This window comes from Uloborus diversus, unplaced genomic scaffold, assembly GCF_026930045.1.
Source record: "Uloborus diversus isolate 005 unplaced genomic scaffold, Udiv.v.3.1 scaffold_513, whole genome shotgun sequence".
In the NCBI taxonomy this organism is placed as follows: domain Eukaryota; kingdom Metazoa; phylum Arthropoda; class Arachnida; order Araneae; family Uloboridae; genus Uloborus; species Uloborus diversus.
This window is the reverse complement of record NW_026558696.1, coordinates 1-59,307: the sequence shown is the minus strand read 5'-3', so window position 1 is coordinate 59,307 and position 59,307 is coordinate 1. Positions and strand designations below refer to the sequence as shown.

Sequence of the window (59,307 nt, the reverse complement as noted above, 5' to 3'; positions counted from 1 at the left end):
GTTTTACCATGTCTTGTATAATTATCTCGTACACTATATATCTTTTACTTTTTAAATGTATATATTATATTGCTATGTGAGGTACAGTCATAGAAAAAAAAAAACGGAACACTTTTAATTATTCGGCCATTATACATGCTAGAAAGGAAAGAAAGTTGTCATCCGACTTGTTTAAAATCTTCTTTAAAACTACGTAGGTAAAATTTTGATAAGGGACCATATACAAAACAAAATGAGCACCAATTCTTGATTTTCAAATAGGAACCCCTATTTTTTGCTACATAATTATGTTTAGACAGCAAAATACAGCCAGGGTACGAAATTTCACTGCATTCCGTTCAGTAGAACAGGAGTTATTAACGAAGAACGTTTTAGGGACCGTCACCACATTGAAAACGCTTCTTTCAAGGTCACGGCTTATCAAGTAACGGAATGTAAACAAAGAAAAGATGGATATTATCCAGCTCAATTCATGATTTTTTCAAATTCTCTTTTTTTTCCGTGATTCGATCCTTTTTGGCCGATAATGTTACGCCAAAAAAAAAAAAAAACGATTTACGATCGAAAACTTTTTTTTTTTGAAAAAAAAGTTAAAATATTTACTGCTTTTTGTCTATCTGGATTAATCTAAGAAAAACGGATGGGGTTTGGCTGGTCCATGATATAGATCGTTGTTTAATAAATCGAATAATGACAAATTAAAATAATGGAACTTTTTGCCTTTTTTAATATAAACCTATTGGATTGCTTATATAATCATTCAGCAAATTAGCCTCATAGAAATGTAAATGCCAAACCTTATACCTAGAATCATGATGTGAATATGTTTGATAAATGTATTGCACCTATGTTACAGGTTTATTTTGGAATGAATAGAAATTTTTTTGGTGTAAAATGGAATTGCGCGTTTTTAATTTCGCAGAACATCGGCAGAAGTTTGGGCCATCGCACACAAAAATATAAGAAAAAATATACCGCACAACGTGGGAAGACACAGCATTAAATAGATTGGAGAATCGAGCGAAGCAAGGTCCATTTATTCCGTGAAAATTAGCTCTAAATACATAAAATGAACGAAGTATCAATCTAAAAAATAAAACAGAAACAGGAGAATATAAATATCCGTTAATGAGCAAACCGTTCATACTAAAACTTTATTTGGGAAAAATTTGGTTATTTGAATTGCCACAGTGGACAAACACAGTATGGTCAGTTGGGGTAAGTGCGGTCTTGGGGCAAGTGCGGCTTAGGTTAATAATCAGAAACCGGGAATATCTGCAAAGCTGCTTCCATCTGGGTAGCTTGGTAAACGTTATAACTTTGCACTGCGTGCGTTAGATCGCGCTATTTAAATGGTAACTCTACTCCCTCCCTCGTGTCCTAACTTTTCTCATTAACACTACAGTACCATGTTGTTATGGTACGAGAAATCATCGTTTCTTCTGTTGTTGTTCTCACTTTTTCGTGCTTCCAAAACGTAAGTACAACTATTTCATGTCTACTTTTCGTATTTTTAAAGCTGAGATTTATTATTTTTTACTTTGAAATCAATTAATTTTAGGGCTGCACTTGCCCCAGAAAATTATACGATTGGGAAAGTGCGGCCCGAAAAAAAGGAGCAAGTGCAGCCTCGCATTTTTTGGGGCTGCACTTTCTCATTAATCTGGCAATGTTCTTTTATGACAGATATAATTTGCTTGCAACAAGAGACGACGTTAGCGAGATCCAAGACGACGACATTGTATCAATCCTTCCAAATCCCTCTTCAGATTGTAGAGGAAATTTGATACTCCAAGTAACGTTTTCAGAATATAATATAAATTAAATTGTTAATTACTATACTAAGTGTACTTATACGAAAAAAAAAAAAAATATGTTCAAGTTCGCCAAAGACATGTATGTTACCTTTTGTCAGTTGTATAGTTACCTTTTGTATCATTAAGTTATTAGTTTATAAGTTCGTTGATATTCAAGTTTTAAAGATTATTCCTTGATATGCAAGTTTTGTTTGTGTTTTTTTAAAGCTTATTAGCATAATAAAAGTTATCTTTCATATTCGTTATTTAATTTAAAATAAAAACTTCATAATTTTGTTTAATAATCCATTCTTCCTTGAACGTTCTTCATTTTACATTGACAGGTTTCGTTAGGAAAAATGTAATAACTTCCCAATGAATAGGTGAAAATAAAAATGAAAAAACGTTTTTAATCAGGAAAAAATACTCTATTGATTGCACTTGCCCCTTGTTTTCTCAAACGGTTTTTTAAAAAAAAAATTCAGATAGGTGATGCTCTTGCCCCACTTTTATTGAGAAAGTGCGGCCCTATAAGAGCACAATAGTTTAAAAACATTTTTTCAACTTTTTTACTTGCAATGATTTTAACAGGCTCATGTCTTGGGAAACACACTAAAACAAGTAACATACGAAATAAAAATTAAAAAAATTGTATCAAGTCTTGTAATGTCTAGGCCTTAATAAAGTTGAACTGTACAATTTAAGGGCTGCACTTCCCCCAACTCACCTTAATTGTTCTAGCGGATTTTTTGTAATAAAAAAAAGAGAATTTGTTTCAAATCCAAATTTGATGCGAAAGGTCATAATGCTCGGTATTATTAAAAAAGCATAACACAATCGGCGGTTTTAGTTAAACATGTAATGGCTCTTAAAAGAAATTTAGGAAAGTAATATCCCAATGCTGTTTCTAGCAACGAGATTCACGATGGTCCAAACCTTAATTTAAAAAGACAAAAAGTTATTTTAGCTTAAACCAAGGTGAACCAAAATCAGACTTCTTGTCATCTCTCCGATTTTGTAACTTTTCACTTACAAACAAAGCTTAGCATTATTGAGCAATCACGATTGCTTATTGTCCTCACTTGGCGGTTGCCTATTGTCCTCACTTGTCCTCACCACCTCATTGACCGTCCTTGGCGTTGTGGTTCCTTTTTCAGCTTGGACCAGGGGCGTCTGCAGCACCACCGCCCACCGTCCTCTGCTGCTCCGGTCCTGAGCTATCCGCTTCTCTTGGTCGGAGGCGTCCATGTACTACACACGCACACTCACACACACACACACACGCCTACGTGCATACACACAGGTCTACGCACACACACAAGCCTACACACTTGCACACACAACTATGCACACGTAAACGCCCAGGAGAAGAGGCAGACTTGGGGGGGGGGGGGGACAGGAGCCGTTTCTATAAAGAATAACTCCATTGAGTAGGGTCCTGTCGCAGTTCGTGATTGCGAAAAACATAATTTGAATTCAAAATTTCAGAATTCAAATTAATTTTCTTTTTTTTTTAATTTTGTTTCGCGCACTATATATTCGCAAACGAACATTTTCTATAGTATCAGGCATTAGGCTGGCGAAATTATAGCAATTATTCACGCAGCATACCCGACAGGCGGGTTAATCTATCCAGAGGCTACAAGTCACCTCATTGAAGCTGAGAGCGCGAACAAACTGGTAGGGGTAAAGTAACTTTATCTGCTGTATATTTACGGCGTCTTACTGGTGAGATAAATTTTCTTCATCCGCCAGTTTGTAGGCACTCTCAGCTTCAATGACATGACATCCGCTTCATCGCTCGGTTAAATCTAGTTCAGGGCTGGTATGCTCATTATTCGGACCAAAGAGCCGCCTTTGAATGGGATAACCAAACCGCAATTTTATCGCCTTGAAAACGCGGGCCACATTCGAAGCTGCTCTAAATGGCACGTTGCTTGCTTGAAGTATAAGATCAGAAAGCAGAATTAGAATTCCAGTGTCATGAAGTTGGAGCAAATATTCAGATATTGGGTTCTGAAAAACATGCATTTCATAAGATAGGCATTCAGTAGTTGATAACAATAATTTATTATAACTCTCTTTTTCGATATTTTTACATGTTATTCGAAAAAGAAGAAAATAATTTGAAATTTTATCTTTGTCTTGCGAGATTGATTTTAATGTCAAATCACGGTTAATCTAACACCCAAATTAATGTTTTGTTAAATCTTTGACGAAGTCAAAAAAAAAAAAAAAAAGTTCACAATTATCCACAATTATTACTTTTGTGCAGAATACGGGCTCAAAGCACGCGGCTCACTACAGCGACTGACATTTCCTCTCCTAGATCTAAATACATTGAAAATTATTCAAACACTTTACAAAAATAAATAAATAAATAAAATAATTCCTAAAAACCAGTAAACTTATCTAAGAGCAAATATTACCTGTTGACCCATCTGGATACTGTTAAAGGCGAAACTTTACACTGTCGGCTATTTTTCGAGTGCTTTTTCCCGATTTTAACAAGACAATAATATTTCCTTTTAGCAAATTATCACCGGGAAGAACCATTAACTCTACACTGTCTATTGCAACATGACTAGCAAGACAATGAGGTTTTATTGTATGTTTCTGTGAAAAAGTTGCGCATGTTATTTTTTTTTTTTCAAAATTATTGTTTTACAAAAGGCAATGGCTAAACGCAGAAAGAAAAAAAAGACAAAAGTATTTTAAGTGTAGCTTTTAATTTTAAAAGTTCTATAATATATTCTTTCATTAGACAATGACGTAGTGTTTCGCAATATTTACACATTCACGTTTGAACGATATCCACCAAAAAACTGACAGTTGCAATATTGTGTTGCTCTTCTGCAGAGACAGCGAATAAATTTATGCATTTAAAAATATCATAGACGTAACTCTAATGTAGAAAAAACCACGTTATAAGCTGTTTTGCTTATTTTGTTGAACATTTTTTTCTTTTTTTTACGAAGAAACCAATTTTCATAATTTCTGTTTTAAAAAAGTATACGGTCCCCTAAAGTGGGGAAAAAATGAACTTTTAAGCATAGCGCGAAAACTAATGAATATTTTGAGCTCAAATTTTGGATTCCCACATAAAAGCGCTTCTAGATTGTTTTTCTGTTAAAATTTAATATGGTTTCAGATCATATTTTTTTCAAAAAATATTAAAATAATTCATAAAAAAATTAAAATTACATTTTAGGTGTTGTAAATGATGTTTTTATTATTGGGTCAATTCATATTTTGATATAAAAAAACAATCTTTGCCGTGCCTAATCTAGTTTTTGTGCTGTGAGTAAAAATATCAAAGTACGTTTCAACATTACGAGAGAAATATTTCAAAGCTCGATTTTGAAGTAACGGCTGGATCGAATTAAACAAAACTTTGTATACAAAGTTAAAAAAGGATGCTGATCACAAATATGTAATAAAAAAAGGTAGGTTCTCTTTGGAAAATTTAAAGTTGATGCTCGTTTTAATATGAAGACGACCCCTTAACAACAGTTTATTAACCTAATTATGTAGAACTCGTTGTTCCTGAAAAATAACACCTTACACGTGTCTCTAGTGTCAATAGTATTTGTATACAATCGAGTGTTTCGTTTTTTTTTTTTGCTATGACTGTACCACCAAACTTAGCATGGTTGTGTAAAAACGCAAGTATCAAACTATTTTATAGCTTCCGTAGAATAAGCGGGAATGGGGGGGGGGGCACAAAATGAATTTCATGCTCACTCTTTTCAAAAATCTTAGTCGGGCCTTATGGGGGCCCTGAAATAGAAATGTACCCCCATGTCAAATGTCAGAATGATCGGGCTCTGGATTTAACGATGTCCAAATCGCAGTTTGAAGCTACAAGAAGTGTAAATATTTAAGATTTGAGCAAAATCGATACCTTTTAAGATTTTTAGCGACGGAAACTAACTTCACAGCTTCTCAAATCTCCTTATAAAACTATTCCAGAATCTTATTCATTATTAAATGCCAGCCATACTTCTGGAACCTTCAGAATAAACTTAAGTAGCTTTTCGCCATCCTAATTTGGCAAGACAGCAATTGCAACTAGGGCCAGCGTTTAAGACATAATGGGGTTGTTTCCAAAATTTTTAAAAGTATTTTTTTCTGAAAGAGCATGCTTAAAAACATTGGATCTGATCATTTTTTTTTAATAAATTTGTTTAATTTTAATATTTAAAAAAAATAATTAAATCGGAGCGCTTTCATTGCTTACATTTCTTGCCGATGACATCACAAATTATAAAATGCCATTCTGTGTTGCCATTCACAGAGCAAAATATTTAATTCGCGTTTTTACTCACGTGTATTGGCAAAGATATGATTGATAGCAAGCGCAGAGCGCAATTTTGATTCGCTGCTTGATTATCATAACGTGGAAACGTAGTAGAAAGATGCGGCAAAGTGCATCATTTGTGACGTTTCAATACCACGCCTTGTTTGAAAAATCGAACATTTAAAAAAATTAATTTAAAAAAAAAAAAACTGTTGTGAAAATAAAAGTATTTTCTGGGGAATCGGGAGAAGGGGTTCTAAGTTCCCTTCCAAGTGATATTTTTTAAATTGATGTCAAAAACCGAAATTTTACAATTTTCGGTAACATTAGAGTTGAAGGGAAAAAGGAGGTTCCCCAGGAAATCTTTCGTTTTTTTTTTTTAATTTTTTTTCAAAGTTGAACTCAATTTTAGTCTATCTTTGTTTACAATAGAATGTCGGAAGCGCTTCCTGGAAGTTCTCCGAAATGTTAAGTTTCATAAATGCAGTTTTAGGCAAACCTTGCTAAATTTAATGAAAAAAAAAAAAAAAATTCTCCTAGACAACAGGACTTTCCTCAATATTTTTGGACTTGTGGAAAGTAATATACTGGAAGAATTTTAGCTACCTATTTCTACTGAAAGAGGGTACTCCCCCCTCCCCCAAACATCACTAGTATGAGTAGGGGGGTTAAAAATACATTGAACTGAAAAAACGGTGCTACATATTATAATATACACGAGTAATATGCATATACATTGCAAAAAAAAAAAAAAAAATCATTTGAAAAAAAAAAAAAAAAAACAGCTGGGGAAATTATATATGTTTAAATTTTGTGACATTTTCTATGCTACGTCTAATGTTATATTAAGGGGTCATTGAACACCATCTTAAAATCTGAGTAAGAAGCTAAAACGTTTACAGCATAGACAATACTATTAGTAAGTCTATAAAAACAAGAAGTTCCGTCTAGAACTACACAAGCCTACTTTCCCGTATACCCATATCTACTTTCTAGTACCTGATCAATATTCTCAAAAATAGCTAAAATCGCGCATTGTTTCAAACATATTTTGTTAATATTTTAAGCTGATTTCTAGGAACAAAATATGCCTCACTCATTTAAAAAATTGGATGCCGTAAAAGAAAAAATAAATAAATAAATAAACGAGCAAATAAAATAGCAGCACCTTTTAAACAAAGCAGCTATAGCACTTTTTTTCCATTAAAAAAAAATCTTCATCGGCTTTCAAAACGAAAAAATAATAATTAAAATTAATAAGCTCATTAAAATAAATACACCCCTGTTTGTGAAAATTGCAACACCATAAAGGAAGCCTCATAGTTGAATGAAATTTAATACACAGTTGAGTGGTAATGGTTTTGGTTGCATTCGTGTGCTTCTAAAGGGGTCTTTTGCCCCTTTTAAAGGGGAAATCATTGTTAATTTCGATGTAAACTTAAGTGGTGTTATAATTTGGCGGTCACTTAGCGATATATCGTCAGTCTTTTGGTCGCCAAGTTTTGTCGCCAACTTGGCGATTTTTTTTATAATTTTTAAAATTTGGTTTTCATTTGGCCACTGTTGGTGATATTTAGAGAGTAAACTATTGAATCACATTAAAAATGCCAATAGTGGGGAAATGACATTAAATTGGAGTAAAAGGAAGTCATGTGATGCACACATCAGCTTGTTTTAAATATAATTTCATTCTAAAACGCACTGGCAACTTATTTTTTATCGAAATAATACTCATTATAGTAATTTTTAAATAATTTTGATTAATATAGTCTTAGTTGTACGATGGTGATCAAGAAATATTCGTTGAGTTTTTTAAAGAAGATTATAATATGTTAAGCATTTAATGTTTCGTTTAAATGAAAAAGCTGTTTATGTAGTTTTAGTAAAAGCGGATATTTTGATTATTACAACTGTAATTTTAAGTTGAAGGACTGATAGATAATATTGGCCTTGTATGGAGCCCTGTTCCTTATAGGGCCATTTGAAAGAGTTTAACAAAAGTTAAGTTTAATAAGTAGTGATTTATCTAGAATAAAAAAAAAAGTAATTTATAAGATACACAATAAAACGAAGCGTTAATTAATAGTTTGTTTCTTTCATTTATACTATAATTGAACTTATAAAAACTTTATTCGTTACAGTGGCCTTCCATGGTTTACCCACCTTACATAGTATTGTTTACAATACTTATCAAAATACTTTCTCCCATCATTTAATCACAAAGAATTAGTCTACTGTTTTCTGTTTAAAACACGTGTAGAATTTGAATCTTTTATTTTTAACAATCCAGCTGGAATGGTTTTAGGCTGACTCTCTAACGCTCCTCTAAGACGAAATGTTAGTTCGATACCATAATTTACTGTACAATCTGTGCAGAAACTGTACGTTTATTGAAAACGAGCTGATATGTGCATCGCATGACTTCCTTTTACTCCAATTTAATGTCAATTATTATCCCCATGACTGGCAATTTTAATGTGATTCAATAGTTTACTCTCTAAATATCACCATCAGTGGCCAAATTGAAACAAATTAAAAGAAAAAAACACACACGCCAAATTGGTCGCCAAGTTGACGACAAAACTTGGCGACCAAAAGACTGGCGATATATCGCTAAGTGTTCGCCATATTGTAACACCATTAGAGTTACATCGAAATTAACAATGATTTCCACCCCAAAAGGGGCAAAAGACTCCTCTAGAAACACCCGAGTGCAACCAAAAGGGGAGGTGCACAACTAGATCCTACTAGGAGTCTATGTACCAAATTTCAACTTTCTAGGACTTATCGTTCTTGAGTTCTGCGACATACATACGCACATCCGCACATACATACGTACATACAGACGTCACGAGAAAATTCGTTGTAATTAACTCGGGAATGGTCATTTTGGATATTTCGCGTGTCTATACGTTCTTAGGCACTTATCCACGTGTGGTCGAGTCGAAAAAAAAACTCAACATTCATTCGGGGGTGAGCAAAATGGAAATTAAGGTCAATTTTTGAGTGAAAATGTTTTCGCGAATACAATACTTCCTTTTTCGTAAAAGGAAGTAATAAAAAGCAACTGCTTGGCCTTCGTTTTCTTATAATCTTTTGCTATCCATAATTTTAAATAATTTATGTGAATATAAATTTGTTTGCGAAAGTCTACAAATTCGTCCCGGATAAACTAGGGCTGGAGTACAGCAGGCTCTACTGCACCTCGAAGTGAACAGGAAAATAATGAAGGTTTTCATCAAACTCAGAACCCTTCTTCATTTGCAGTCATACTTTGCGTATCAGAACCTCTTGCATTTTAGAAAGAGGGACTATCTTGAATCAGTTGTGAAAAACTATCAGTTCTCAACTTCAGGGTTTTTTTCATTCATATACAGGCAAAAGTAATAAACATGACTGGTAGTTAAAAAAAATCTAACAATGTATACAGCGCGTTCCCGTTTAACCTGCAAGACCTCTATTTTCACAACCGTTAGTTATAGATGTGCAATTCAATTGCAAAAATGGAAAAATCAGATCCAGAGTTAAAATACATGTCCCAGTGAAGAATATGAAACTCCAACAGTGGGCAGCAAAGTGAAAACAAAATCTCATCAACAATTGAAAGTTTTGTTTTTAAGGTAAGCTAAAATTGTGATTCAAACCCATTAATTAAAAGATATGGAAGTATTGCTTGGTATAGGACTTTGTTGTTTGGATGAAGAATTAAAGATAATATTGCTCGACGGAGAGAGAACTGGAGATGAATTTCGAAAGATCCATTATCAAATTTTGGACTATGTTGATGATCATAATTTATTTATGTATTTATTTGTTTGTTGGATAATGGTCAATATATCTGGGCAAATGTTCTTATCTGAAACACATATCTTCTATCAGTTGTTATGGCAACAAAGGAAGTACATCTGTTGTCTCATCGCCATTTTGAACTCTTGGAGAATCTTTTCTTGGCATAGTGAACTTTAGCATTTCCCGGAACAACTTTTGCTCGAAGCGCAAGCATTTTGTAATCTCTATGGCAGCCCGCACATCCTTGTTCAAGTTCGAAAGTGAGGGAAGCTCGCCAACGATGATCAAGATGAGTCGATAGAGTTTTTCTTTTAAGGATGATGAAAATGCTAGTTTGAAAATTTCCATGCAGAATTCATCTTGAAAGTAGTGCCTATAGGGCAGAAATATTTCAATCAATTGAATGTAGCGAAGTTTGGTTTTATTTCTAAATAACGCTTAAGAAAACTATACATCAAAAATGAAAATTCTCAGTCAAATTTCGTCTTTCTCTCTAAGTACCAATTTTTTGCTTTAAATTCCTCCACATTAACCAATGAACTCCGTTTTTCCGAATTTCTTCCGAAAATCTCAGGAATTTCGAAATCTGTTTGTTAATGTTGCTAAGTAATTGTGAAATTAATATATCTATACTAATATTATAAAGAAAGAGAGCGGATTTTATATGTTTATATGTTCTGGGTAATCTGCGGAACCACAGCACCTATTTGAAAAATTCTTTCCCTATATGAAAGGTACATTCTTACAGAGTGACATAGGCTATAAATTATGCACATATGCATTCATAACAATTATTTTAACGAGCAGTTTGTCTTCGTTGCTAGTGTATGTTTCATACTGTCTGTTGTTATACCAGGTGCGGATTTACAATCTATTCCAGGGGGTGGCGGTTGAAAACCGTAAAAGCCATTCCTCCCTCCAAATCCGTCATGAACGGGGCATGGAGTCAATCGCCCCCCCCCCTTCTTTTATCCAGTATTTTAAATACTCATCGCCCCCTTGAAATGTTACATCTCCCTGTGGGGGCTATCACCCCTAAAGCCCTCGATCCGTCTCTTAAGTGGCGACACGCTCCAGCGTCCGCCATTTTGTGTCGTTTCGCAACTTTCTCCCTATCTCAATAGTAGAAAAAATGCAAAGTTTCGCCCATTGAAAAGTATCTTTTTATCAACGAATGTTTACAGATTTTTAATCGTAATTTATGTAACTGACAATATACATACAAAAATGTTGACTTTTACCTTAGTAAAACATTTTTTTTTATTATTTAACCGAATATTAGTAAAAAGGTGTTTTGAAGAAATTTTCGACTATTTTTAAGAGTAATTTCTTTTTTCCCCCCCATATAGACCTTATGAGCTACAAATTACTTGAAGTGTTTTAAATATGCGTATTATTATTAGAAAGTTGGTGTAGTAGAACCAAGGGCGGATACAGAAAAATCTCTCGGAGGGAGCCCGGGAAATTGAATAGCACTTCCTCCTTCTCCCTGCCACATACGATGTTTCATAAAAGTTTTCATTACTTTATTTTAAAGTGTCTTTTCTTTAAATTTTTTTTAGGATGCCTTAAGCTAATGATCCACTTCTAAGAACATACATATTATGTACCAATATACTTTGAATGTGGACGTAAAACATCTTTAACGTTTCAAGCCAATTAAATACTAAACCATAATAATGTTACCGAAATGCTATACAATTAGCGGCTTTAATTTTAGGAACAATGTCGTAATGATTATAACACGAGGGCAAGGTTATTCAATAAAAAAATATACCCATATCTCATTTGAGGTTTTAATATTATTTTATAGTATTTTATAACTATAAAATATTATTTAATTAAGAAAATCATAGCTATTAAACATATAAGTTTTACTGAAAAATTCAGGACAATTTTTGTGTGGATTTCGAAGCAGTTGCTGATTGTGCTTGAAGATATGGTACAGTTGAGATAACATATTCATATTGCATACCGCCTCCATTAATATCATGGTTTTCTCAAAAAACTACGATATGATTTCTTTCATTTTGCATTTTTTATTAGCTGAAAAAGAAAAAGCTATTATTTCGCAAATAGCTTCCTAGATCAAAATAATTCTTTTAGGCACGCCTGCCTTTTTTTTTTTTTTTTTTTTTGAAGAATGTTAGTTATTGATTCCATCAAAGAAAAATTAATGGACGGATCGCGATATTACGTTCCCTTGAATTCAGAACCAGCGAGTTAAATGTATAAATGTATTCTGCCACTCTAGGACTCCAGTATGACTTCTTTAGCAAACAAAAATGCTATTAAAGTAAGACAAAACAACATTAGACGAAGCACTTACTTTTCTGTTCAGCACAAAGGTATTTATTTATCAAAAATGCTATTATTCAAAATATGCTCTATGTGTGTTTTGTGTTCTGTTTAATTAACTATATAAAAAAAATGCTATGGAGGAGTCAATTAAAAAATAGTGAATAAAATAGTTAAATAAATTCATCCTTTTGGGGCGGCACGGGCCTCCTGCCCCCCTTAAATCCACTACTGAGTAGAACAGTAGTGAGCTAAATTAATTATGTCATAAATTATTTGTGGGTAACAGTTTGAACTTATTCATGCAAAGCAGTATCATTTATATTATTAATGTGTGTAGTTTTCTTATGGAAAAATATTCACTTCTAAAAAATTTGCAAAAACTTTCTTGTTTCTCATGGCGATTTTACATTAAAAAATGCCTTTCATTTAAACCTGATTTTTAAGGATACTACTAGTTCTTAAAAATTCAACGAACTGATAATAAAATGTAACCAGCTTTAAATCAATATTTAAAAAAAAATAATAATTGAATTATTTGATACCAATAGAAATTCAAATAAAAGAGTGCAGATTACATCTGTAACTGTTATGAATAGTAATAATGAATTTGTAAATTAACAGATACTGGGATAAATTATATATATATATATATGTATATACATTTTTTATTAAAAAGGTTTTCACATCAAAATAAAAATTAAACGAAAACAGATTTTTTTTCCGGGCAAAAAAAAAAAAAAAATCTTCCCGTAATTATATAACTTGGCTTGAGTTACATGTTACTATAATCTCAAAGAAGCTTAATTTTTTTAATGAATAATTTCATTCTTTTAATATCTTAATTTTTTTTCAAAATAGATAAATAATTAATTTGGCAACACACTGAAACTGATGGCTATGACACAATTAAAAGCAAAACGACGTGTTCTTAAAATAATTTTGCTACAGTTATTGAGACATTTTGAAACTAACTAAACAATAGAAAATTTACATAAAAAATAAAAAAATAATTAATATATTTAAATTTTGACGGTTTTGTTATCTTAAACTCAGAAAAATCAGTTTTGAAAACAGGGCAAATATTTTACTACTGCTAGCAATTTATTAGGTGCCGTTACATAGTTGAGCTTTACAATATTTGAAGGAACTATTTATGATAATTTTAGTGAATGTCCTTATTATCCCATGAAAATTAACAAACCATCCGACAGTTTCATGAAAAGTAAAAAATATTACAATTTCAACAAGAGTTTCATAAAGTATCTGAAATTGCGCAGCAGTATTGATGAAAACATTTAAAATACATAAATATTCTTTCAATGTACTTCGATATAGTAATTTTGAACTGTTAGAACATCTTAATGCACTACACCAAGGCATCTTCACATTAAAGATAGCGTTTGATGAAAAATACGAATAGCAAAAGAGAAAATATCTAATATTCCGCACAGTGAAATCACACAGGCAACGACACAAAATGGCGGACTGAACCCACGTGACTGCCCGCCTCCAATCGCAGTCGAAAGCTGCGCGCAGTGCATGGATCAAAGTGTGTCGCCACTTAAGAGAAGGATCCAGGGCTTTAATCACCCCCACGGTTGGAACTACTGTTTTAAGTCATAGCAATGTATTATCATGCCAGCATACTGTAGTCTATAGAAGAAAAAGGTTGGTAGACACGTATAGAAATATAAAAATTATTAAAGTTCAAAAAAGGGGGGAGGGTGAGCTTAGGTTCAAATTAAAAAGTGGGTAACGCTGTCCATTCTCGACTATACACTAACTAAGCGAATTTGTGGAATGTACTTGATTGAAATTTGTAACGATTGCTAGTAATTCCTTCAATTCTATATTATTGGTTTTAGAAAATGACGGTCACAGAGGGGACGGTCGCCCCCACCGCCCCCTAGTAAATCCGCCACTGTGTTATACATGCAAATTTGTCCAGCATTCGTAATGACAGATGAGTTAAAGGTTCTCCTCGAACTGGATGCGGAGGAACGGAAACATGTGAAAGGAAAAAAATCGCTAAGGAAGTATTACAACTGCCAAAAGCTTTGCATGTATTTGAGACTTCTGGGAATAAGATACATAGCATGCTATAGCCTTTGACACTGCGAACCAATCAGAGTCACAGAATGTTTAAGCTTTAACATTTACTGAAACGAATTATAACTGAGATTCAATAAGGTATTAATTCAAGTGGTACAGCCAGACGATCTGACTCCCCGTTTCTAAACGTGCTTTTGGAAGAGCTTCTTGAAGAGGGCGTCTCATAATACAGGACGAATGTTTGGCGTGACACCGTTCGGAAATAGAAGGCCTAGATAGAATCCTAAAAGTCCAAAAAAGGTTTAGACAAATTATGAGAGGTGTCACCTTTGTATTTGACGGTGACTTTCGTCAAACTCTTCCTGTGATACCCTAGTGGAACGCGTGCAGATACACTTTAAGCCTCATTAATGTCGTCTCCTTTTAAGAGCTCTGTATAATCTCTGTATCTTAAGAACAGCTAGAAGACAGTAGTGGATATAGCCGGCGGGCATTTGCCCGGTGGGCCGGTCATGCTTCGGGCAGATCAACCAACAGCAAACTATTTTGGGCCTGTCTACTAACAGCAAAGTATTTCGGGCCTGTCAGCAAAGTATTTCGGACCTGTCTACTAACAGCAAAGTATTTCGGGCCTGTCTACTAACAGCAAAATGTAAATTTTGCGCGCATGTGATTAGAATAACGCAAATTCGCAAAACGCAGCCTCAGCTCCTCTTTACGCATGGGCTAAAGCTTGAGGGTGGAGGGAGGCAGGGCCGTCACCAAGAGGGGGGTGGGAGGGGGAATTTCTGAAATGAGGCTGCTAGGGCCTGATTACCACACAGGCTGACTAGACCTAGGCCTGGGACCCCATGTTCCTATGGGACCCCAAAATTTTCAAAGAATTATGCATATCATTGCTACGATATGAAAAATACATGTATTTAAAAAAAATTATCACTTATTAATTGGAAAAAACTTCTTTAAAGGGGAATTTTTAATCATACTTCCAGTAATGAATTTCCTTGGTCACGATTATGGGGGGGCCCAAAGGGGATTCATAAATGCACATAAGTGATTTATACATAGTTGTGTGATTAGACAAAGAGGCCTCTAAAAGTGCATTCGTGCTTTAAAAATGTAAATCAAATACTGCATAGTCTTCAGGCTAATGCATAGTCTAAATTAATGTGGGCCTAGAGCCTCACTTTTAGTTAGTTGGGCCTTGGGGCTGGCAATGTATTTTTAGTGACGTAATAAAAAATAAATGAATAACTTTAAAAAAAAGCAAAAAAAAAAAAAAAACATGGAAACTGTAGCGGTTGTAAAAAGTTATAACACTTTTGGTTTCTTTGACGCTTTTATTTATAAATGACAATTCACAATTGCTCTAAAATGCAAATTACAACAAGGGCCGACGTGAGGTCATGTCAGCTTAGTTGGAGTATAGGGGCCCAGCTCGGAATTGAACTCGTGCAGAGGATAAAATATCCTAATGGTGAAAGGTGTAGAAGGGGGCCTGTGAAAAAAATTGACCTATGTCATTTTTTTTTTCATTTTTGCTCTCGGCAACCCTGTTTATAGCAATTGGAATAAAAGTGACAAAATATTTTTTCCGTAAAATTATTTAAAAAAATGCAATTTTAAAATACCATTGAGGAGAATGAAAGACTCTACATTATTAAGATTATCAAATCAGAGACGCAAGGCAAGGTATATTCAGTAAATTACCGCCAATTTACTGAATATACCTTGTCTTGTCTTGCGTTCAATCTTCGAGTTGAACCGAACCATTGCTTCAGTCACTCGTCTGGTCAGCTAATTCTATATTAGCTACCAGTTTGTTTCGCACTTTTGGCTTCCTTAAGAGGTTTTCCATCTCCAGCTCAGTCATTTTTCTACGCCGAGCTGATGAGTGCTAATTAGCACGAAACTGCAGTCCTCGGCTGGAAATGACTGAGCTGGCGGTGTATTTCGCGTAAGGAGAGAGTATTTTGATCCCGGCGAGAGTTCTAAGGCTCTAATGACTTAAGAAATTATGGCTTAAGATGCCAAATGAGAGAAGATTCATTCATCAATACATACTCTGAGAGCAAAATAATAACCCTTTTGCTCTTTTTGACTTCTTCCATCTGTTTATCGATTTCGAATTCTCCACCTAACATATCTCTACCTGGGACATACAATGAGTAATAGGGATCCTTCTCTTCAAGTTCTGAAAATGAAACAGAAAGTAATTATTGTTGCTTTCCAAACAAAGACCATGCAAACAATAGTCTAGTCGTAATGATCATACTAACCAGCAAAATTTGAATTCTGTCACGTTATCATTTGCGTTTGTCGCGAACAATTAAAAAAATTCGTGTGTATTTTTTAGCACCGAATCCTGAAATGGTATTCATTTTTCCCACTCACTCAAAATATGTTGCTAAAAGTAATGTTTTAAAATTTGCAGGAACACTGTAAACTGCGACTTTAAAAGAGTCATATTTTTTTTATTATACAGGGTGTTTCTGAAATCATGGGCAAATCTTAAAGAGGTGATAGTACATATCAGGACAAACAATATAATAGTAAAAATAAGGGTCCCAAACGTCTTCCGAAGGAGAGAGGCGCCATTAAAGTTTAAGGTCCAAAATTTAAAATGATCATAAAAAACGGAAAAATTGGTCGATACATTTGTGATTTTCACTAAAACTTTCTTTTTATCAGTGTTTTCTAAAAAGAAATTTTGAAAATGTTGTTGAAAAATGCCGATAGAGGGCGTTTTAGACTTTGGAGCAACGAACAACTATTTGTTTACCGCTATTTTTGAATCTGATTAAATGTGTTTTAATGTTCGGACTGAAACTTAAACTTGCAGCTCAAAATCAGAATCATTGGGTGTGATTAAGTCGCGCAAACTGAACTGTGTTCAAAAGTTGAAATACACTTTGTCGCAAAAAAATTTATGCGTCAAGAATAAATTGAGCTGCAACCAACAAGCTTGGCAGGAATGTAGTTTGGTAAGAGATAACTTAGCTCAGTCGGAGTCGAGAATAGGTCGTCAAGAGATATTTTCTGCAAAATTTTTTTGAAGTAAATCCACCTTTAAGTTCAGAATCTATATTGACTTTTAGTTTCTCCGTAGGCGCTAATATTAAGAGATTTGAACTGTTCAAAATTGAACGGAAAATTGTTTAAATTAAAAAAGATATTTTCGTTACATGTTCTTCATCAAAAACTTTTTCTTTTCGCAACTCCAACAAACTATAGGGGGCGCTGCAGCCACTGTCTAATGGCGGATGAAAAAGGTAAAACAAACAAATGCCGTAACTTATCACTTGCTTTGACGTTTGTGTATGACAGTAATTTTTCATCGTGTTGTGGAAAGTTTACTCTTCTATTCTTCTGAAATTACATTGCACCATAAACTGTCTAAAGCCTGTAATTTGCCCCAAAGAAAACACGTGGAATGGAATATTTTACATTTTTCCTTAGTTTTGTTAACCACCGCAAGGTAGCGTATTCGAGCTCTGGAGTTGTGAATTAAAGTTTGTTTGAAGCCACTTCGCCTCTGAGTTCAAGATTTATTTTTGCTTTGAATTTCCCCGTAGGTACTAATGTTAAGTTGTTTTGAACTGTTCAAATTTGAACGAAAAATTGTTCAAATCAAAAAATGAAATATGGGAATGAGTTGTCCTCGCCGAGGTCTTTCGATCAATTTTTTTTTGTTCGAATCGTACTATTCACTCAAAAGTTATTAGTTGCAGACAGACAGACAGACAGACAGACCGGCAGACAGATAGAATAATAGACATTTTCCCCCATCTCAATACCCTACTTTCCATTTTTTTTATTTTTCGATATTTATTTAATTATTTTGTTTATTTTTGACTTTTTTTTTTTGTTTTTCACGATATTTTTAAGATGCACTAAGCCTTCTCTCATGCTTTTTTCTTCTTTCTCTGACTTTTACTGGGAAAGTAGACTAAAAATAAGCAGATAGGCTTTTAGCTACAATATGGTTAAAAAAAAATAAATAAATAAAAATAAAAAAAAACCAACGTTATTCTTGGGAATTAGCGCTTTATTTACGTTAGTTTTTCGATTTAATCACGGTCTTTTGATATAGACCCCCCCCCCCTTACTCCGCTTACTAGATTTCTCTTCATGTTAGCAGCTGGTTTCTACCTTGTAAACGAAGAGGCAATCTAGTCTTTGATTTTATCCTATTTTTAAAATTTTACTGTATTATACATAAAGTTTTTTAATTTATTAAGTTCCACATATAATCTAGAGCGCAATAAACTGTTTATCTAAAAAAAACCGCACACCCAATTAAACGCACATCAATTAGTACTGATATGAAAGTTTTACGTATATTTTTGCACTTAACTTCCGAAGTCTTCATCTTTGCCTTTTAAATGTAATATGTTCTATTAAAAGGAACTATGATATGTCATGATAACAAATTTTGTACTTGAAAAATAATGATTTGCGGGTATTGCGGGTGCGATCGTACGGTCACGCAAGCAACTCATACAAATTACTTTTTAAGTACAAGAAAACTTTTTAGAAAGTTGACACTTCATCTAATGATACTTAATGTTTCCTTTTATTTGAGTATATAAAACATAAAAGCCAAGATTTTAAATTCCATTGATGAAGTGCAAGTGTAAAAAAATATCTCCTTTGTGCATATGTTCAAAGTGATTTCGGAAATGTCCAAGTTTACGTGTATTCACTTGAAAATGTTTGGCTCTGTTAAATCCGGATGACTACAAGTCTACTCCTCTTACCTGGTATCAAATATATGACAATCAAATGCAAGTCTTCCTCTGCTGCAGAAATGTACGCGTCGTGGAGTTTACCGAAGTTTTGGTCTTCAGCTTTCTTGAGCCACGTCAACCCTCTGGAGTAAAGCCATACTTTCAAGTGGTACCGGTACTTGAAATGCAGCAAGATGGTGGACGTAATAGACAGAACAATCACTGGAGAAATAAATGGAATTGTGAGTTAGGGGGATTATCTATCTGTATACTAATATTATAAACAGAGAGAGAGCGAAAATTTGTATTTTTGTATGTTCGAGGTAATCTCCGCAACTATTGCAACTATTTGAAAAATTCTTTCACTACATGAAAGGTGCATTCTTACTGAGTGACATAGGCTATAAATTATGCATATATATGTATTTCTACTATTTTTTTAAGCCAATAGTTTGTATTCGCTATCAGTTTATGTTTCGTACTGTTTAATTCTTATAAACCTAAAAACATTAACCGATTGAACTGCATTTGCAATAAAAAATGACAACAAAAAAAAAAAAAAAAAAAAAAAAAATGCCTTCGCGCAGAATGCTGAGGGATGGAAACACGTAAGAGAGAAAAAATCACGATCATTACAACCGCCAAAAGTTTACATGAAAGACTGCAGAGGATAAGGTGTATAGCATTCAATTAACCTTGGACATTGCAAATCATTTAGAGTCACCAAATTTTTATGCTTCAAAAATTATTTAAACAAATTATAACTGAGTTTCGCTTTGGGCAAATTAGTTTTTGAATTCAAGTAGTGCAGATAGTCTATATTAATCCGTAAGATAAATAAATACCTTTGTGCTGAACAGTAACGTAAGACAAAACAACGTTAGAAGAAGCACAAATTTGTAAATTACAGCAGACACGTGTTTCGGCGTTACAGGGAACGCCTTTTTCAATGCAAAAAATAATGAGCTTATGGATGAAAAGACATCCGACAAAAGTCAAGAGCAGATAAGCATGCAGCTTAAAAGATTAAAACAGCGGATTAGCCAAACACCATGACAAAGTTATAAACCGATCAGGAACCAGTAGGAATGCAAGCAAACGCCAAGAGCTTTCTCTTAGGTACGAACCCAGAAAGAAAGAATTCAATTGGACAAAGATTAAGCCGAAGCTTAAACAAAAAGAAAAGAAATTGTCAGTAACAGTGAACCGCAAGAAAGGAAAAGCTGAATGGAAAACCATGAAATAAAATAAACAGAAACAAAAAATATTCGAAAAAAGGAAAAATAAAGATAAATAGAAGAAAATTGGGGGGGGGGGGGGCGTTGTCAATCAAGACAAAAAGGTAAAAATAAACAAAGGAAGATCAATAAAAAAAAGGGGGGATGGGGAAAGGACAGTATTAAAGATATGGGAGCCAAATGTTAGAAAAATATGGAACTGCACTAAGATCGTTAACTAAGTTAGAACTGTTCCTCAAAATATGAAAGGATTCCCAAAAGTCAAGATCTGATGAATTGGGGCATTTTTGGATTATCTGATAAGAGTTAAAATCAAAAGAGTGATTCGAATCCCAACAGTGTTGAGCAATACTAGACTTATTTAATTGTTGTTTTTTCATATAATTTTGATGCTCTTTCAAGCGGATTTTTAAAGCACGCCGAGTCTGTCCAATATAGGCAAGTTTACAACTACAATTAATTCTATAAATTCCACAACAATTAAGAGGGTGAATATGATCTTTAAGAGAAGAGAATGAAAGTTTATTAATAGGAGAGAACACCAGCTGGAATTGGAAACGTTTTAGAATCTTAGCAACCTGATAGCTTACAGATGGAAAGAATGGCAAAACAACCAAATTCTTTCTGATGAAGGTTCGGTTAAGAACATTAGTTTGGGATTTATTTGAAAGTTTTTTATAAATAGAATCAATCAAAGTTGGCGGATAGTCTCTATCAATTGCCACAGCTTTAAGATAATTAAGTTCCACTTTGAGAAGTTCCGACGAAGAACAAATATTAATTGCGCGATAAACAAAAGAATTGAAAGCAGAATATTTTTGATTTGTAGGATGAGACGATAGTCTATGAGGAGGTAAAGAAACAGCAAAAGGTTTGCGATAAACAGTAGTTTCAAAACCAATTTCAGTACGAGAAACAAGTACATCAAGAAATGAATGCAATTATTTCGTTCTTTCTCACAAGAAAACTGAATTTGAGGATCAATGGAGTTTAAAATAGATAAAACCTCATCACTCTCAAACTGATTTTGGTTCATTAGAACAAAACAATCATCAACATACCGAACATAAAATTGAAACTGCAGTTTTTGGAACAGCTTAACCTCAAAATAATGCATGTAAATATCACTAAGAATGGGGCTAAGTGGGTTTCCCATAGCCAGACCATCTAACATAATATAAAATTTTCCCATTAAAAACAAAAGAACATTGCTTAAGACAAGTACGGGTAAGGAAAATTAAATCCTTAATTTCCGTATTGGTGAAATGAAATTCAGAAAGTCTTCTACGAAGGCATAATAATTTCAGCTTTTCCTTTCTTGCGGTTCACGGTTACTGACAATTTCTTTTCTTTTTGTTTAAGCTTCGGCTTAAGAGCCATTGTCTGTAAGGATCAGGCAGGTCGTGATTGTTGACATTTTTAATTTTCTTTATTTTTGCAAATGTTGTTCCTTATCATGAATGTAATGTTTGTGCAAAATATGAGCTTTGTCTGCCTTACCGTTTTTGGGAAATTAAATTTTTTAATTTAGGGGGCGTGGCACATTTTTGCGTGTTTTTCAAATTTGCAGATTTTAAAGTTCTTGTTGCTTTAAGCGCCCCTATAATGAGATGGATTTGTAAATTCTATACTATTATATGGTCTTCTTAGATACTATTACAGGTGTCAAATCGGTGTCACTACGAGGGCGACGGCCACGAACTCCGTTTAAAAATGACCGAAAATGATTTTTTTTCTATATTCAAGGCCAATTTTCTCAAAGCGCCTTCATGATGACACCAACATTTTAAGATCATTTTCTAGCCACACTTACATACATCAAAAATATGTATCAAAATCGGTGTCACTATAAGGGCGCCAGAAGATATTGGAACTTTTATTCGATAAATTTCACAAAAACACAAATAGTTAAAATCTAACTACAACTGTCGCCCTCATAGCAGAGATCTGATACTAAATTAGGTTGATAACCAACATGTTTGTCTAACATTTGCACAAAAAAAAATCGGTGTCACTCCTATTATTTTTGGAAATATAATCGTTCGAAGTTAGTACGTTATGGCGTTTTTTTATATTTATTTATTTAATCTTTTCACCCCCAGATAGTTTTTTTGAACATATTTATTTTTAATTTAATACAAAAATGTGTATCTTTTAACATAAATAGCTTTGGGCAGTAAGAGCGTCTTTTTCTTGAATAGAAAATGCCCGTTTTGATATAGGTACAGGCAGATGTATTGTGCATAATATGTCTAGATTATCATACCAATACTCATCTTGTTTTTTCGGCCGAACAAATCTATTTATTCCAATTGTTATTGACATACATTTGACCTCAACTTGAAAATGGATTTTATACGAAAGATGTATAGAGAGAAGCTCTTGCAAACATCTTATATAAATGCTTCAAATTTTCAACTAATAAATACCCCTGCATTGCCAAAAGTTCAATTTAATGAAATTGGATGGTCCCTATCTTTACGAGCTCAGTTCAAGTTCACTTCAAAGCAGAAGGAGTATTTATAAGAACAATTTACGATTGGTGAAAATACTGGGAAAAAACAACATCCCTGTCAAGTTGCACACTAGATGAGAAATGCAGTTTGTAACGGGGAAAAAACTGTTCGTTGCTTCAGAGTATTGTACTATGAAACAAATCCTATCCTTTTTTTTCGATGGAAGAAACAAAAAAAAACGAATGCATTCTCAATACATCAAATGAGAATATTGAAGAAAGCGAACATTCAGAATCTGAAACTGAATTTGAGGATAACGTAGACCAAAACGAAGAAAACATTAAGAATCAAGTCAAACCAATTTCAGAAAGACGGTCATCTCTTAATGAAAACTGCTAATTTTGTAGCACTAAAGCATGGGAAAACATGGTATCCCAGAAAAAGAGTAGAAGTTGACCATTAGCAAGTTTATGTCAAATGCATGTCAAGAACAATTGGAATAAATAAATTTATTTGACCGGAAAAAACAAGACGAGTATTGGTATAATAGTCTAGACATGTTATGGACAATAGATCCACCTGGTACCTATATCAAAACGGGCATTTTCTATTCAAGAAAAAGACTCTCTTGCTGCCCTAAGCTGTTTATGTTATGAGGTACACTTCTTTGTATTAAATTAAAAATAAATATGTACAAAAAAAAAATCTGGGTGTGAAAATATTAAATAAATAAATATAAAAAAAAACGCCAAAACGTACTAACTTGGAACGATTATATTTCCAAAAATAATAGGAGTGACACCGATTTTTTTTGTGCAAATGTTAGACAAACATGTTGGTTACCAACCTAATGTAGTATCAGATATCTGCTATGAGGGCGACAGTTGTAATTAGATTCTAAATATTTGTTTTTTTGTGAAATTTATTGAATAAAAGTTCCAATATCTGCTGGCGCCCTTATAGTGACACCGATTTTGATACATACTTTTGATGTATGTAAGTGTGGCTAGAAAATGATCTAAAAATGTTGGTGTCATCATGAAGGCGCTTTGAGAAAATTGGCCTTGAATATAGAAAAAAATTCATTTTCGGTCATTTTTAAACGGAGTTTGTGGGCGTCGCCCTCGTAGTGTCACCGATTTGACAGCTGTAACAGTATCTAACAAGACCATATAGTAATATGGAATTAAAAAATCCATGTCATTATAAGGGCGGTTCAAGCAACAAGCACATTAAAATCTGCAAATTTGAAAAATCAGCAAAAATGTGCCACGCCCCCTAAACAAAAAAAATTGTTTTCTCAAAAACGATGAGTCAGACAAAGCTCAAATTTCGGATTTACATTACATTCATGATAAGAAACAACCTATGTGAAAATAAAAAAAATTAAAAATGTCAACAATTACAAATGCTTTAAACTGCCTGATTCTTACAGACAATGGCTCTTAATCTTTGTCCAATTGAATTCTTTCTTTCTGGGTTCGTACCTAAGAGAAAGCTCTTGGCCTTTGCTTGCATTCCTATTGGTTCCTGATCGGTTTATAACTTTGTCATGGTGTTTGGCTAATCCGCTGTTTTTATCTTTTAAGCTGCATGCTTATCTGCTCTTGGCTTTTGTCGGATGTCTTTTCATCCATAAGCTCATTATTTTCTGCATTGAAAAAGGCGTTCCCTGTAACGCCGAAACACGTGTCTGCTGTAATTTACAAATTTGTGCTTCTTCTAACGTTGTTTTGTCTTACTTTATATTAATCCGTGTTTTTAAAAGTTGCAATTTCGCATGCATTTCGTCTATTATTTAAGGTTTTTTATTCATACTAAAATCGAAATGAGAAACATATGCTAATGAGTTCACTGAAGTACATTTAGTTTAAAAGGTTTATAACTGAAAGAGAAACTGCACATAAGTACCGTATATTCAAAGTTAAGAGTTAAAACAATTTCGAATAAAGATCATCCGATTGAAAAAAAAAAAAAACTGACAAAGAGAAAATATTTAAAAAAAAAAAAAAAACTATTTGGAGAAATATTTTTCATGAGATTTTAAGAGATATTTTAAGGATACTTATTTTCCTGTAAGGGTAGTAAATCAGCCTCAAAGCGCAAAATATCGGAAGGCGTGCTCCTACGGAGCTCCGTAAAAATGTACGTAGTTCTCAGTGTTTGGCGTTTAGCTCCCCAGTTGCTTCCAGAAATTAATTTCAGTATATATAATTGAATAATACTGGTTGAATTCTCGAATTGAAACTCAACTTAAAATCTATGAAATATTTTAAGCTAAAATTTTGTATATTCGTAAAAAAATTCATCTAGATTGTTTTTCTATCAAAAAGTATATTTGGTCCAGATCACATTGTTTTCGAATGGTAATTTCATAATCAATAAAAATAAATCAAAATTTCATCTTTGATATCGGAAATGACGTTTTTATTGTTAGTTCAATTTATACTTTGATATAAAAAAACAATCTTTGCCGTATCCAAAGTGGTTTAGGTATTATACGCAAAAGTATCAAAAATCTTTTCAACACTACGAGATGTTTTTTTCTCATTTTAGTTGTGAAGCAACGGTTGGAGCAAATAAAACAAAATTTGGCATACAAAGTTAAATGATGATGCTGACCACAAATAAGTGATAAAAAAGTATGGTTCGAGTAGGAAACTTGAAAGTTGATGCAGATTTTAATATGAAGACGGCCCCTTAACAACAATGAAGAAACTTAATTATGTAGAGTGCATTATTTCTGGAAAAAAAAAAAAAACTTTACACGTGCCCGTAGTGCTAATAATTTTTGAATACGAATGAGTGTTCTGTCCCCTCCCCCCAGACTGTACATTTCAGGCACTTACTTAGAAATCCAACGGTCACTACTATGACTAAACTGACTGATGTTGGACAAAGTTGTGCTTCATGTAGGAACACGATGATTTGACCTCTGAGGCCTTCATTTTCCGTTTCAAAACTACACCGAGTTTCGTTGACATCAAGAATCTAAAGAAAAAAATCTTTTTGAGGAAACTTCTTTTAAATTTGTGATGAAAGAGGAAAAATTTTTAGCACAAAGGTAGACTTTTTATGACTTGAAATGTGTAGTCTTGTATTTCATTTCCAATGGGAGGAAAAATTATTTAATTATTTCAGAATATTTTAGCTATGAGTTGTTAGTTTAAAGTTAATCTAACTTATATTTAACCATTACAACTGCCAGCAAAACTATATATATATGGACCATACTGACGAGTGGTTTGTGCTGCTGGTTACTTTTGCTGACTTTTGAGATGATCCACCTTTGCTCTAACATCTTCCAGTAGCTCTTTACGCAAATTAGGAAGTGATTTTTATATTGATCTTCTGGGTTATATATATATATATATATATATATATATATATATATATATATATATATATATATATATATATATATATATATATATATATATATATATATATATATATATATATATATATATATATTTCCAAACATATTATAGAGGAAATCTATCATCAAATTTTTATCGTCAAGTTTTAAGCATCTTTTTTTTACAATTTAAAGTTGTAAGTATGAACAAAAAAAAAGTGCTGCGTTAGATATTCAAGAAATTTCTGTTTTTTTTTTTAAATCAAAATGCACAAATTTCTACAAAGAGAACAGACCACTGAATTGATAAATTAGTCTAAAGTTCATGAAACATCAAAACAGTTACAGAATTTTTTTTTCCAGAACTCCTGCTAAAAATAGGGAGAAGAGATCTTTTTGAGGAGTGAGATTTGAAATTATGGACAATCTCTTCAACATTGTGCATGTAGATCCTTTGAAAGACATCAAAAATGAAGAGTATAGGAAATTCCTAGTTCTTCAGAGCAAAAAGGACTCCCGTGCTCCGTGATTGATGCTGAAAGAATAGCACAAAAGGGGGAGAAAAAAAATTGATGGGAAAATAAGGAAGTTATCCGAAAAGAAAAGAACTTGTGAAGAAATGAAAAGGCAATTCATCGCATAAATAACTTATGACTTAGTTTCAAGCAACCCAAGCTATGATGGTTTTGACTGTCACTGATAAGCAAACACCAGCAACTAACACATCAGTCACATTACAAGTACGAAAAGAAACATGAGGCGTATTGCAGTTTTTACTCCTCGTTCTTCTGAAGTGTCACTAATAGACATGAAATTTACATATTGGTCAATGCTGCAGAAGCGTTTGCGCATGATGCTGAGGATCTAATTATAAATCGATCATGTCTTCAGTGCCTTCGAAAAATATTTAGAGAAGAGAGACATGAAAAAGTTCTAAAAAAATGTAACCTTAACGATTGCCAAGAATTAGTGTTACACTGGGATGGAAAATTGCTCCCAGCATTCACAGAAGTTGAGAGGAACAATAGCTTGGAAACTACAATAACTTTTCATGGCATGGAGCAATTATTGGGAGTTCCTGAAATCCCAACATCATCAGGAGAAGAAAAAATCCTGGCTGTTTATCAAAATTTGAGCAGTTTGGCCAGATACAACAGCAAGAAACATAGGTGACAAAGACCCTTCAATTTGGAAAGATGACTTTGGTTGTATCAGCGGAATTGGAAAACCTGAAAAAATAATTGTTGTGATTGATACTGCAAAAAGAAGTGTAAAATAAATTCAGGAACACTATATAATATTCTCACAAAAGAAGAAAGTGAGAAAAAATTGGTTTTACGCATTGTTGCTAAAGACCCTGAAAACTGTCCTACTGTTACTAAATGCTCACCTACGGAAAAAAATAATGTTCAACATTCGCTTGTTCAAACTTTGTTTTGATTTTATAGAAATTATTTGACACAATAATTTGTATTTATTCTCAAGAAATTGTTGATTTATTGAAGAAAAATGTAATCTTGTAAAATTTTTTTTCTAAATTTCTAGTACTGGTTGAATTTTAAGACATTTGAGGCACCCCTAGAAATTGTCCAAATGAAGGGATAGTTTGTGCAGCCTGTTTTTTTTATTCATCGGAACAAGATAAGAGGGTGCGAGCAATGAAATTTTAACTTTGGAAAAATGCTATAGCTAAGGGCCACCCTAATATATATATATATATATATATATATATATATATATATATATATATATATATATATATATATATATATATATATATATATATATATATAACAAGTGAAATAATACAAGTGATACGAGTGAAAGATGGACATTTAGTAAAAAAAGATTTACCACAGAAACCTGTGTGTTGAATCTCCCTTTTAGTTTCTTTTGGCGAGAAAATCTCTCGCCAGTTTTACAGCAAACCTAAGTTTAAGTTTAAATTGAAAGATTGCTTTAGGTAATGTGGATTTCGATTGATGTGGATTTTGAAGGGAGCCGCTGGCCCTTGTAATACCAGCATGAACCATTCCTATGGTTTTAATTTTATTTTGTTTTATGTTAATAAAAGTTAGTTTTGTTTTAGTTGATGGTTGTAATGTGGTTACTTGTGTAACATTTTGACCAAATGAACAGAATTACGAAGAATTTTTAAACCTGCAAAAAGTGGAACTGCTGAGTTCTTTCATCTGGCGTCCGCGACAGGATTTGATATTGTGATCAGCTGAATCTGAAAAGTCTTGAAATTTACACAGGTAAGCTCAGTTTATTATTATACCTGTTGTAAATATTGCATTGAATGAAAATGACAAGTACATTAGAAATCCTAAAGAAGAAACGCGGAGGTTTAAGAACACAGACTTCAAAACTGTGTAACAAAATAGATACAGCACTAGAAAGTGAGGAAATCGCAGCAGAGCAGAAAATTGATCTTTTAAATATTTATAAAGACCAATTAAATGAAAAGTACGACTGCTTGAAAAAATTAAATTCGGATATCCAAGATCTGACTGCCGAGTCAGAATTTGAAAATGAAATAGAAACTTCTGAACATTATAGCGAAAGAATAATAGAATTTCGGTATAAGATTACTAAGTTTTTAAATGAACGTGCTGCTGAAAGTCAAAAGGAATTGTTTGAGTCATCAATCTCGAAAGATGAAAGTAATTCTCAATCCTTCAAAATTGAGCGTTGTATGAAACTTCCTAAACTTACCATACTTAAGTTTTATGGGGACAGCAGTTGCTGGTTGGAATTTTGGGGCCAATTTTCTAATGCCATTGATAAAAACAAAAGTTTATCTCCTATCGACAAATTTTCATATTTGAAATCTCTACTTGGTGGCAGCGCTTATAATGCTGTTGCAGGATTTTCACTTACGGCAGAAAATTACAAATCAGCTGTAGATTTGTTGAAAAACAGATATGGTAGAAATGATTTAGTCATTAATGCGCATATGAGTAAGCTGTTAAATTTAAAACCAGTGAAAAATTCCTATCACATAAGGGACTTAAGGGAACTTTATGATAATGTTGAAGTTCAAATTCGAAATTTAAACTCCCTCGGTGTTACAGCCGGTAGTTACGGACACTTGCTTGCACCTATTTTATTGAAATTAATTCCAACTGAAATGGCCCTGGATTTCAATCGTAAACGGTCAAGTATGACAGATATGGACATCGATGAACTTCTAGCATTTATAAAAAATGAAGTTCAATCTCGTGAAGCAACAATTCATCTGCAGAATTCTGGAAAATATTCTTCAAGTAGTAAAAAGGAAAAAAATAAACAGCAGATTAGCAATTACAAATGGGATATTCCCACGACTTCTACATTAACTACAAATTCAAAAGGTGTTTGTATATTTTGTGATTCAACAGAACATGATTCGAAATCATGCAAGTCGAAGCCTATTTCTGACAAACGTGAAAAATTGCGGAAGACTGGGCGATGTTATGTTTGTTTTCGTAAATATCACCTATCCTCAAATTGCAAATTTAAAACTGAGAGCTGCAAAATATGCAATGGTAACTTTCATCACACATCAATTTGTACCAATAAAACTTTCAAACCCGCAAATGTAAACAGAGATACTGGGGGAGAATCAATTATTACTTCAGTTTCTCATTGTCGGAAAAATATTACTAATGTAAATACTAAAGAGGTAATTTTGCAAACTTCATGCGTTAAGGTGGAATCTGATTCGAATTCTAAATTGTCTTTAATTCTTTATGACACGGGAAGTCAAAAAACTTATGTCACAGAAAGTTTAATTTCAGAATTAAACCCTCCAGTTTTAAGGCAAGAAAGACTTCAGATATTTTCATTTGGAGCTTTTAAACCGCAAATTAAAAATTTTGATGTCGTTGAGTTGAAGTTATCTCATGTAGATGATAAATCGCGTTGTATTCATATTGAAGCGTTAGTAACAGATGTGATTTCGAGTGTTAGTATTCACTCCCCACCACTTAGCAAAGAAGTTATGACTAAACTAGTGTCATACAAGTTTTCGAGTTGTGATAACGTAGGTGGTTCTCAAATCGAGTTATTAATTGGTGCGGATTATTTTTACCAAATCTGTTATGGACCGGTTGAAAAGTTAACAAAATCACTCTTTCTGTGCGATAGTTTGTTGGGGTACTCGCTTTGCGGTTTTGTAGAGGATGGGTCAATGAAAGGGGAAAGAAAATCTGTTTGTAGTTTCTCAGTCGTAAGTAGAAAGCAAAGCCCTGATAATGAGCTCGAAAGCTTAAGATTTTTGTGGGAATTGGAATCACTCGGGATTATGCAATCTAGGGAAAATGTTTCAGAAGTAGAAAAGGAAATAATTGATAAATTTGAATCTAACTTAAAGTTTGTAAATAACAGATACGAAACTTCTTTATTATGGAAGGAAGATAAGTCTAAAGTTGCGAATAATTTCAGAATTGCAAGAAATCGCTTTGACGATTTAAGTAGAAAACTTGAAAACGACATTAATTTATTTGATAGTTATAAAGCTATTGTTTTGGAACAGGAACGTAATGGGGTTATAGAACCATGTTCTGATTCAAAAATCGAAAATAGTTATTTCATGCCTCATAGACCAGTAGTAAGAGAGGATAAGGTAACCTCTAAAGTTAGAATGGTGTTTGATGCTTCTTCAAAGGAGAAACATTTAAATTCTTTGAATGATTGTTTATTCCCCGGACCTAATCTTAATCCAAACGTTCTTGATATAATACTTAGTTTTAGGAAACATAATGTTGCATTTTGCGCCGATTTAGAAAAAGCTTTTTTGCAAATTGGAATTGCGGAAGAGGACAGGAATTACCTGAAATTTATATGGTTTAGTAACGAAAGGGGTGAATTAAAATTTATGAGATTTTCGAGGGCGGCTTTTGGGGTAAGCTGTTCTCCCTTTATTTTGGCTTCTACGATCAAGCATCATATTAAAAAATATGAAAATCATCCCCAAGTAGTTAATATTTTGGATTCATCCATTTATGTAGATGATTTGATATCTGGTGCGAAATCTGATAAAGAAGTGTATTACATATCATCGACAGCTTCAGATATTTTTAAAGAAGCTGGAATGAATTTGCGGAAATTTAATACTAATTCCGTAAAACTTTGAAAAATGTGGGAAGAAAAGGGAATGTGTGAAACAGCTGAACTTCGTAATGATACCTTAAAGATCTTGGGTTTACTATGGAATACCGATTCTGATAGCTTGCATTTTGACGTTCCAGACTTTCGCGAGGATTGTAAAATCAATCCTTCAAAACGCGTTGTTTTGAAAACTGTTCTAAAGATATTTGATCCTCTTGGAATTCTTTTACCATTTACTGTTAGGATGAAAAGTTTGTTGCAAGAAACTTGGCAGCGAGGTATAGGATGGGACGAAAACTTACCTAATGATTTAAAATACGAGTGGGAAAGTTGGTGTTCAGAAATTGATCATTTACCCAAGTTTGAGATACCTCGTAAATATTTTCCGGGGGGTTTAGAAAATTTTGATACCATAGAACTTCACATTTTTTCTGATGCAAGTCCTAAGGCTTATGGTGCTGTTGCATATTTTCGATGTGCCAAAAATGATAATGAAATTCGGACCAGTCTTGTTTGGGCAAAATGTAGGGTTTTCCCTATAAAACGTTTGACAATCCCTCGCCTCGAACATATGGGTGCGATAATAGCTGCTAGGATGTGCAAATATTTAAAAACTGTTTTTAGTTCTCATGTTTTAGATGTCCATATTTGGTCAGATTCCATTGTCGCGCTACATTGGATAAAGGTTCACCGATAAACTGGAAGCCTTTTGTGGCAAATAGGGTTGAAGAAATACAGTCTTTGACTAACCCCAGAATTTGGAATTTTACTCCAGGGAAAGCCAATCCTGGAGATTTGTTGACCAGAGGGGAAAGTTTAACTAGTCTTGTAGAAAATACATTATGGTTTGAAGGTCCAGATTGGTTATCAATGCCTAAAGAAAGGTGGCCGAAGCATGACATTCTTCCCAGCAATAATGATTATTTGATTGAAAAGAGGTCCAAATTAAATTCTATTCAGCTTTCCTGCAATGTTAAATTACTTACAGAACCATTGCTGGATTTAGGAAAATTTAGTAAACTTAATCGTGTATACAACATCACCGCTTGGATTTTCAGATTCCTTAATAACATTAATAAGAAAAAGACTAAGCTGTCAGGTGAGCTTACTACTGCAGAAATTACAAAATCGGAAAAATATTGGTTAAAGTTAACTCAACAAACTGTGTTCACTCTTGAGATTGAAGAACTGAAACGGGAAGAACCTATCAATAAAAATTCTCCTTTATACAATTTAAACCCTAAATTGGATGAAGATGGTTTATTATATTTATCGGGAAGACTTCGCTTATCTGATCTGCCTCTAAGGGAAAAAAATCCTTGGATACTCTCGGGCGGGGAACAATTCACCAAACTGCTAATTCTTCAGGCCTATGAAAAGGTTTATCATTATGGAGTAGCCACAACCTTGGCGCATCTTCGAGAAACATATTACATCATCAAAGGAAGGAAATATGTTAAATCTGTGCTGAAATCTTGCATTATTTGCAAAAGATTTAAAGTTAGACCTGGCAAAGAAGAAATTGCTCCGTTACCGAAGGATAGGATAATTGAATCACCCCCATTTGAGACCTGTGCTGTTGATTTCGCCGGCCCTATTTTTATCAAAACTAAATCGGGCCCGGAAAAAGCTTACATTGTGCTCTTCACCTGTGGAGTTACTAGAGCTGTTCATCTGGAAGTAGCATCTGACTTCAGCACTGAAACCTTCATCTTAGCTTTCAAAAGATTTGTTTCACGTAGAGGACTCTGTAAAATTGTATACAGTGATAATGCCAAGACCTTTATCAAAAGTGATAGTTTACTGAAGGAGATTTGGAGTAAGATTTCCAAAGCTGAGGTTCAACAGTATTTTACTAAAAACCGAATTGTGTGGAAATATATTTGTACCTAGAGCCAGCTGGTGGGGTGGTTTTTGGGAGCGCATGGTGCGTTCTGTCAAAACGCCCTTGAAGAAAGTTTTAGGACGATCTTGCTTGAGCTATGAAGAGATTCAAACCACTCTCACTGAGATCGAAGCTGTTATAAATGGAAGACCTTTAAGTTACGTGTATGATGAAATTAACGAGCCATTTCCCCTAACTCCTTCTCATTTTCTGATAGGCAAGCGCCCAAATTTCTTTCCTGATATTCCTTCTGTGGCAGAACCAAAATCCAACAAAAAGACCCTCACGAAATTATTGAGATACAGAGATCAAATTTTAAACCATTTCTGGAAGCGTTGGAGAACGGAGTACTTACTGGAACTTCGATCTGCAAATCGCATGGTTCCAATAGATACTCCTACAAAATTCAAAATTGGAGACGTGGTTATAGTTCATGAAGACAAGGTTCCAAAACACATGTGGAAAATAGGAGTTGTTAAAGACCTTTTTTTCGGCAGAGACTCTAAAGTTAGATCTTGTGCTGTTCGAACGCCTTCAGGCGTTGTGAGGAGACCTATTCAATTACTGTATAATTTAGAACTTGATATTGAGTCAGTGACTCAGTAAAAAAAATCTTCCGCATAAAAATGTCATTTCTGTTTACTTTTAAATTGAACTTTGTTATTTCATGTCTAATTCAGACTGTTATATATTTTAGTTAGCTGTTATTCATTTGAAGTTTACACCAAGTTTGTAAGTATGTTAATTTGTTTGATTGCTATTTTGTTTAAAAAAAAAAAGTAAATATTTGAATTTTGCTGAACATTTCAATTGTTCATCCTGGGGGAGTGTGTTGAATCTCCCTTTTAGTTTCTTTTGGCGAGAAAATCTCTCGCCAGTTTTACAGCAAACCTAAGTTTAAGTTTAAATTGAAAGATTGCTTTAGGTAATGTGGATTTCGATTGATGTGGATTTTGAAGGGAGCCGCTGGCCCTTGTAATACCAGCATGAACCATTCCTATGGTTTTAATTTTACTTTGTTTTATGTTAATAAAAGTTAGTTTTGTTTTAGTTGATGGTTGTAATGTGGTTACTTGTGTAACATTTTGACCAAATGAACACAATTACGAAGAATTTTTAAAACTGCAAAAATTGGAACTGCTGAGTTCTTTCAACTCTCAAATAAAAATTAATGATAAAGGCAATGTTATACTTGGTTAGAAAGTAAAAAAACGATGCACATTTAATAATAATGGAGTTAAAAATTAAGTTTACCTAATCATATGAAAATAATCACGGATTTATTTCATAAATATATATATTACCTTTCATAACAGAAAAGGGAAATATCAAGTGTTTTCTCACATTCAGTTAACAAAAGCAAATGCCATGTTATGGAAAACACTGCATTTTAACAAAGTTCATAAAACTTATACTAACTAATCAATTTTAAAAACACTCATAAATTTGTGTTCTTACAAAAAAAAAAAAAAAAAAAGGGGAAAAAAAAAACTCAACTAAAAACTAACAGAGAAACTTTTGTGAGATTGTTTCTGAAATGATTGCAGCAGCATGAAATGTCGTGCTGGCGAAAAAGCTTTGTGGGCTGAAAAGAAAAGGCCTGGGCCGGAACGGGGTCGCTGCTCTCCGTTACTTTCGCGGCAGTCCCGACCGGAGTCAGACTGGTATACTAGGGCACAGGAGAAAGCAGTTTAAGTAAAAAAACACTTGTAACAAGAAATAAGGCCATCAAAAATGTAAAACTGATACTTTTTTTTTATTTGAAAAATGATGAAAAAAACTTTTTTTTTTTCGGTGAAAATTCGATAATTTCATGCTATTTGAGGTACCCTTTAAACATTTCCGATTAATTTAAGTTATTGGTAGGTACTGTCCTGCGGGAGGCTAATTATTGGAACTCGTTTTTCCTAATTAGTCGAGGCGAACGCCTCTGCTTTTAATTTTAGGTTTAAGTTCTTGTTTATAGTTTAACATGTGGTGCGTTTAGTCAAATGTTACTCTGTATTGCACAGACTGGAGCTTAATTACTCCCTTTGTAGTTTGTAGCTAAACTTTTTTGGTCTTTTGACCATATTTATTGTATCCTCCACGGCTTCTGATCTCTGGATTCAACTTTTCGTCTTTTTCTATTAATTTTCCGCTTGTATTTTCCTTTTTCTCGTCATTATTTTTCGTATATATATATATATATATATATATATGTATATGTATATGTGTGTGTGTGTGTGTGTGTGTGTGTGTGGGATTTAAACTTTATTCTGCCTATGCATTAAAAGATGATGCGCAAGGACCATCGCATAAGGACGAACTTCGAGTTTCCTCGCAAAAAAGTGAATTGTAAGGTTCTTGTCAAGCAATATTTAAAGGAGTTGGAGGAAAATATGATGAACTTGAGACCTAGCATAAAGCCAAGAGGGTGGCGTAGTGGTAAGGCGCTGGCTTTTTATGCGTACGTTTGCGGACATCAAGATGGTGAATAATTAAGGCAATTAACCAGCGTGCATGTCGTATGATTTGATTATGCAGCATAATAAAGATCCTTTGCACATGAGCTTGGCTTGGATGCTTTTGGCTAAATTAAATTCTTAGTTTAATGCACAATGTACTAGCTCAGGTGCTACCCTCTTATGTGAAAAGGGGCAGCAAAAGTCTCAGGTGGTAATGCTATGAGCTTATAAACGCTAATGAGGACTTCAAGTCTTCGGAGGTTTTGGAGATGGAAAGTGCCATTGTGCCATCCCATAAAAGATATTTCAATGAAGAAACCTAATAGAACATCCGAAAATTCATGTCTGTTGATCGCTGGTAGTGGACTGTAAAACTTATTTTGAGAAATAGCTGAGGCTGACACAATTGTAGTTTTGCTTGGTTTTATTGGAGAACCATTATATTGTGTACATCATGCCGCCGCAGTCTTACTGTTTCTGCCGTTCGTCCCAGAGACCGCAGTATAAAACTGCAATCCCAGAGGCGTTGCCACAGGAAAAGTATAAATATATAAATTTGCATATGCACAGTAAAATACATACTCCCGGCGTTGAAATTGATAGATTTCAAAAATATTAATCAATAAAATTATCAGTAAAATATCATAAAATGCACAGAAGTAAATTGAACAGATATAAAACTCAATTACAATTAAAACATGTAAACATTAAAATAGATATAGTTAATTAAAATCATCCACTTTACACTGGAACAGGTAAAATTGCTAACTTAGTTATGGGACGTTTGAATGTACCACCCTCAGTCTTTACCAAACAGACTCGAATGCATTTATCCCGGCCTTCGAAAACCTTTATTACACGTCCTAAGCTCCACGAATTTACAGGCATATTATCTTCTTTTATCAAAACCACTGCCCCAATGGCAATGTTTTCCTTCAAAAAACACCATTTTGACCTTTGTTGTAAATGGCATAAATAGTCTCTCGACCAATTTTTCCATACTTGCTGAATTATTTTTGTTGTTTGCTGCCATCGTTTTAATCTGTTATCAGACAAATCTAACAGCTCTGGCTCTACCACTGTGAACATTGTTCTGCCAATTAAAAAATGTGCCGGAGTCAAAACTTCTATTTCTTCTGCATCACTCGGAAGTGGCATTAAAGGCCTCGAATTTAAAATCCCTTCGATTTGATTTGAGATTGTTAAAAATTCTTCGTAAGTAAAAATCAATTTGCCCATTGCGCGTTTTAAATGAAATTTAAATGATTTGACACCACTTTCCCAAATGCCTCCAAAATGAGGAGATTTGGGTGGGATAAACCTCCATTTTATTCTTTCAATAGAAAGAAATTTTGATAAAATCTCATCTGGTTGACTCACTAACTTATGCAAGCGGTCGAGCTCTTTGTGAGCACCGATATATGTTTTTGCGTTATCACTGAATAAAACAGCACATTTTCCACGACGGGATATAAACCTTTTCAATGATGCAATAAATGAATCAGACGTCAAATCCGACACAATTTCAAAATGAACAGCACGGGTTGATAAACATACAAATATTGCAATAAAGATTTTTTGTAATGCTCCTTTACGTTGATTTTTATTTTTAATATAAAATGGACCTGCGAAGTCAGTGCCAGTATTCAAAAAGGGAAATGTTTGTTGGCAGCGTTCAGGTGGAAGGTCTCCCATTTTCTGTTCTAAAAATCGTGGTTTGTATTTTGAACAAATCACACACTCATGTACAATTTTCCGGGCGAGATCTCTTCCATGAATTATCCAAAATTTTAATCTAGATGCATGCAATAGTGCTTGCGCACCAAGATGGCAATTTTTTAGATGTAAATCTAATAAAATGAGTTTTGATAATTTATGATTTTTAGGCAATGCTATTGGATGCTTTGCATCAAAGGGTAATTGAGAATTTGACAAACGACCTCCGACTCTTATGACATTTGAATTTTTATCGAAAAAAGGTAAAAATTTTAATTTACTTGACAATTTTACTGGTTTTTCCGAACTTAGCTGCTGAAAGTCATCACTAAGACCTTCCTGTTGAACAAACGATGAAAGTTTTAACTCACTGGCAGTGACCTCATCAGCTGTTAGAGGTCCAATCTTCCTTACTTTATTCTGGCAGTTGTAAATGAACCTAAGAATATAACTAAATACATTAATTAATTTTTGATAGTTATTACTCAAATTCAGGAAATTTACCAACAAATCATTTTCTGTAGCAGTTAAGACAGTCTCATGAGTATCCTTCACTTCACTGTAATATAAAACTTGATTAAGATCGTTTAGTTCAAATGAATGTCCATGTGATTGAGGTTGTTTTAAAATTTCTGGTCCTTCCCACCACTGTTTATTTGTCAAGAGAACATCTGCATCTTGTCCACGAGAGATAATATCCGCTATATTATCTTTAGAAGAGGTATGTCGCCACTGGTAATTTTGATTCATCGTTTGAATTACCTTCACTCTATTGGAAACGAACGGCTTTAACTTCTCCGCTGGGGTTTTAATCCAGGCAAGAACAATGGTCGAGTCACTATACAAATAAATATTATCTATTGGCAACTGCAATATGGGTATAATCTTGGATGTAAGTCGCGCTAAAAGCAGAGCTGATGACAACTCCAAACGAGGTATTGTTGAGGTTTTTAGAGGAGATACCTTTGATTTACTACACAAGAGACTCGTTTTTATGTATCCAAACGCATCTGTCGATTTCAAGTAGATAACTGCCCCAAAAGCTTGTTTTGAAGCATCAGCAAATCCATGTAGCTGAATAGTAATTGCTTTAGGAAGAAGACTGTACCTGGGAATTTGCACTTGATTTATAACTGGAAGTTGTTTCAAAAAGCTCAACCACTCCCTGCACTCCTTAGGAGGGAGAGGATCCGACCAATTGAGTGCCAATACCCAAAGTCTCTGAAAGAAAATTTTTGCCTTCGAAATAATTGGTTGTATTAGACCCAAGGGGTCGAAAATTCTTGCGATTGTGGCTAGAACTTCACGTTTCGTGTAATTTTCCTTGATATCCACAGTCACTCTAAATGTAAAATAATCCAATTTTGAACACCAAAACATTCCCAATGTCTTGACAGTTATTTCTTGAGATGTGAACGAGTATTCATGGTGAGTATCCCCTAGTATTAATTCAGGATGGTTAGACACCCATTTATGGAGTTCCATTCCTCCTCTCTGCAAAACTTTAATGAGATTAGACTGTAGGAACTTAGCCTGATCCAAACTTTCTGAACCCGACAGCACGTCATCAACATAAAAGTCGTTGCGAACTACTTCACATGCATCGGAGTAATCTTTGAGTTCATCATCTGTCAAAGCCCTTAGCGTTCGAGTGGCCAGAAATGGCGCACATTTTGTGCCGTACGTTACAGTTTTTAAATGATAAGTTTCAACGGGGCCAAACGGATCCGTTTTCCAAAGAATTTTTTGCAGTTCTCGATCCTCAGGATCTACTAATATCTGCCGATACATCTTTTTTATATCAGCACTGAAAGCATATTGATGTTTTCTAAACCGCAATGCAATGGAAAACAAGTCCTGTTGAACGATACCTCCGTTGAGTAAAATTGAATTTAGTGAACTACCCTCATTTGTTTTTGCTGAAGCATCGAATACGACCCGTAAAGGCGTAGATACACTATCTGGTCGTAAAACGGCGTGATGTGGAATGTAATAACCATTGTCCGTGTTTGAAGGACACTCAATTTCCCTTTCCATGTGCCCTAGATGCAGATATTCGTCCATAAAACACTTGTATTGACTTGCCATATCTTCGTTTTCGCTTAATTTTTTCCAAAGTTGATTCAAACGTTTTTCTGCGACATCTCTGGAGTTTCCCAAACATGACCTCCTATTTTCCCTTATCGGAAGTTTAACTATATATCTACCAGAATCATCGCGTTTAGTTGTTTTAATGAAATATTCCTCGCAGTACAACTCTTCAACAGAAGCATTTTTGTCATCCCCAGTATCTCCAGGAAACGATTCAATCTCAAAAAATCTCTGAATTGTACGATTTAAGTTTTCCTTTTCGGAAGTCAAACCCGCAAAGAAATTTACTTTTACGTTATTTATTGTTCCCGATACTACAAATCCAAACACTGTGTTTTGCAAAAATAAAGAATTATCTTTTGATTTAAATTTCCCCGGCTTAAGCAATTCAAAAAAGAATTCGCACCCAATTAATGCATGAATTTTGTTAGGAATAAAAAACTCAGAATCCGCTAATTCGATTCCGCTGGGAAAATCTAACCGCGACACATCCAGACGACTCATCGGCGTTAGTCCCGTAATTTTTGGTAAAATTAAAAAGGTTGTAGTTTTTGTATAATCTCCCTTCTCGTTTGAAATTGTTGCTGTTATTGACTTTTTTACAAAACTCTCTTTACCATTGATACCAGAAATGAAAAGATTCGATTCTTCCTTTTTTAACCCAAGAAATTCAGCGGCTTCACGAGAAATGCAGTTTACAGTGCTGCCACTATCTAAAATTCCTCTTAATTTCACTTTCCTTCCACTCGCATTGGTAACATACATCAAAACGGTACATAAAATTCCTGACTTCTGAGCTAGGAGCGTGCTTGCGAGTGACGCTTCTTGTTTATACGATGATTCTTCTATCGCGGAAAACGAATTATTAACATTTACATTTGAAGGTACTGATTTACTGTCATTTTTGTCTTTTTCATAATGTAGCAATGTATTATGCCTTTTAAAGCATACCGAGCATTTGAATGTTGAACGACACTCGGACTTGTGTTGCCTTAAGCAATTTCTACACAATTTGTGATTCTTTACAAATTCTAAGCGCTGAGAAATATTTAAATTGTTGAATTGGTTACACTTAAATAAAGAATGTTGTTCATTACACATAAAGCAAAGTTTAATGTTCTTATCGGCATTAATAAATAAATTTCTGGGTTTTGACATAGGATTTTGAAACCCTTTTACATTTTTGTTAGAAATACTCGTATTTAATTGATCAAGCACATTAGATCTGTTATCTATAAATTGTAATAATTCATGTAATGACGGAATTTCTTTAGTAGCTACAGATAATTCGTATGCCTTTCTAGAATCTTTGTCTAGCTTTTGAAGAACAATGTTCGTTATTATCGCATTTGAAAGATCATTACATTCTAAATTAAGCGCTTTTAAGCCTCTTAAATTCTTTTTAACTTTATCAGATAAATTTCTCAATAATTTTGAATTTTCGAAATTTATTTTTTCTAATCCTAATATTTCCTGAATATGGAGATCCACTATTGTACGTTTATTTTCGTACCTAGCCTCTAATGCACTAAACAAGGATTTAAACGTGTCCTCACTAGTTTCTAACATTTTTGCTTCACCTTGTAAGGCAGCTTTTAAATAGAATAATTTTTGAGTTTCTGAAATGTTTTCATTAGCAGAAATCATGGATTGAAACTGACCCTTAAAGTTAGCAAATTCTTCAATTCTACCGCTAAATTTAGGTAACGGGATAGTAGGCAATTTGGCAGCCAAATCAAACTTTAATGAATTGTTAGCGTTAAAGTCTTCAGTTTTAGACTTATCCGTTTTATCAGTAAACCCGGTAAGGAAATATTTAATGTTTACCTCCAGAGTGTCGCAGATAGAGTCCAATTCCATGAAGACTTCATCACACTCGAATTCTTCTTTTTCATCCAACTTTAACTCACCGTATAACTCGAAGAGCCTTTTCAATTCTTGTTTTAATTCCAAGATATCACGTAATTTACTTTCGCATTCAACTTTAGTCTTCTCACACAATTCTTTATCTTTCTCATCAAATTTAGTTATAATCGTGAGTTTTGCTTTTACGCGTCCCCTTAATCTGTTCAACTCAGCTTTATTATATGTTTTAGCCATATTATTATCCGGCTGCTGGACCATATGTTGATCGCTGGTAGTGGACTGTAAAACTTATTTTGAGAAATAGCTGAGGCTGACACAATTGTAGTTTTGCTTGGTTTTATTGGAGAACCATTATATTGTGTACATCATGCCGCCGCAGTCTTACTGTTTCTGCCGTTCGTCCCAGAGACCGCAGTATAAAACTGCAATCCCAGAGGCGTTGCCACAGGAAAAGTATAAATATATAAATTTGCATATGCACAGTAAAATACAATGTCATCATTAGTTATGCGAGAACATGTACATAACCCGTTACGCAGGGCAACGAATGCCAGCAAGAATATTAAAATGCATTTTTCTCCTTAATTCGGCAAAAAAGTTTTAAAAATTATTGCAGTAAATTTCAAAAATATGAATTAATAATTCGTTTTCAAAAGAACCTTCCGCGCAATCTTGCCACTGAATAGAAAACACTTGCTATTATTCAATAAGTTATCGCCCATAGGCCAAGGCTAAGGCAGAACTACAAGCAATATACCAACAGCCCGGTCTTGATACACAGAAAGTGCAGTTTTGTCCTTGTTGTGGACTTATTAGCATGGAATAGTCAGTATCCAATTCTATCTACCAGTTGGAAGGTAACCTCAGCCTCAAAAAGAAGACATCTACATTCAGCTCGTTGACAATTCTAGTCGGATGAGTCCGCAAACAGGACGAAACTGCTGCCCCTCCCTGTAAAAAAATTCCGAAACGTTACTGAGTATATCCGTGTTACGTTTCGGGGTTTCAATGGTTTCTATTCACTTCCTAGAATAATCAAGTATCATTGTCAAAAAAATTCCTGAATTGCTACACGTTGCACGAATGCAGACTTTACATTTTGTGAAATTTTTTTAGCTCTTAGTTTAATGTTTAACTGAGCGTATTTATAAAGTGTATTGGCTTCAGTTCGATTGCAGCCCGTCCAGACTGATAGAGCTTCCATAGGGAGCGAAGAAGTTAATGAACTACGTAGCTCTGCGAGAAATACAGGCGAGTAAAATTCTTGATGGTACTAAGAAGTTCTGTCTTGGCTTTGACCATGTTTGCAATACTGTTTTTGGAACTTCCTTGATATATCAGGAAGGTGCCACGCAATTATATTATACCTTCCTTAGTTGACTCTAATATTCCAGAGACGCGACTGGCTTTTAAGCTGGAAAATTTCTGAATTTTTCAGGAAGCTTCCAGGATAATTTCAGGAAGGTTACTGAATTTTCGCGGAAAACGTTCCTGGTTTTTGCAAGATATGTTACTGGCAGAAATTGGGCACATCAGTTGCCCATCATTTTCCAGGAACGTTTTTGAATTGTTTTTACAGTGCTGTATGTCATGACCGAAAAAACCATTGGTATATTGCTAAAAGTTCTGCCTTTGCCTTGGCTTATGGATTGTAACTTACTTAGGCTTGCCAGACGTCTCGGTTTGACTGAGACAGTTTCGGTCTTCAAGCAAAACCCCGGTTTCCCGACCTGTTTACTTCACATCCGGTGAAGGTAAATTTGATTACACATGATCAAAAAAGTCTAAAAATAATCAACTGTGAAATGTTATTTAGGATAATTACTTTGTCATTTGAAACATGGAGTTGTAAAATAATTATTGAATCAGCTTGTGAGAACTTTTACAACAAGATTAAAACCAAAAACACTTTCTGAAAAAAGTCCTAGTAATGGAAGATAAATGTAAATATTGTTCAAGTTTTTATTTCTCATTCAAAGCATCAGTATTTCTTCTTACTAATTAAACTTGTTACTAAATTTTAACATATAAGAAATAAAATGTTTAAATTTATCCGCTTGAGTCATTTATTATAACCTCTGTTTTAGGCTGATAATTAGTAACCAATTATTCATTGCATTGATAATGAACTTCCCTGTAAAACACGCTAAAAATTAGCCAGGGGTGTGTTCCCTTTTGAATACTCACGACGGGGGGGGGGGGGGGGATCGGTGTCCTAGTTGAACATTTCAGAAATCTGGCTAGCCTAAACTTAATGCATGTTACCTAGGCATTTGCTTTCAATTTTCAAGTTGAACTGCACCATTGTTTGCAAACGGATGCTCGTTGGTTTGGTAAATTAATTTGATCTTTCAATTTGAAGGTAACATCAACTTCAAGGAGAGGACATCTGCCTCAGGGTGGTTGATCGCTTCAGGCTGATGAGTCCAGACCAAAGACGGAACAGCAGTTTCTGAACGTCTTGACGGGGTTGTTGATATATTGCTTATGCATTTGCTATTAGTTTGTTTTGCAGTTTAATGATCAAGGTCGAAAAAGCAAAAAATATTGCCAGGACAAGTTTAAACCTCAGTTTCCAAAAAAATGTTTACAAGATGAAATTATTTAATTCTGTAGACATAAATAAAACTGAGAATAGCTTTAGTATAATCCTCAGGTTCGCGACGTTTTTTGACAGCAAAAACTTAAAAAAAAAAACCTAGGCATTGAATCGCAGTGGAAGCTGTAAAGGACAACCAAAACACATGACAACAAACACACATGGTGAGTTATCACCGAAAAAAGTCGCAAGAAAAAAAAAAAAAGGAACTCCTTCCAACCTGAGGACTATATTGAAGCTATATCTCAAACTGAATTTGAAACGATCTTACCTTGTTCTTTTCTGATATCATCCACTTTTTGAAATCCCGTGTTTCACAGTCGCAAATCCATGGATTGTCTGACAAACTCCAAATTTGAATATTCTCGGACGGTTTGGAGTTGAAGAATCGGGTAAGGTTGTTTGAAGCCAATTTCAACACGGTGAGATTCTCAGGCAAGTAAAAGTCTAAACTTTGTAAAAAATTCCTTTCCAGGTCCAAAGACACGAGTTCGCCAAAGATGCCCTCGTCGAAGTTCAGGGGATTGGTCAAGAAATTGTCTTGTAAATAAAGTTCTCTTGTACGGATCGGAAGTTTTGCTGGGACCTATATATAGAAAGGAAGGTGAAGATACTTTTCCCTTAAGCACTGCAATCTTTTTTGCACCAATTAGACACATTTGAAATAACCATCGTAACGAGATAATCTGAAGAATAATGTATGTAATAAAACAATTTTAATCAATTACTCTTTAACTAAACAGTTGATATAAATACATAAAAGTACCTTTTAAAATTATTTTTCTATTTTTCTAACACGATGAAATAGGTATTAGAAGGAAAATACTTAACTGAGATCATTGAAGTACTTTTCGAAAACAGAAGAACTTTTTTTTCATGGAATCATCATTATTATTATTATTTTAAATTAGAATATGGGATAATTAAAAGCACTGACTCTTTCAATTAAAAAAAAATGAAAATTCATAAACCTGGCGATGAATGATGAAATACTCCCGTATGGTTCAACCGAGGTCTTATGAGGAATCTCCTGAATTTTAGCTGATTTCTTTTGTAACTTGTCATTCCTTGTCAGAACTCTGAACAATCTAAAGCTGAATAAATATCTTTGTGCAAAAAAGTAAATTAAGAAATAACAACGTATGATTGCACAAAATTTCAAATTACTGCAGACATTTATTTCGGGTTTACAAGAGAACCCCTTTTCCAATTTCAAAAATAAGTGAGCTCATGGATGAAAAGACCCCCGACAGGTCGCGAACTACTGAGCTACGCAAAAACAGTATATTATACATAATACAAAATGCAGACAGCCCGGGTATCACATTCAGAGACTGCAGTTTCATCCTTGTTATGGAGTCATCAGCCTGGAATAGAAAGTAGCCGGGATAGAGCCAGATGTCCTCACAGTGAAGCTGAGAGTGCAAACAAACTGTAGACTAATTAAATTTAGCACACCAGACTGCTTAAGACCCAAGCTAATTGACAGCAATTTACGGGTTAAACCGCACCGTAGTTGCGGACTTTCGCTGAAAAACAAAATTTACTCTAGCAACCAGTTTGTTGGCACTCTCAGCTTCAAAGAGATGACATTTTCCTATAGCTCGGTTGTTGCCTTTCCCAGAGTCATGAGTCCACAACAAGGGCGAAACTACAGTCTGTGGATGGTATTACCAGGTTGTCGGTATATAATTCGTGGTTCTGTCTTAGCCCTGGTTTAAAAGCAGTAACTTAGTTTTGTATTTTAATTAAACTTTTAGCAGCAACTCTTTTAGTAAAGATCATGGAGTTAATGGTACACATATTAGTTACGTGAAGAAGACCTGGAAGACTCACCCCCGAACTATGAGCCACCGAATTAATAAGGAAGTGCTTCGGCATCCTTTTCTTTCACAACCGATTGATCGAAGCTAATAGATCTTTGCCACTTCAGCCTGAATTTCGGGGTGACTTGATAAACTGAGAAGGAATCGTGGTATCCGTTTGTACCTTAACCTTAATTTTTTTGAACTCCTGTTTTTTTTTTTCTTTTATAAAGAATATTTCCAAAAATTACTTTTGGTTTTGTACTTCTTGTTCAAGTCAAGAGGAAAACTCAAAAAAATATATACTTAAACTTATACATGGCTTACAACCCATTTGAAAACATTCCTTCAACTGGAAAAGCAATAAATACTGTCAAATATTCAAATTGATTGCAAAAAAATATTTTAGTGTTCAAATAGTAATTTTTTGTTTTTCTCAGATAAAGAATAAGTTGCAAATTCAAGAGTACAAATTTAATACAAACAGGAAATAGTTGAGAAAGGAAATCTATTTTTACATTCCATCATCATTAAAGCTGTTATCCATAAGTTAACTATCAATTTTATAGCATCTTCAGAAAGGCCAAATTTTACAATAGGCTCTTACGGTCCGAGGATAAGGAAAGCACTGTTTGCTTAATCAATCCAGCGACATTAATAAAAAAAATGCGTGTAAACTAAATTAATTTTCATTAGGTTGCTGCCCGTGAGAAATTGCTGACATGTGTATGTAGCATAATTGAAATAAAGGTTGAGTACCAGACGTTTACATTTGGGTACTGCAGCTTTATAGCCATGCATATGCAAGGAAATGGGATTGTAAATGTACACAATTTTCATGAACTACAGTTCAAGGTGACGCCTGCAAATGTGTCGGACTTAATGTCCCAAAACTCCAAAGTCGGACCCCGATTTTCAGTGCGTGTGCAATTTATTATTATTTGCAACAGGGTTTCAGGTTTTTCTCATTGTATTTTATAAAACTAAATTGGGGACGTTGCAAAATGGACACCTGCGGCGTGTAAGTGTTGCAAGTCTATGATACAGATAGTATACAACAAAAAAACTTACTTTTTGTCGTCCCCGTCCAGAGCAGTCTACTTTAACGTGAAACTCGTCGTCGTCAGAAACGCAAGTGCATTCGCAATCGTTTGGACAGTCATCCGGCCACGAAAGGAGGTCTTGGTTTGACATATTGCTTAATATTTTGCCACGATACCTCATAGGAAATGTGCAACGCATCGTTGATGCCCAATAAGTGGATGACTTCCGTTGAACTATCCAATCCCTAAGCCATGAGAGACGACAGTCACAGATCCATTTATTGGCTAATTGGAAACATAATAAAAGTACAATCAACCAGGGTAACTTTGTATCACACTCTCTCTATCTTAAACTGCCCAACTTATTGTATTTGCTTTTATAAAACGTACAGTGCTGGTAAAAAAAATTGCATCACCCTCGCATTTTCACAACAATGGGATTATGTGAGAAGTATTGGTCGACCGATTGACGATGAATGTATGTGAAATTCGGCAAAACTTTTGAAATAAACATTTAACAGCAGGAATTCGATAATTGTTTACGTAGATCGGGGCTGTTTCCGGGCTAAGGCAAACTGCTGACCCCATGCTCATTTTTCTATTTCTGAACCTGCGTGTGAGTTTAGAGAACGAATAAAATATTTAACCCCATGTCGATTTAAGTCTAATGGCAGGATAAAGGTTTTTAAATTGTTACTTACCAGTTTTGTCCTATGGCACGGAGCAGAATCATCCTAGAAAATGACGTTTGGAACTGAAGTAAAGTGATCCCGGATAGTAGGAAGCAATTTCTCCTCCAAAATGCCAATATACACCTGAGCGTTTACTGTTCCTTGCACAAAGTGAAGCCCACCAACTCCTTGATCAGAAATACATCCCCAAATCACCTGGGATACGGGATGCTTGACTGTGTATTGAATGCAGTCGGGATGATATTCCTCTCTTTGCGGCGCGAGTGATGCAATTTTTTTTACCACCATTGTATGAAAATATCAAAAGCATTGCATAGTTTACAAAACTAAAATAATAATAATTAATTAAGTCCATTATAGTGAATTTTTAATCCACTTCAAAGTTTTCCTACTATTTAGCATTGCTTTGAGTTAGCAACATTAGAAATGGATGCGAAATAAAATATTTTAGCAAAAGTAGTGCAATTTCAAAACATAAAAATAGTTTTTGAAAATGTTTAAAAACTCTCGATTATGTTACACAACACCACACGATGTCCTTCATTTATAATATTGCTTAGAGCAGTGGTGCGCAACATTTTTTTTTACTTCCTTTTACAAAAAAAGGAAGTATTGTATTCGCGGAAAAAATTTCACTCAAAAATCGGCCTTAATTTCCATTTTTCTCACCCCGGACTGAATGTTGAGTTTTTCCGACCCGATCACACATGAATATATGCCTAGGAACATACAAACACCCAAAACATCCATTTTGACGACCCCCGAGTTAATTACAACGAATTTTCTTGTGACGTCCGTATGTACGTATGTACACTGCTCAAAACAATTAGGGGAGCACATGGTTTTAACAAAATTACGCAAAGATGCATACTAATAAATAACATAAAATGTATGTACATATAAACATCCATAATTTTAAGCCTACCAGGAAACGGAAAAAGAAAACTTTATATGCCAATCAGTGTTCATGACGTCAAAAACCAGAAAAAGGAGATAAGAGCAGAAATCGAGATGTTGCAGAAACGTCCGTTTTATTGCCGTAACTGTGAAATTCGATTGCACAGTATTTTTTCTTGAGACAAGGTTACTTGAGAATGTCTTAACAGAGTGATTTACCGGAATCCATGACATGACATCTTATAGGCAGACGCAAACATAACGTAGTGTCGCGGACGCTGTTTGAGTCTCCAGAAGTGTTGTTGCAAGGCTTTGGAATCAATTCCAAGAGACAGGAAATGTTAGACGTCGACCAGGGCAAGGTCGGCCACATGCCACTGAAGCAACTGATAACCAGTATATACTGTTAATAGCCCGTCGAAACAGAACAGAGAATGCTACGCAGCTGCAAAGACAGTTACTTTTGGCAACAGGACGAAGGATGTCCAGCCAAACAGTACGTAATCGGCTTCATGAGGGAGAGCTCTATGCACGTAGGCCAATGGTCCTCATTCCGTTGACCCCACGCCACCGTGCTGCCCGAAGATGATGGGATATTGAACATCGAGATTGGGAGCAACATGATTGGACCAAGTGTTGTTTACAGATGAGTCCCAAATCAGCCTGGAGTGTGACATCCGACGCTTTCTGGTATGGAGGGACAGGGGCACTCGAAATAACCTCGCATTCATTCGTGAAAAGTCACAATACAGATGAGTTGGTTGGATGGTATGGGGTGGAATCAGCATGGGCGGACGTACGGACCTGCATAGCATTCGGAATGGCACTTTGACTGGCCGAAAGTATGCATACGAGATACTGCGACCTCATGTCATCCCTTACTCTGGAACCATTGGAGATTCCGTTGTTTTCCAGAATGATATTGCCCGACCGCATAGAGCTCGTCTGGTAGAGAACATGCTTGAAGCTGAAACAATACAGCGTATGGAATGACCAACGTGCTCTCCTGACCTGAATCTAGTCGAGCATGTTTGGGACATGCTCGGACGACGCATTGCTGCGCGATCAAGGCCGCCTGTTACTGTTCGAGACTTGGAAATTGCACTTCTTGGGGAGTGGAACAGTATTCCCCAAAGTCAGATAGATAACCTCATCGCATCCATGGCAAACAGGTGTGCAGCAGTCTTAGGTGTTCGAGGAGCCCACACGCCTTATTAAAACTTATGCATCATGTCTAAACAGTGTCTTTTTTCATCATTTACATGTAACCAAATTGTTGCCCTAAATCATCTTTTTACGTTTTTTCCATACTTTCAAAGCATTAAAACTTAATTCCAATTTTTTTACGTCTTTTTTTCTGTAGTGCGCATTGATACGCGTGTACTATCCATTGTATGCCAATACATAGCCGTCTCGCCCGGTTTTCTTCACGTTTTTGCTTGCTCCCCTAATTGTTTTGAGCAGTCTATGTGCGTATGTGTGTATGTATCTCGCATAGCTCAAAAACGGTATGTCCTAGAAAGTTGAAATTTGGTACGTAGACTCCTAGTTGGGTCTAGTTGTGCACCTTCCCTTTCGGTTGCATTCGGATGTCCCTAAGGGGGTCTTTTGCCCCTTTTTTGGGGGGGGGGGGAAATCATTGTTAATTTCGATGTAAACTCAAGTTGTTTTATAATTTGTTGGGCACTTGGCGATATATCGCCAGTCTTTTGGTCACCAAGGTTTTTCCCCAACTTGGCGAGAAATTTGGCGATTTTTTTTAAAAAATTTGGTTTTAATTTGTCTACTGTTGGTAATATTTAGAGAGCAAATAATTGAATCACATTAAAATTGCAAATAACGGGAAAATGACATTAAATTGGAGTAAAAGGAAGTCATGTGATGCACACGTCAGTTCGTTTTCTCAAGGGTCTAGCATCAAATTAAGATAAATCTCATGGGCGACAATATATATAATATTTAAATATATTTGATTTTTTTTTCTAGATAGCATGCAAAAACACGGAAAAGAGAGGAAAACTGCAAACAGGAATTGTTATCATCCTGCCTGCTTGCTTTATTTAGTTTCCTCTCGTATTTTATAAACCAATTTCTGACCAATAGGCTCCAAATTTGCAACAATCGTTCTTAATACTGAACGAAGATGATTCGTTGTTTTGGAAAATACCAGAACATAGATTCGTAACATTGAACAGAGCATCGGGCCACATGAATCGTGGCCCGATGGTTACGTGGGCCACATATGTCCCGCGCATAGATCACAATGCAGAAAGTTCAATTTGAACAAAATTTTATATTTGAAAATTATTAACCAAATGTTTTCTTGAAAAAAAAAAGATTTCAAAGGGAAGCACGAAAAAGCTATTTGTGTTTCGAAAGCTGCTTTTTCTTTTGCTAAAAAAAGCCTCCTCTAAACTTAAACATATGGTTAAGAGCAAATCAGTAATTTTGGGTTAATTCATAAACAACTTCGCAACTTTATGAAATTTTATCAAAATATTAAAATTTTTACTATTAGTAAATGTTTATTCTTATCATCAGAAATATTTATATCAATTAAAATTAAAGATGAACTAGGCACAACAGAATAGGTCATAATGTAAGGAAAATGCAGAATTGTTTCAAAAAACAGTTGGGTGATGCAGAATTTAGTTGATCTTCGGTTTAAAGAGATTCATTATTTCATGTAAACTGTTAAACATCAAACTTTTGTTAATTGCTAAAATAATATATTTAAAAACTGCTTACATGCTAAACCAAGTCTCTTCACATTAAAGTCCCGTGAAAAAGATATTCTTGACAATGTCCTTAATTTATTTCCATTTATCCCTAAGGAAATTAAACTATGAATGTCCCTGAAAGCTCCATTTACTGTTTTTAATTTGTTATATCGTAAATTCAAGTACTTAAGTTGGGGCAAATTCTTCATTTCATGTTCGTCTATCTGAACTAAATTGTTGCTCATGAGATCCAATGTTTCTAATAGTGGTAGATTCTGGATAGAGTGGTTGAGAACCACCAAATGGTTGTAAGCTAAAGAAAGATACACCAGTGCGTTTTGATTTGAAAAGGTATTACTAGCAATTACAGATATATAATTGTGGATAAAGGACAATGATCGAAGCTTTGTGTAAGAGGAGAAGTCATCTTGGCTAAGACTTCTTATTTGATTGTGGTACAAGGTCAGGTTTTGTATTGACGTGATGTTATGAAATACGTCTTTTAGAGATGATATCTTGTTGCAGGACAGTTTTAATTTTTCCAGTTGGATATTACCATAGAAAATATTCTGTAGGTGTTGTATTTTATTTCCTAGCAAATAAACTCGTTTTAAGTTTCGTTGATTGTGGAAAAATCCTTCCGGAATTGTTATTAAGTTATTAAAGCTAATGTCAACTGTGACCAGTGCTGCAAGCGGTTTTAGAAGTTCAGATGGCAATTTCAAGAGCTGGCAACGATCCAAGTGAAGTTCTTGTACGAAGCGGGTGTTGCTGGAAAACGTATTTTCCGTCAACTCATCCATGTTTTTATTTCCTCCGAAATCAATTTTTTCTACCACCGTATAATTTGTAAACAATCCATTTATGGTCTGGAGGCCATTTTTTCTTAAGTTGATCATCTGAAAGCGGAAACCAATATTTTGAAATTTTTTTCTTTCAAAATAAACAGATAAATAAATGAATGGAGAAAAATAAATAAATAAGTAAAATTAAAATAATAAAATTAAATAACAAATAAAATTTAAAAAATAAATAAGTAAAATAAAAATAATAAAACAACAAATAAAATTTAAAAAACAAATTATAAATAAAATAATTTATGCATGTAATTAAATATTTTATGCATATGATATTTATGCATGAAAAATAAATTAAAATTGAACTAAAATAAATAAATGAATGAAAAATTCACAAATAAATAATAGACTACAACAAATAATAAAATTACATAGATCACCTACAATTTTTTTCAATCGCTTTCTGGTTAATTTAAAGGAAAGAAACGCAGCAAAACCTACGAGACAAGTATAAGGGTCATTCTCCAAAAATGAGTAAATTTCAATATCATCATCTTTTAAAGAAAATTACTTTATTAATAATGCATGTTTCTTTTGTGGTTATTAATATTTACAGTACATAAGGCCTACTTACGCGATTTAACATAGTTTTGCTGCGTTACTTCAAATTGAATTCTAAGGTATAAATGAGAAATCTCACCTCCGTGGCTTCTCCCCAACCATAAGTTTGTTTATTTTCGTCTTGCAGAGGTATAAAAGAAATGCTAAAAATATTTAATTGTGGATTTCTTTTCACAAGAATGTTGCTAAATAAAAAAAAGTATTACAGTAAAAGAAAATACTTTATGCAAATATATTTTAATAATTTTGATGACGTTTTTGTCCCAAATAAAATTGTCAGCTCCATTACCGATAAGTTTGATTTTAAAGATTAACTTACAGAGAGCAGTATTAGTTAATGAGTGTTTTAGAGCAAGTAAATTACGAAATTTTGTGATTTTGGGGGAAGAAATTTATTATATGCTTTAGGTGCCCCATTAGTTTGCTGATAAAAATTTAAGAAAACTATTTGATTGTTTGAGCTACTCCACTCTATTACCACTGGCATAAGGTACATAAAATATTTTGTTTATTTTTTCTACTTTAGAACTTGAAGCATGTAGCAGCATGTACAGTGGTGGTAAAAAAAATTGCATCACCCTCGGACTTTCACAACGATGGGATTATGTGAGGAGTTTTTGTCGACCGATTAACGAGGAATGTAAATGAAATTCTGAAAAACTTATGAAATAAACATTTAACAGCAGAAATCCGATAATTGTTTATGTAGATCGGGGCTGTTTCCGGGCCAAGGCAAACTGCTGACCCCATGCTCATTTTTCCATTTCTTAACCTGCGTGTGAGTTTAGAGAAAAAAAAAAAAAAAACTTAACCCCATGTCAATTTAAATCTAATGGCAGGATAAAGGTTTTTAAATTGTTACTTACCAGTTTTGCCATATGGCACGGAGCAGAATCATCCTGGAAAATGACGTTTGGAACTGAAGCAAAGTGATCCCGGATAGTAGGAAGCAATTTCTCCTCCAAAATGCCAATATATACCTGAGAGTTTACTGTTCCTTGCACAAAGTGAAGCCCACCAACTCCTTGATCAGAAATACATCCCCAAATCATCTGGGATACGGGATGCTTGACTGTGTGTTGAATGCAGTCGGGATCATATTCTTCTCCTTTGCGGCGCGTGTGATGCAATTTTTTTTACCAGCACTGCACAAGGTGTAAAAGTGACATTAACATTAGTTCATATCTTTCCAAAATATGCACTATTAGTTAGAATATTCACTATTACTCTCTTCTCCGTAACCTTTATCATTCATGGAGGTGAGACAGATAAATGGAGATAAGACTAAATTGTAGCATAAACTCTCTGTAAAATAAACGTTATTGTACTGTAAAAATATTCCGAAACGTTACTGGTTATTTCAGTGCAACGTTTCTGGATTTCACAGGTTTTCACCTATCTCCCCGTAAAATCAAGTATCTTCGTAAAAAAGTTTACTGAATTGCATGAATGCTGACTTTTCACTGTTGTGAAAAATATTTTAAGCTACCAGTTTGAAAATTGAATGAGCGTGTTTATTAAGTGTTTCGGTTTCAGCTCGATTACGTCCCGTCCAGCCGATCAAGTTTCGAATGAGAGCGAATGAGTAGCTGGATAGCTACAGCTTTGCACGGCAAGAAGTGCAGACAGTTGCTTGGTTCCTACTTACTATTCCCGCAGAGTATTGGCCATAGTTGCTCCAATGCCTCTGGAGCTTTCTTGACGATTCTACTCAATTACTTTAAACCTATTGAATTTTTCTGGCTGCTTCTCGAGACATGACTGGCTTTAACAGGGGAGATTTCTCCATTCTTCAGAAAATTTATTGACTGTTAACAGAAAACGTTCCTGGTTTTAGCAAGATATGTTACTGGCAGAAATTGGGCACATTATTTTCCAGGAATGTTTCTGAATCGTTTTTATAGTGTGTAGTTATCAAAAATGTATCATTTATTTATACAGGCTCGAAGTTTAGAAGGGTCAGGGAGGATCAACAGGGAAGAAATTTTTTCACATATTTGTTTGACATTATTTCTCAAATGGGGCGGTTTCTGCTATTCTCCGATAAAATTTGCCATCAATGTGCCTCTGGTTAAGACATTCTCCCTATTGTTAAACATACCTTAATAAGATTTTCTTAAGAGTCAGTTTTAGTATTTTAAAGTTCATTATTATTTAATTAAACATATGTATGCTGGTATAGTTTTGTTGACTCTCCACTCTGTTATTAAGAACTCACCTCCGTTACCAATGAATTTTTGAAACATTTTTAAACTAAAGAATCAAAGTGAAATTAACAGACTACACCTTACCCGAAGACTTGCTTATATTACTAAGATAACTAAGCTAACTACATTCACCCTATAGTTAAATATACCTTAATAGGATTTCCTTAAGAGTCAGTTTTAGTATTTTAAAGTTTATTTTTGTTTAATTTACACATATGTGTAGGCTGGTATAGTTTACTTGACTCTCCACTCCGTTATTAAGAACTCGCCTCCGTTACCAATAAATTTTTGAAACATTTTTTAACTAAAGAATCAAAGTGAAACTAACAGACTACACCTTACCCGAAGACTTGCTTATATTACTAAGATAATTAAGCTAACTACATTCTCCCTATTGTTAAACATACCTTAATAGGATTTCCTTAAGAGTCAGTTTTAATATTTTAAAGTTTATTATTGTTTAATTTACACATAGTATATGTATGCTGGTATAGTTTACTTGACTCTCCACTCCATTATTAAGAGCTCACCTCCGTTACCAATGAATTTTTGAAACATTTTTTAACTAAAGGATCAAAGTGAAACTAACAGACTATACCTTACCCGAAGACTTGCTTATATTACTAAGATAACTAAGCTAACTACATTCTCCCTATTGTTAAACATACCTTAATAGGATTTCCTCAAGAGTCAGTTTTGGTATTTTAAAGTTTATTATTGTTTAATGTACACATATATGTATGCTGGTATAGTTTACTTGACTCTCCACTCCGTTATGAAGAGCTCACCTCCGTTACCAATGAATTTTTGAAACATTTTTTAACTAAAGGATCAAAGTGAAACTAACAGACTATACCTTACCTGAAGACTTGCTTATGTTACTAAGATAACTAAGCTAACTACATTCTCCCTATTGTAAAACATACCTTAATAAGATTTTCTTAAGAGTCAGTTTTAGTATTTTAAAGTTTATTATTGTTTAATTTACACATATGTTTGCTGCTATAGTTTACTTGACTCTCCACTCCGTTACTAAGAGCTCACCTCCGTTACCAATGAATTTTTGAAACATTTTTAACTAAAGAATCAAAGTGAAACTAAGAGACTATACCTTACCTAAAGATCTGCTTATATTAGTAAGAAAAATAAAATCAGTTTCTAGCTCCGCAGTCTTATGAAACATTTTATTTTCATTCTGTTAAATTCAAACTCAATAATTCTATCAGTCAACAATTATAGAATGGAAATAAAATAAAATAGATTAATGTTCGTCCAAAATAATGAAAATCAGTACCGAAAATTTTCATTTAATAACTCGCGTAACTTCACTTAATAGTTGTTAAAAATAAAACGTAATTGTTTTGCGTAGTAAAAAATTGACGACATAACCTTTTTTTTCCATTTTACAACCCTCCTCTACTTTTTTTCGAGGAGAATGTAAAGTTATATAGCAATTAAATTGTTTTTCTTATTAACAGCATCGAATTGTTTTAAAACTCCCTCTTTCTCGACCCTTCATGAGAACGTTGCATGTTTCTTCAAAACGATTTCTACTGAGCTAGTTTAACAACATCAAATTCAAAATTTCAAACCTTTGAAATGAAAACGAAGTTCATCCAGAACTAAACGAGAAGCATTGATTTTTAGAGATCTGTTCTTACTTGGATTGATATTCAAAGTATTTCAAAGATAATTTGTAACATCTAAAGCAATTACGGTAAGAAAAAAACAAAAAACACTGTAGTAAAAAAAGTTATTACCTTTAAAAATTCATTCCTAAGCAATCCAAGCGCTGAACGAAGTCTGTTATTCTGAAGATGTATTACATTAATATTTTTGCATTTGATGAATGTGTCAGGATGAAGCCATGATATCCTGTTGAAGGACAATATTATAACTTTAAGATTTGGATTGTTCCAAAAGGCATTATAAGACACATTTTCAATCTCATTATTCTTCAAAGTTAATCTAGTCAGAAGAGGCATATTCATCAATTCCGTACCAAGTTTCTTCAGTTTCCCTTCTTTCAGTTTGAGGAATCTTATTTTTTTTAGTTGTTGAATAGGGACAGGTATTTCTGTGTACCCAAGGCGCATGAAGTCGAAGTTTGTCAAGGAATCTATGTACTTTAATGAGTCATTTTCCATGCTTTGAAAAGGACAATCGAAAAATAGTTTTTGAATATTTGTATTCTTTAAGACATCCATGGTAAATATGCCTGCAGAGCAGTTTAAAATTTTAACTTGAAGGAAAAGCTTCGCATGAAATTTATTTTGAATAATGTCGTGCAGTATAGTCATGTTATTCAAGGTGGTACATTTAACAAATATTCTTCCATTTATGTCTAGACATTTACATTGTTCATACGCAGGACATAAATTCTTATCTGCCTCATAAACTGGAAAAAAGTTCAATACTAAAAATGCCACAATTTGTAAATTTAATTTCATCATGACGAGCATGCGTGAGTTTTACTCTTTATCTCAAATTATTGTTATGCAAATACAGTTCACAATTTTGATGGTTCCAATTAAATTCATGTAGCATTTCACAGCAGACGTTAAAAGAGCAGGAAAATCAACTTAGTATTTATTAACTCTGTTAAAATTCTGTAGGTTTTTATCCATGACTTCTTGTGTGCTATCTATTTCCTTGCCAAAATCTTTAACAATAAAAAAAAAAAAAAAAAATCAAATCTTCCCAGGTCTGAATAGTTAAAAAAAAAAAAAAGGAGTTTTGTACTTCACAATGTAAAATCGTCGAAAAATTAAAATCGTGCTTCACAATCTTGGTCATTCGAAATAATCGTGAGTCGTCGTTCACAATTTAAACTTTAGAAAAAAAAAGGAATCGAGTTTTATACTCTTGAATATTCGAAAGTTTTTAAATATTGCTTCTCACAATCTTGGTCGTTTGAAATATATATATATATATATATATATATATATATATATATATATATATATATATATATATATATATATATATATATATATCGAGCACTAGTTCACAGTCTGAAACATTCGAAAAACTTTTCAGATGCACTTCACAGTCTCCAGCATTTGAAAATGTTCAAGTCGTTTTGTATAATAAAATGCTCAGTTAGTTCTTTCCATGAAAAATTTTCAAAACTACAGACAAAGAAATCTTACAGAAAATTTTGCTCTTGAGAACTTTTTTAACTCTTTTTGCTTTCAGCAAAAATAAAACTGCTGACACTTCATAGAAAATGACAACTTTTTTGACATACTCACACATTACCACGTTCTCACAAATGTTTGCACTTTGAAAGAAAACTGGTTTTCACAACACATAAAGTAAATTAAGTAATTTCTTGTTTTAAGCGTAATTGACATTTAACGTGATACACGTAACAATACATACTTGCATACAATATTTTTGCTATCGCTGGAAATAGTATTTTCATAAAGATGTTATCCATGTAGATGAATGATAAAAGGACAATTGAAATTATGTTTAATTTGAAAGCGAACAATCGCGAGACCAAACATCTGCTTTTACTTAAAATAAACGGCAGAATAAATAAAACTTTTGAACAAGTCTGTTATTATTGAATGAACACAGATGAGATTTAGAGAAACGCTAACAGTAACTTTGAAAAATAATAAAGAATATCCAGAATTCAATTGATTTGCTATCAGAGTCATAAAGTGATATGGCGGCCGTTAGGTGCTGGAGGTAAGATACGTTATTTTTGTATCAATAATTGTGTCTTATCATTGGTACAAAGCTTGAAAAAAAAAAAAAAAAAGAAGGTTTGCCCAGAACTAAACGAGCCTACTTTCCCATATACCGATATCGACTTTCTAGCATCTAATCAATATTTCTAAGATAGCTAACACTGCAAGTTATGTCAAACGTACGTTTTTAACAAATTGAGCTGATTTCTAGAAACAAAATTTGCCTCCTTCATAGGATGAAATAGATACGTAAAAAATAAATAAAGAGGCAAATAAAATAGTAACGTAGCTCTTTTAAAACAAAGCAGCTAATACATTTTTCCCCATTAAAAAAATTCTTCAACCGTTTTAAGAAAGACAAGAAAAGAAAGAAAAAAAAAGTCATAAATTTCAATACATTTTATCAAAAAGAGAGAGAGAGAGAGAGAGAGAGAAATCGTTTGTTAAGCTCTTTCTTCCGAGTAAAAATAAAGCACCGCGGATTTATCTTCCCTCCGTTGCCAAAAATGAAAGTAAAATGAGAAATACACATTAGAAAAAAAATATAAATAAAAATAAAATATTAGCCTAAATAATTTTCAACATCAAAAAAAAAAAAAAAAAAAAAATAGCACATCTCTTTTTGTTAAAACATAAAGGACACCGAATTTCTTTTTATTCTCAAAAATAGAATAAATATTAAAACTTTAGAAGGAAAATAAAAACAAATTATATCAACAATATTTTTTTTCACAGTAAAATCCAGGGTTGTGGAGTCGGAATTAGACTGATTTTGGAGAAAATGAGTCGGAGTCAAAGGCTCTAAAAGTTCTGGACTCGGAGTGAGAGCCGGAGTTGGTCATTTTCCTCCGAATCCGCAGCCCTGGGAAAAACCAGGACAACGGAGGCGGAGTTGGAACTACTTTGGAATAAAGGAGTCGGAGTCGGTGTCGCGAGTTGGAGACTTGAATATCCATGAGTCGGAGTCGGTCATTTTTCTTCCAAGTCTGCATTTCTGCCATGGCTGAGGAGTCAGAGTCGTGGAGTCAGTGTCCGGTTAATTTTGGAGTACAAGTGTCGGAGTCAATTGCCCTAAAGTTCTAGGAGTTGGTCATTTTCCCTCCGAC

At 34.0% G+C, this 59,307-nt stretch overlaps 1 protein-coding gene across 1 annotated transcript; it reads right to left on the bottom strand.

Annotated features, from left to right (window-relative positions):
• Nucleotides 1-9,978: 9,978 nt before the first annotated feature.
• Nucleotides 9,979-46,765, bottom strand: LOC129233548 (toll-like receptor 2). The gene is made up of 6 exons (XM_054867560.1): nt 46,595-46,765; nt 43,990-44,223; nt 33,004-33,094; nt 18,999-19,190; nt 16,303-16,432; nt 9,979-10,258 (listed from the first exon to the last, which is right to left on the bottom strand). The coding sequence occupies exons 1-6, from the start codon at nt 46,763-46,765 to the stop codon at nt 9,979-9,981; spliced, it is 1,098 nt and encodes a 365-aa protein (XP_054723535.1).
• Nucleotides 46,766-59,307: the final 12,542 nt, after the last annotated feature.

Coding starts and splice junctions, on each gene's coding strand:
- LOC129233548 (XM_054867560.1), bottom strand. CDS start 46,765: ATGCGTTGCACATTTCCTATGAGGTATCGTGGCAAAATATTAAGCAAT. Junction 44,224..46,594: donor CTGGACGGGGACGACAAAAA/GTAAGTTTTTTT, acceptor AACTTCGACGAG/GGCATCTTTGGCGAACTCGT. Junction 16,433..18,998: donor TGTCATATATTTGATACCAG/GTAAGAGGAGTA, acceptor TTTCATTTTCAG/AACTTGAAGAGAAGGATCCC.